Consider the following 72,089-nt stretch of genomic DNA (forward strand, 5'->3'; position numbering starts at 1 on the left):
CCCACAGAAATACTAGGCCCATGCAAGACTCACTACCCCTGGGCATAAATAAAGGTTGAAAAGTAGGCAAAATGGTTGGAGGCCTAACAACAAAGCCTGCATTCAAAATGGCCACTTGCCTGCCAGCACATGGCCAGTGCCTGTAGCTGCACTCAAAATGGCCACCAGCCACATGGCATGTCCCTCCCCATGAACACCCCCAAAAATCGAAAAACACTGCAAAATCAGCACAATCCCATTCCATCCATGGCCTCCATGATGTTTAAATTCAAGACAGCCCACAGAAAGACTAGGCCCATGCTAGACTCAAATACCCCTGGTGAAAAGGCCACAAGTACAGGCCCAAAAAACGAAAATCACTGAAAAATCTGCACAATCCCATTCCATCCATGGCCTCCATGATGTTTAAATTCAAGACAACACACAGAAAGACTAGGCCCATGCAAGACTCACTACCCCTGGGCATAAATAAAGGTTGAAAAGTAGGCAAAATGGTTGGAGGCCTAACAACAAAGCCTGCATTCAAAATGGCCACTTGCCTGCCAGCACATGGCCAGTGCCCGTAGCTGCACTCAAAATGGCCACCAGCCACATGGCATGTCCCTCCCCATGAACACCCCCAAAAATCGAAAAACACTGCACAATCCCATTCAATCCATGGCCTCCATGATGTTTAAATTCAAGACAACCCACAGAAATACTAGGCCCATGCAAGACTCACTACCCCTAGGCATAAATAAAGGTTGAAAAGTAGGCAAAATGGTTGGAGGCCTAACAACAAAGCCTGCATTCAAAATGGCCACTTGCCTGCCAGCACATGGCCAGGGCCTGTAGCTGCACTCAAAATGGCCACCAGCCACATGGCATGTCCCTCCCCATGAACACCCCCAAAAATCGAAAAACACTGCAAAATCAGCACAATCCCATTCAATCCATGGCCTCCATGATGTTTAAATTCAAGACAACCCACAGAAATACTAGGCCCATGCAAGACTCACTACCCCTGGGCATAAATAAAGGTTGAAAAGTAGGCAAAATGGTTGGAGGCCTAACAACAAAGCCTGCATTCAAAATGGCCACTTGCCTGCCAGCACATGGCCAGTGCCTGTAGCTGCACTCAAAATGGCCACCAGCCACATGGCATGTCCCTCCCCATGAACACCCCCAAAAATCGAAAAACACTGCAAAATCAGCACAATCCCATTCAATCCATGGCCTCCATGATGTTTAAATTCAAGACAACCCACAGAAATACTAGGCCCATGCAAGACTCACTACCCCTGGGCATAAATAAAGGTTGAAAAGTAGGCAAAATGGTTGGAGGCCTAACAACAAAGCCTGCATTCAAAATGGCCACTTGCCTGCCAGCACATGGCCAGTGCCTGTAGCTGCACTCAAAATGGCCACCAGCCACATGGCATGTCCCTCCCCATGAACACCCCCAAAAATCGAAAAACACTGCAAAATCAGCACAATCCCATTCCATCCATGGCCTCCATGATGTTTAAATTCAAGACAGCCCACAGAAAGACTAGGCCCATGCTAGACTCAAATACCCCTGGTGAAAAGGCCACAAGTACAGGCCCAAAAAACGAAAATCACTGAAAAATCTGCACAATCCCATTCCATCCATGGCCTCCATGATGTTTAAATTCAAGACAACCCACAGAAAGACTAGGCCCATGCAAGACTCACTACCCCTGGGCATAAATAAAGGTTGAAAAGTAGGCAAAATGGTTGGAGGCCTAACAACAAAGCCTGCATTCAAAATGGCCACTTGCCTGCCAGCACATGGCCAGTGCCTGTAGCTGCACTCAAAATGGCCACCAGCCACATGGCATGTCCCTCCCCATGAACACCCCCAAAAATCGAAAAACACTGCAAAATCAGCACAATCCCATTCCATCCATGGCCTCCATGATGTTTAAATTCAAGACAGCCCACAGAAAGACTAGGCCCATGCTAGACTCAAATACCCCTGGTGAAAAGGCCACAAGTACAGGCCCAAAAAACGAAAATCACTGAAAAATCTGCACAATCCCATTCCATCCATGGCCTCCATGATGTTTAAATTCAAGACAACACACAGAAAGACTAGGCCCATGCAAGACTCACTACCCCTGGGCATAAATAAAGGTTGAAAAGTAGGCAAAATGGTTGGAGGCCTAACAACAAAGCCTGCATTCAAAATGGCCACTTGCCTGCCAGCACATGGCCAGTGCCCGTAGCTGCACTCAAAATGGCCACCAGCCACATGGCATGTCCCTCCCCATGAACACCCCCAAAAATCGAAAAACACTGCAAAATCAGCACAATCCCATTCAATCCATGGCCTCCATGATGTTTAAATTCAAGACAACCCACAGAAATACTAGGCCCATGCAAGACTCACTACCCCTAGGCATAAATAAAGGTTGAAAAGTAGGCAAAATGGTTGGAGGCCTAACAACAAAGCCTGCATTCAAAATGGCCACTTGCCTGCCAGCACATGGCCAGGGCCTGTAGCTGCACTCAAAATGGCCACCAGCCACATGGCATGTCCCTCCCCATGAACACCCCCAAAAATCGAAAAACACTGCAAAATCAGCACAATCCCATTCAATCCATGGCCTCCATGATGTTTAAATTCAAGACAACCCACAGAAATACTAGGCCCATGCAAGACTCACTACCCCTGGGCATAAATAAAGGTTGAAAAGTAGGCAAAATGGTTGGAGGCCTAACAACAAAGCCTGCATTCAAAATGGCCACTTGCCTGCCAGCACATGGCCAGTGCCTGTAGCTGCACTCAAAATGGCCACCAGCCACATGGCATGTCCCTCCCCATGAACACCCCCAAAAATCGAAAAACACTGCAAAATCAGCACAATCCCATTCAATCCATGGCCTCCATGATGTTTAAATTCAAGACAACCCACAGAAATACTAGGCCCATGCAAGACTCACTACCCCTGGGCATAAATAAAGGTTGAAAAGTAGGCAAAATGGTTGGAGGCCTAACAACAAAGCCTGCATTCAAAATGGCCACTTGCCTGCCAGCACATGGCCAGTGCCTGTAGCTGCACTCAAAATGGCCACCAGGCACATGGCATGTCCCTCCCCATGAACACCCCCAAAAATCGAAAAACACTGCAAAATCAGCACAATCCCATTCCATCCATGGCCTCCATGATGTTTAAATTCAAGACAGCCCACAGAAAGACTAGGCCCATGCTAGACTCAAATACCCCTGGTGAAAAGGCCACAAGTACAGGCCCAAAAAACGAAAATCACTGAAAAATCTGCACAATCCCATTCCATCCATGGCCTCCATGATGTTTAAATTCAAGACAACCCACAGAAAGACTAGGCCCATGCAAGACTCACTACCCCTGGGCATAAATAAAGGTTGAAAAGTAGGCAAAATGGTTGGAGGCCTAACAACAAAGCCTGCATTCAAAATGGCCACTTGCCTGCCAGCACATGGCCAGTGCCTGTAGCTGCACTCAAAATGGCCACCAGCCACATGGCATGTCCCTCCCCATGAACACCCCCAAAAATCGAAAAACACTGCAAAATCAGCACAATCCCATTCCATCCATGCCCTCCATGATGTTTAAATTCAAGACAGCCCACAGAAAGACTAGGCCCATGCTAGACTCAAATACCCCTGGTGAAAAGGCCACAAGTACAGGCCCAAAAAACGAAAATCACTGAAAAATCTGCACAATCCCATTCCATCCATGCCCTCCATGATGTTTAAATTCAAGACAGCCCACAGAAAGACTAGGCCCATGCACCACTCACTACCCCTGGTCAAGGCCCCAACAACAGGTCAAAAATCGAAAAACACAGAAAAATCAGCACAATCCCAATTCATCTATGGCCTCCATGATGTTTAAGTTCAAGACAACCCACAGAAAGAATCAGTCCACCCACCACTGAGTACCCCTGGGCAAAAGGCCCCAAAACAGCCCAAAAATCGAAAATTCCAAAATTTTAGTTGCAGCAACTGTAATGCCCCAAACAAACTTACTTGTAAAATTTCTAATCCAACAGTGATCCAAAGAAAGTCAAAAAGGCCTCAAATCCAAAGATCCAGCAGCATCCACAAAAAGTAATCCTTCCAGCTCCACATCCAAATGAAAAGTGACCAGGAGATGGACAAAGCACTGGGAGGAGCCTGCTGAACAGGAACAGGAAGTTGAAGACTATGGGGCACTTCCTTCCTCCCACCCCCCTGCCCCCCTCCCCAAAATGGACTCCTCGCTAAAAAAGTGCAGGCAAATGTCAAACTAAGGAGTTATTCACATAAAAATCATCATTTCTAGAAGGTTTATGCTGCTTGCTGGTGGATTTCTTGTGCAGAATTGCAAATTTATATTTTCGCTCGCCGCATCTCAAATCTCGCAATTGCGAAGTACCGCGAGACGTGATCTCGCCGTACTCGCGTTGACAAACTATCGCTGGCAAGCCGCGATGACGTAATCGCGCTCGCCAATTCGCGCGGGATCACACAGCAAGATCCAAAATGGCGCAGCACTCGCAAACTATCGAAAAAAACAACTCGGCAAACGATGATAAACGCCGCGCGCCGCAAAAATTGTATCACCAACGCCGCGCGCCGCCCAAAAAATCCGCTGCGTGCGAATTTGCGGATTTTGCGGGAAATCCGCAAATCTCGCGGATTGCGGATTTCCCGAAAATCCGCAAAATCCGCGAGCGTAACGGATTTTCCGCCCATGCTTAAGGTCACCCCAATGCATTTCGAGCCATGGGCTCTTCTTCAGGGGAAAAGCATCTAGAGAAGAAATACAAATGGCAATGTTGAGAACGGGAGCCCGAGAGAAATATGGCAAAAAGTATGGAACTATAAACTGTCATAAGTGAATGACAACCATGGTGAACCTGGCAATTGAAAAACGTAAATGGAGAAAACAGGTGGAACCACGAGTGAAAAGCATGACAGAGTGTAAAAAAACGTAATGTACTGACGAGAGAAAGGCATACAGAAAATGTGCTAACAAATGTAGACCCTGTGCTGGATGAAATACACTCAGGCTCTTGGATGAGTGAATATATGCGATCTGTGTCTTCTATGGTGAACTCGAAGGTGTCTGCTTTGTTGGCGGTCAAATTTGCGATGTCCGCGTATTACATGATGAAATTGAGATGGGTGCAAAGCGGTGTGGACAGAGGGGAAATAGATGAAAGTCAGTGAAAAACCGCTGCACTCCTATTTTATGTGAAGGTAGTCAAAATGTTTATCAGAAAATTCAAAGGTAAGGGTGCTCAAGAAGGTCGCCTCCTGTCCTAAGAGGCGCGAAAAAGTTTGATACCTTACAAGTGTAAGGATGGAAACTTGAGCACACCTATATGCAAAGTTAATTGCTGTGTTTTTTAAAAAATTCAAATGTCCAAACGTAGTGCGACTGAATATTCAAAGTTTTATTCAATCTGTGATTTGAGTAATATTACTTCATATGATCCAAATGAAATCCAAGAGCTTAACAAAATCCAAGGTAGCTGTACAATTACATTAGTTGAGATTGAAGCAGTAGAATGATGTTATAGAGGTCACCCGAATGCATTTCGAGCCGTGGGCTCTTCTTCAGGGGGAAAGCATCTAGAGAAGAAATACAAATGGCAATGTTGAGAACGGGAGCCCGAGAGAAATATGGTAAAAAGTATGGAAATATAAACTGTCATAAGTGAATGACAACCATGGTGAACCTGGCAATTGAAAAACGTGAATGGAGAAAACAGGTGGAACCACGAGTGAAAAGCATGACAGAGTGTAAAAAAACGTAATGTGCTGACGAGAGAAAGGGATACAGAAAAGGTGCTAACAAATGTGGACCCTGTGCTGCATGAAATACACTCAGGCTCTTGGATGAGTGAATATATGCGATCTGTGTCTTCTATGGTGAACTCGAAGGTGTCTGCTTTGTTGGCGGTCAAATTTGCGATGTCCGCGTATGACATGATGAAATTGAGATGGGTGCAAAGCGGTGTGGACAGAGGGGAAATAGATGAAAGTCAGTGAAAAACCGCTGCACTCTTATTTTATGTGAAGGTAGTCAAAACGTTTATCAGAAAATTCAAAGGTAAGGGTGCTCAAGAAGGTCGCCTCCTATCCTAAGAGGCGCAAAAATGTTTGAAAAAGTTTGATGCCTTACAAGAGTAAGGATGGAAACTTGAGCACATCTATATGCCTGTAATCAGGTAGTCACCACATGGATGTGGCGACCCAGTCCAACAGACAGATGCCATTCACAAGGCAGTGTTGGGAAGGACAGTCCAAAGAGTCAATGCAGTGGTGAAGAGGATTGCAATCAGGGCTGGCTCCATCCCAGGGTCTTCTTAGGACGACCCCTTCGTCACTTGGGAGGGGGAGCCGTGCTGCATGGCCAGTGGGCTCTGAGGACTCACCCCTCTCTGTGGGCACAGGGGAGTGGCCACAGAGAGGCCATCTTGCCTCTGTCATCCTGCAGCCCACCAGAGGGAGGTGGAGGTGTTGTTTGTGGCACAGGCCTGTCCCTCAGTACCACCACTTGCTGGTCCAAGAGGTCCACAATTAGTCCCATGCGGGTGTCAACGGACCTCATCAGCAGGATGAGCTTGTGTAGCAGTTCGGCCGACCGGCCCATTTGTCCCTGGGCCTGTTCATAAGTGCCAAGGACTCTGGTGATGTGGTCCAGGGATTGGGTCCCAGCTTCCTGGTGTCTGTGGGTGACCCTGCCCCTCCCACCTAGTATGCTGCCACGGACCTTTTGCCTCACCACTGTCTGCACCTGCATCCTCTCCCTGCCGTCCTCAGTCGGCGGTGTGGGGTGTTCATCCTCTGGGACAGGGAGGGTGTTGGAGGCAGCACTGGTGGTAATGGTGGTGGTGGTGGTGGACCCACAGGCCATAACAGCCGGGGTCTGCAGTGAAGTTGTTATTGCAGCAGATGTGGTGGGGGGACGATGGGGTCCTGGGACCTGTTATTCCCTGGCACACCAGATGGTCCGGCTTCGAGCTCATCGTCCATAGGATCCTGGGAGTCACCATCCGAGAGTCCATGTACCGGCGGGGAGACCGGCTCTGCAGGTTGCTGGTGTTGTCTTCTGCAGTGAGTTCTTGGTTACCTCTGGATCAGATGAGAAATGGTCATTGTAGAGCAGCCCGCAAGATCTGTGTTAGCTCTGTGTCATTCACTGTTTGTATACTACACAATTGACTGATCATCACATTGTTTTCTATCTGCACTACTGTGCCTCCTGACATGATGCAGTGGTACATACATTACTTGTCCATGGTGTGAGGTGTCAATGCATACCATGTGACCCGTGCATAATTTATGATTACAGGGACCTGTTGCAATCTGGGGACTGGCATGACATGTTTTTCATTGAGGACTCTTTGTTGATTTGTCTAACCTGGCAGACGTTTACATCTGGGCATGGACTCGCCATTTTCATCTCCTGCATACCTTTTTCATGTCATGTGCATATCTTGATTTGCACCACCACACATGCCTTCTTTTTTGTTGAATGGTCCTTGTTGCTCTGGCCCCATGGCGATGCTCATGTCAATAGGTGCTGTGCACGTTTGTGCCCAGATTTTATTCTACATCTGCATTGGTGTGTGACACTTTAGTAGCTGTGACTGTTTCCTTTGCTTAGCTGCGTGTACACTGTGCATGGCAATGGGCTTGGTGTGTATAGTTGTGCAATGAGAGGGCTGGTGTTGTCATATGGCACCATTTCTTTTGTGACAAATGTGTGGGTGCACATACTGGCTATTTACCTGTTACATGCTCACATTTGGCTGTGTAATGTGACTTATCTGTGTGTGCATGGTGGAGGCTTACATCCTGCTCAGTGGTGTCATTCGACAGAATAATATGTCTACCTACCTGTTAGTTTGTTTGAGGTGAGCCGTTATATGCCACATGCATCTGGGTGGTATGGAGAGCTCCATCCTGCTGGGCTGTGGGCCAGGGGGTATGGTGGGAGTAGTAGTGCAGGCGTTCCACCCCAAACTGCCCTCCCAGGGAAGATGGCTACCTACCTGTGAGTTTGCTGTGGGTAATGTAATGCGCTGACACATGCTTTTCGTTGGGGTGGGGGTGGTGCTCCTTCCTGCTGAGGTGTGGGCCAGGTGGCATGGTGGGAGTGGTAGTACAGGCCTCCCACACCCTGACACCCTCCCATGGAAGATGGCTACCTACCTGTAAGTTTGTTAGGTATACTGCAATGGCTTACAGCTGCTTCTGGGTGGGGTGGGGGTAGTGCTCCATCCTACTGAGGTGTGGGCCAGGGGGCATGGTGGGAGTAGTAGTGCACGCCTCCCACCCCCAAACTGCCCTCCCATGGAAGATGGCTACCTACCTGTAAGTTTGTTTGAGGTGGGTCATTATATGCCACATGCATCTGGGTAGTATGGAGAGCTCCATCCTGCTGGGCTGTGGGCCAGGGGAGATGGCTACCTACCTGTGAGTTTGCTGTGGGTAATGTTATGCACTGACACATGCTTCTGGGTGGGGTGGGGGGAGTGCTCCATCCTGCTGAGGTGTGGGCCAGTGTGCATGGTGGGAGTAGTATTACAGGCCTCCCTCCAAGAAACTGCCCTCCCAGGGAAGATGGATACCTACCTGTTAGGTGAGGGTGATCCATACAATGGCTGCATACTGCTTCAGGTTGGGGGTGGTGCTCCTTCCTGCTGAGGTGTGGGCCAGAGGCCATAGTGGGAGTAGTGGTACAGGCCTCCCTCCCACTAACAGCCCTCCCATGGAAGATGGCTACCTACCTGTGAGTTTGTTTGGTGTACCGCAATGGCTTCCAACTGCTTCTGGGTGGGGTGGGTGGAGTGCTCCATCCTGCTGGACTGTGGGCCAGGGGGCATCGTGGGAGTAGTAGTGCAGGCCACCCTCCCACAAACAGCCCTCCATGGCACGATGGCTACCTACCTGTTAGTTTGATGTGGGTTGTGTAATGGCTGAAACATGCATCGGGGTGGGTGGAGGACTCTATCTCGCTGATGCTGTGGGACAAGGGTACCTAGAGGGAGTTGTAGTGCTGGCTGCCTGTACACATGCCCGCATGGTAATGTTGGTGGCTACATTTGGGGTGAATTTCGAGTGGGTGAATGTTGGATCTGTGAGACATGCTTTTGGGAGTGTGCGGTGCAGATGAATGGGATTTGTCCTAGGTGGTGTAGCTTTGTAGTTGTGCAAGACTGTAAATATCAGTGTAGTGGTAGTCATTTGTTTGTACTTACCAGTCTCTGGATGCAGTATGGCAAGCACCTTCTCCTCCCATGGTGTGAATGGTTTTGGTGGAATGGGAGGGCCACCGCCACTCCTGTCAGCCAGCTCATGGTTCTTGCTTCTTCTCTCTTTGACAACCCTCTTCAGATCATGCCACCACTTCATGATCAACTTTTTGGATCGCGGGGTGGTCCCTACTGCATTTAGACTATCCTTGTCCACATTTGTGTCCTTGTGGCTAATGGTGTCTGTTGGACCAGGCTACCAAACAGTTGTGGTTCCACTCTGACTATCAGATTTACCATGACTGTCAACTTATTCTCTGTGAATTTGGGCATTTTATGTGTTGACATGGTGTGTGGTGTGCAAAGTGGTTGTGGGTGCAGGGGTGTGAGTGGTGGGTGTGGTAGTGATTTGTATGGTGTGAGAGATGCAGGGGGGTTGGTGGTGCAGGTGTGGAAGTGGTGGTTGTGCTGTGTGGTGTGAGTAGTGCTGGTGTGTTGCTTTGCCTATCGTTTGTTGTGAGGGTTGGTGGCCTTCAGTCTTGGAAAGTTGCAAAGGATTGTGGTCTGGGAAGTGGCTGGTTTTATACTCAGCTATGTGGGTGTGTCCAAATGAGGTATTGCTGTCAGGTGTGTTGTGTGTGTTGTCCTGGGAATTGTATTTTTCTTTTTGCCATGTGTTTGTGTTATTGGAATGTGTTTTGTGTATTTGGGGGGCATGGGTAGTTTGCTTTGTGCACCGTTTGGCCTTATTGTGGGTTTTTTGCTTCATCCGCCATATTTTCCATGGATCGTCCGCAGCGGTGGCTATGCTGCGACTCTTCTGCCGGCTCTCCCATTCATTCCAGTGTGTGACCGCGGCGGTCGGAAACAGCGGAACTTACCGTGGGACTGTCAGGGATATCCTAATTTCCCGTGCGGTCTCCGCTTTGCTTGCGGCGAGTTGGTGTTATTCCGCAGCGTATCCGACCACTCCGGACGGATTTTGGCCATCACCGCCCGCTACGCGTGTTTTTTCTTGGCCCCATTCCGCCACGGTCGGTGTTTTTTGGCAAAAGATCCTAATTTGTCCGCCGTTTTTTCCACGGTTGTTTTCCGCTTCCATGGCGGTTGGGTGGTTTTCCGACCACCATCCTAATTGGCCCCTATGTGTACAATATGCTACAGACAGTACGTTTGTCTACCAAATTAAAAAAGCTAATAGCTCTAGCATGTGGACCTGTAACTGATGTAGCAGATCACTACCGTACTCTAATAGAGATCCCCAATACAAAAGGAACAAAGACAAATTACCCCACTCCTAGACTACTTTGAGGACACCTAGGTGGGAAGACGGCATAGATCAGGGCATAGAAGACAACCTAAGTTCCACATTCCTTGGTGGAATGTGTACCTAAGAACCTTAAACAAAGAAGCCAAAACAAATAATAGTGTTGAAGGATGACATAATGCCTTACAAGCAACAAGAAGCAGAGGGAAACCTACCCTACACAAACTACTGCAATCTATACAAAAAGAACAAAGCTATCAGGAATTACGAATGGAACAATCTGTAACACAAATAGGACCAAAATTAACTATGCAAACTAAAAAAATGCTTGAGCTACTACAAAGTCAGGTTACCCTATACCCATCAACAAGAGGCCTTGAGTACCTATCCCTAATAGCTAAAAGCATATTATAAACTAAATTTTCACAGCAACTAAAAAAAATTCCGTTCACAAAACAAACACTTTACACACACACATATATTAATATTATATTTTCATGAATTGTCATATACATATTTTTAAATATTAAAAATATATATTTACAAATAAATATTATTTATCAAAATATACTATATTACAATTAATTATAACAACATTTTCCACCCATATTAATATCAAAAAATATACTTATGGTTTTTGTCGCTGTAGACAATATATTCCAACTAGTAGTAATCCTTGCATCTGTCTGTTAATCCATGTTAATGTTAAAAATTGCCCAAAAAATGCAAAAATCCAACAGGTCTAATATTAATCCATCCTCGATGAATCCAAGTAGTGTAAACCATCAAAAACGCAAAAATTATTTAAAAATATAAAAATCGCTCCAGGAAATAACGAAAAATAAAAGAAAGTGTGATAACAATATTAGTTGAACCAACTAATGCACACTTCTGTAAAAAAAGGGTCTTTCTCTCCAACGCAACGTCAATAAAAATGAACCTGCAAAAAATTTAAAAAGCATACCCACCCACACAAATACACCCAAATACATTAATTAAATACAATAACAATAATTTATAATAACAAAACAACACATATTTAGTTGCTTTTTCATCTCTCTTCACTAGGCCTCAAACACTAACTCACGACATCTCACTAAAATATAACTAACACCTACAGCACACCAAAAACGCAACGATCTAACAGTAAATACTCTATCTAGATCCTAACTAGACTTAAACATAAGTATTAAGTTAGTTAAAGTAAATAAAATTCCCCTTAAACCTTGCCCGACGTGACGCAGCTCCCAACTGCAAGCTTCTCCGGCCCAGAATGATCCAAAATAACATTACGCGGTTACAAAATAGTCCCTGTGAACTAAAAATGGCTACTTAAATAACTAAATAGAAATAAATGACGTTGAAAACATGGAATACATTAATGTTTAAATGTTACACATATTTTTGTTATAATGTACAATATTTTCTGTATATTTAATAATTACTTTATATTTTTTAATACTTTGTAAAGGTATATTATTAATTAATATAACATATATATTTATTCATATTATAATAATATATGTTTTTTTTTTATAAATAATGAATATGAAAAATACATACTAATTATGTACAATTGTAAAATGAAATCTTACCTGTTTAAAAAAATATTGTTATGGAACGCAACAATGTAATCTTTAATAATATTAATATTTTATATATTAATAATATTAAGGAAAATTATAATTACATGTAATAAAATTATGATTTTGTCAAAATTTTAAAGGATGTTCACTATAGCCTTATTATGTTACAATATTAAATAATTAATAAATATATAATGCTTTATGTCATGTACATATATTCAAAAAATATTTGTATTAATTGTATAAATATTTTATTGTTTTCCAAAAACTGTTCTAAAATAATAAAAACATATGTTTTCTATCTCAAAATATTAATACCTGTCTTATAAAATTTAACAATGTCATGGTGGAGCAGTGTGTTGCCGGTGGCAGAGGCAGCCCCCTTCACTTGGCGATATTTAATTATAGTTCTGTGGGACACTGTGCGCGCTGTTATAACGGCGAATGTTTTTAAATAGCTATTAGGCTTTATTTTAAAACGCTCAGTGCGGTGAACTGTCTGTGTATTTACTTCCTGCATTCGAACTCTCCCTCTCCCGCCCCGGTCCGCCACGTCCAATCATGGACGATTGATGCGGAGGGCGAGGAGGAGCCTTTGTACATCCGGGCTCTGGGAGCTGAGCTCAGCGCTCTAGCGACGCTGAAACTGACGAGGGTATTTAAATAGCTGAGAGATCGCGCTCGCTGTGGAGCAGTGTGTTGCCGGTGGCAGAGGCAGCCCCCTTCACTTGGCGATATTTAATTATAGTTCTGTGGGACACTGTGCGCGCTGTTATAACGGCGAATGTTTTTAAATAGCTATTAGGCTTTATTTTAAAACGCTCAGTGCGGTGAACTGTCTGTGTATTTACTTCCTGCATTCGAACTCTCCCTCTCCCGCCCCGGTCCGCCACGTCCAATCATGGACGATTGATGCGGAGGGCGAGGAGGAGCCTTTGTACATCCGGGCTCTGGGAGCTGAGCTCAGCGCTCTAGCGACCCCTCCCCCCTGTAGGAAAAATGTGCCTCGGGCAGCGTCCGCGCAGCGGACGCGTGCAGCGGGCGCGCCGGAAGCGCGCCGAAGTCGAGCCAAAGTCCAGCCCGTCTGCGCCCGTCCGCGGCCGGACGGGGCGCGGGGCTACGGACCCTGGCTGTTCGACTCTAACCTCCATAAGGTATGATAGGCATGCGTTATTAGCACTTCAACCTGCCACGTATGCTACCTGCAAGCACACCATGATGGCCCAGGCAATTACAAAATGCGGGAGGTGTAGCTTCGATCCCCGCCCCCAGGTCCCAGATACGAGCGCTGGCCCTATCATCAAGGCAGCTCTACTTAATTGTAGATCGCTGCGTAAGCATGCGCTGGAAATCTACCACCTGATTGACGACCTGAAATTAGACATCCTTTTCTTAACGGAAACCTGGCTGGATGAATATTCGGATCCGGATATCATTCAGGCATTACCTAACGGATACTCTATAGCCAGGTTAGATAGAAAGGACGGTAGAGGTGGGGGCATCGCCATTATTACTAAAGTACCTCTAGTCTGCTCCCTTGCACACACACAGATTGATCACAGTGAAGCTGGCATTTTCAGCATCAATACTGGTCCTAATCACTCGATATCGGGCATTCTGATATATCGCCCGCCGGGTAGATTATATGATTTCACTTCCACCCTTATGGAGGTGGTTACCCATCTTGCTCTAAGGAAATCAAATCTGTTAGTTCTGGGTGACCTTAATGTTCACTTTGACGATCCTTTAGACAAAGATGCAGTCGACATATGTATGGAACTGCAATCGGTTCAAGTTGATCTTAAAAACAAAGAACCCTCACACCAACTAGGGCATTTATTAGACCCTGTTTTTGGTAACTGGCTGGGAGTGTATACTACTGATCCCATACCTATACCCTGGTCGGATCACTATGTCATCCCCATCTCAGTCCAATTGGAAAAAACTGAGCTCTTTCGGCAGCAATCCCTGCGGTATAAACGCAGGAAATGGAAAAGTTTCTCCTTAGACTCCTTCACTCAAATTGTCAAGGATGAAGGCCCTCCGAAAGGAGTTGATTGTGAGGCTGCCAATGATAGCTTTAATAATATTGTCACAAAGGCTCTGGACATCATAGCCCCTAGCCGCACTATGCTCAATGCTAGAAGGTCTCAGAAAAGTGCTCCTTGGTTCGGACAAGATTTACAGACCATGAAAACGGCCTGCAAGAAACTTGAGAGAGCCTGGCGCCATAAATTCTGTGCAGACTTAAAAACACAGTATAAAGCTGCACAGAAAGAATACTACAAAGCCGTCCGCCTGGCAAAAGCTGAGCACTATCACATCCGGATTATGGAAGCTGGTAACTCCTCCAGGGAATTATTCCAAATATATAAGGAGATATCCGTGGTGGAGATGTCCTCTTCTATCCAAAATGACTCAGTAGAATCATGTAATAATATAGCTCAGTACTTTGCTGGTAAAATAAGTAAGATCTATACCAGTTTCTCTAAACAGGGAGCTCCGGCCACAGATTTCGTTGAAAATAAGGAAAGTGTAAACACACCGGTCTGTCTCAAATCTTTTGAAGTCCCTTCCAATGAAATGCTGTCTAAAATATGCAACAAGATCAAGTCAGGATCGCCCAGAGATCCGGCTCCTCCTAAAATATTAGCTGAAGCCTTCTCAGTTCTGGAACCCCACCTGAGGCACCTGTTATTAACATCTTTTTCAACCGCCTGTCTTCCAGAGGAATGGAAACAGGCTATAGTGCTACCTATTAAGAAAAAGCCCAACATCAGTGTGGACGTAATGGATAATCTGCGACCTATATCCCTTCTACCGTATGTCGCCAAGTTGGCAGAAAAAATCGCTAACACCCAACTGATGGAACATCTGGAGACCCATAATGTCTTCCACAAATCCCAGTCGGGTTTCAGATCAGGGTTCTCAACGGAGACAGCCCTCCTGAGGGCTACCGAAACCCTACGAATGGGAGCAGATGAGGGAAAGACAATGGCCCTCATCATGCTTGATCTCAGTGCCGCTTTTGACACTGTAGCACACTCCATCCTGCTACAGTGTCTAAATAAAGCTGGAGTCACCAATAAGGCACTGGGATGGCTGAAGGCTTTCCTGCTGGATAGAAGCTTTCAAGTCCAAAGGGGGAGCTCTCTCTCCGATAGGGTGAGGCTGGAGCAGGGGGTGCCTCAGGGCTCTGCCCTGAGCCCTACCCTATTTAATCTATACATGGCCCCACTGGCAGAGGTAGTGCAGTCGTTCGGCGTGGAGCTTGTCTCCTACGCCGACGACACGCAGCTCCTCATCTCTCTGACCCAAGCCCCTTCCAAGGAAGCTGACAATTTTAATGCCTGTATGACTAAACTTGCCACTTGGATGAACGACCACTGTCTGAAACTGAACGGGTCAAAGACGGAGGTCCTCATCATAGGAGGCAATGAGGCTAAATGGACGAATGAGTGGTGGCCCAGCTGCCTTGGTCCTTTGCCCTCCCCATCCCGAGAGGCGAAGAACTTGGGTGTGTGGGTGGACAATAAATTGTCCTTTGACAGCCACATTAGAAAAACGGTGGGCAAATGTTTCGGGGTAATGAAAACTCTGAACCGTACCCTTGACCTGTTACCTATTAATTCCAGACGTACCATGACGCAGGCACTGATAACATCCCGTATTGATTACGGAAATGTGCTGCTCATGGGTACATCTGAGAAAAATATTAAAAAGCTGCAGGTGCTACAAAATTCGGCAGCTCGCCTGGTCTTAAGGCTCCCTCGGCGAGCTCCATCTTGCCCCTCTCTGGTAGCCCTCCATTGGCTGCCCATCAGGAAAAGGATTGATTTTAAGGCTATGCTGTGGTGCCATAAAATAATTCATCACAGAGCACCGGCCTACATGTCGGATTTGGCTACTGTCTATGAACCGAGCAGATCGCTTAGGTCTAAAGGTATGGGTCTGCTCAGAACCACTCGCCCCAAAAAGGTCAGAATGGGAGGCAAATCCTTCCGGACTTTGGCGGCCAGGAAATGGAACCTTCTTCCTGCGGATATCAGGATGGAGAATAATGAAACCCTGTTTAGGAAGAAATTAAAAACTTGCCTCTTCACTTGCTGATGGGTTTTTTCCTCTACTCCTTCACACATCTCTCCACAGCGCGGGGACACGCCGAGAGGCGTCACCAAGCGCTTTACAAGCTCCTTTAAATTAAATAAAATTAAAATAAAATGTTCTTTTCCTAAAAATATTCCATTAACTAATACATGTATGCAAAATAATGTATGTTCCTTAAATAAAAAAATGGACCTGTTATATGTGTTATTGCTAAAGTCTATTCCATGCTCTAAATAAAAATTGATTGTTCTTTTCTTTCTATCGGCTTTACCAAAAAAAAGCTTGTTTGAAAAATAAAAATGTCGAATTATTTTTATATGTATGTATTATTACTTAATATTTTACTTTAAATGTATTATTTGGATCAATGTACTATTTTAAATTAATATAAACAAGCAAATGTTTTCTTAACATTATTAAACTGCTAAATATATATCAATACACAATACAAACACATTACCACTGCACATAATAAAATCACATATTTGTTCACATACAAAAACACATAGGGCCCGATTCCAATCTGGGTTGGAAAGCTCTCCGACCGAGCCGGATCCGGAGTGTTTTCTGACCGAGCTGGACTCCTGCAGTCCCACCGCGCGAGTACGATGTGGCCACATGGTGCCGGACTCGGTTCGGTCGGGCTCCCATAGAAGTCAATGGGAGCCGATCGTACGGTGCGTACATGGGCTCCTATTGACTGAATGGGTACGGCTCGCACAAAGGTGCCCCCAACAGTGGGTATGCGTCAGTGCCATCCGCACCGTACATGCCTGTGTTGGGCAGACCCTTGGGTCCCCCCCTGTGTTCGAGTCGTAAGGCAGCGGGTGAGAGGGGGGTCCGACGCGGACCCCAAAGGCAACGTCCCGGACGTTTTGCGAGCCAGAAACTTCGGCTCAAACCGGCTGTCCGACACATGCATCATACTGGCTCGGTCGTAAATTGCATCCATTGCACAGCATGGTTAGCTTACAGCCGGGACGTACGGAGCGGTTCGGACCCGGAAACGACTCGGTCGGTGAATTTCAAGTAGCTCGCATCGTACTTGCTCGCTCGTACAGCTGTACGAGTTGGGCGGAAAACACTCGTAAGGGTCGTAGTTTTTCTGGCCGGATCTCGTTCGGTGGCCTCCCAACCCGGATCGGAATTGGCCCCATAATGTTATATTCCTAAAGTTATTTATATTAAATTAGTAAATACAAAGCAAATAACATTAATGTAATTTAAAATTCTTAGATCTATTCCAAATAAATACAGAAAGTTTTTGGACATAAACATATATAATTTACTATTCCCACTCCAGTTAGGATTAAGTCAGGGAAGGTTCTGGACACTAACCATATATAATTTACTATTCCCACTCCAGTTACAATTAAGTCAGGGACTGTGCTGGACATTAACAATATATAATTCACTATTTCCACTCCAGTTAGGATTAAGTCAGGGAAGGTGCTGGACATTAACCATATATTATTTACTATTCTCACTCCAGTTAGGATAAAGTCAGTGAAGATGCTGGACAGTAACCATATATAATTTACTATTCCCACTCCAGTTAGGATTAAGTCAGGGAAGGTGCTGGATATTAACCATATATAATTTACTATTCCTTCTCTAGTTAGGATTAGTCAGGTAAGGTGCTGGACAGTAGCCATATATAATTTACTATTCCCACTCCAGTTAGGATTAAGTCAGGGAAGGTACTGGACATTTACCATATATAATTTACCATTCCCACTCCAGTTAGTATAAAGTCAGGGAAGGTGCTGGACATTAACCATATATAATTTACTATTCCTACTCCAGTTAGGATTAAGTCAGGGAAGGTGCTGGACGTTAACCATATATAATTTACTATTCCCACTACAGTTAGGATAAAGCCGGGGAAGGTGCTGGACAGTAACCATATATAATTTACTATTCCCACTCCAGTTAGGATTAAGTCAGGGAAGGTGTTGGACATTAAATATATATTATTTACCATTCCCACCCCGGTTAGTATTAAGCCAGGAAAGGTGCTGGACATTAACCATCAATCATTTATTATTCCCACTCCAGTTAGGATTAAGTCAGGGAAGGTGCTGAACAGTAACCATGTATAATTTACTATTTCCACTCCAGTTAGGACTAAGTCAGGGAAGGTGCTGGACGTTAACCATATATCATTTACTATTCCCACTCCAGTTAGGATTAAGTCAGGGAAGGTGCTGGACGTTAACCATATATAATTTACTCTTCCCACTCTAGTTAGGATTAAGCCAGGGAAGGTGCTGGACACTAAACATTTTTAATTTACTATTACCTCTCCATTTATGATAAAGTCAAAGAAGGTGCTGGACACTAAAAATGTTTAATTTACTATTCTCACTCCAGTTAGGATTAAATAAGGGAAGGTGGTGGACTTTAACCATATATAATTTACTATTCCCACTCCAGTTAGGATTAAGTCAGGGAAGGTGCTGGACATTAACCATACATAATTTACTATTCCCACTCCAGTCAGTAATAAGTCAGGAAGGATGCTGGACAGTAAAGAAATATAATTTACTATTTCTACTGTACCCAATATTAATTCAAAGAAGGTGCTGGACACTATGGGGGTTATTAGCATGGCTGGAGGACTTTGTCCGCCCGCCATACCCCTGGGAAATGGGACCGCCCACAATGCATGCGGCGGTCCCGCACATCCCATTAGGATGTGTCCGCAGGCGTGGCGGGCGCATCCCGCATTTCAAACATTGCGGCGGGCGATACTGAAAGCACCGCCCGCCGCACTGCCAGAAATGCAAGTTGTGCATTTGACAGTACAACGTGACAGGCACTGCGCGGTGCCTGCCACGTTGTACTGTCAAATGCAGGGGGTTTTACAAACAAGAAGGGGTGTGGAGACTAGAAGTACACGTATAACAGCACAAGACAGAAAAAAACATTTGTTTTGAAAAACTGCCCTCACTCACACACCGAAGTGTGTGACATGCTTCATCATCGGGTCTTCTTACAAAACGCCCTGGTGTAGCCACACTCAGGGCAGAGCATAAGGGAAGGGGTAAAAAATAAAAAATTACAAGACACAACACAAAAACAAATATACCACAGACAGTGATGGAACAGTGAAAACCACCCTGTGACTGGGAATGGTGATACGACAAAGTGCAGTTAATGGAAAGTGCTCTAATACTGGTTTGAGGATACCAATCAAGACTTCATTCATAGGTTCCTCCACCAGGATTGCCGGTGGGGCAGTTTTTCCGGATACGCCAGAATTGTTCAGAACGAACTGACTTCGTGGCGGAGGCAGGTGTCCTCTCCCAAAAGTTGCGACAGAGGGGGTACCCACCCAGGACCATAAAGAGAGCACAGAAAAGGGCATTCAATGCCGACCGCGACCCTCTCCTCTTGAAGACAATGAGACCTAGAACAAATAAACCTGTCTTTGTTTCAACCTTTAATACCGCGTCTCAACAGATTAGACACTTGGGGGCTCATTAGGATGACATCCTGTTGGAATTCAGGACCATCCCCCATTAGGGCGGGGGTCCCGTGGGGGGTATTAGGATGTGCCCGTTACAGTGGCAGGCACATCCTGCATTTATAGCATTGTGGCGGGCGGTGCTCTCTGCACCGCCCACCACAATGCTATAAATGCATAAATGCATTTGCATAAACAAAGCGGCAGGCACCGCGCAGTGCCTGCCGCTTTGTTTATGCAAATGAAGGGGGGTACCACTGGTATCCCCCGTGTGCAACCCCCACCCCTCCTTTACTCTGGGGGCCCACAGGGGGCCCCCAGAGTGAAGACCGCATGCCTTTCCGTGGCGTCATTGCCGCCACGGAAAGGCATTAGAAAAAAGGCATCCTAATATGGCAGGTGGTGTCTGACAGACACCGCCACAATAGAAACCCTTTTCCGCTCCGGTCGCCTTGCGACCGGGGCGGAAAAGCGGCGGACGGTCTTTCCATCCGCAACTGTCCCCCGCCATTTTAATATGGCGGGGGGGAATTCTGGAGAGGATGTCGGGCGGATTGCCCCCGCCAGGCCGGCGGTGGCTACCGCCAGCCTGGCGGGGGCAATCCGCCCAACATCCTAATGGGCCCCTTGGTATTATGGAATTGTAAAATTCTCAATTCAGGAGGGATGAGTATGGAGACACCATTATTTTCTTTCAAGCGTTGCCAGAACTTAAAAAATCTCTTAGTACACCCAAGACCAAGGGCCACTACTCACACAAGGGACACTCATACATCAGTAGGACTGCCTAGGTTGATGGGCCACACACGGTGTTGCTCTTGTACTGTATGCCACCTAACTTCTAATACCAAATACATTGACTTGGGATTGCACTCCCAGTGGGAGCAGAGATCCCACACTAACTGTAACTCACAGGGGGTGATTTATCTCATTACATGCCCCTGTAACAAATACTACGTGGGTATGACGAGCATGAAGGTGAAAACGAGAATCACTGAACATCGGAGTACTATTAGATGTGGCAGATCTAAGATACGCGACTCACAATGCACTTCCTGGAACTGGGACATACGTCAGAGGATCTCAGGTGGACTGTAATTGAAAAATTACAATTGGGTAGGCACATGGCGGACGACCAACGCATCCTACTCCTACGTGAGCAAAAATAGGTATACCGTCTCAGGAGTCATATTGTGGGACTCAATGATGATATACCGTGGCAGACCCTGGGGAGATAAGTTAGTGACTGGTACTTTTGGTTGGAAGTAGAGTCCGTAGACTGCCCTCCTGCTGATTTACCTTAGGAGGGTACATACACTGAAACAGGACATTTGGATCTGGTCCGGCTAACATTCTTTGGGGCTGAGGATTTTTCACTCGTTAAAGCTGTTTGGTTGAAAGTAGAGTCCGCAGACTGCCCTCCTGCTGATACACTTTAGGGGGTTACTTACACTAAAACAGGACGTGTGGAAGTGATTCTTGCCTGTCTAAAATCCTTTGGGGCTGAGGATTCTCCACTCGCTAATGCTATTTTTTCCATACAGATTTTTTTACCAACTGAAGGAATACTTTTTGACGTCATCACGGGCAAGACGCGTGTCACGTGAGGGGTCAGACCGTTTTGTTGACTAGAATGGCAGCATAAAATCCTGAGCCTCCGGAGCCGCTTCAGGCTACGCAGCATTGCTGAAGCAGGCAATTACGAGGGGTGATTCCCTCGAAACAGTAAGGAGTGTTGTTGGTGGGGGACTGTGTGGGATTTTTTGTACATCTGTCTCCCGCTAGTTCTGCCGGACCCTTACTAGATTGTGCATGCCTATAAACGCCACTGCTGATAATGGATGACTCCTGGAGGGGGTGTGATAATACCGACTTCGCAGACAATCGGGCATGGCGCACCCTAATTTCTCCTTGTTCCCAAACACAGGTTGTGTTCTTGGGAAACCTCCCCTGCCGGACGCCATTTCGAGCTTGTACTATTGGTAAACTCAGTGAGTATATGGCTGGGACTAGCTCACAGTGACCATATATTTTCATGTTGTATGTATGCCTTCTCGTAATTATGATGAATTTTTTAGAGAGGCTGTACATACAATAAGGTGTAGTAATTTGTTTTTAGCAGTTTTATACGCTTAGTTACTCTTCCATTTTTTATTAATACCCGAAGTGATAATTGCGATCACCAATAGGGCTTTGTAACGTGTAAGTTGACGCTACAAGTAATCTTAGAAGGGGTTCATGATAGACACTATAGATTTGGATACTTGAAAGGGTATTCCTTACTTTGGCACGTAAATGTGAGTACATATATTATTATGCTTTTTTTCAGTATTTGGATTCCGTGTTGTCGGGAATATCCTCTACACGTGACGATTAAACTATGATCACAAGAGACTAGTTTACTTGGGCGGTTTTTGACCGAATTACGGTCGGGCCTTTACCAGGACTGGGAACGATAGATGTCCTGAAGAAGACCGGGTGACCTTTAAGGCGCAGTAAGTCGGTCGAAACATGTTGACACAAGCAGTATTAGGAGGGGTGTTTTGAGAACCTAATTATCTCACTTAAACACAACCTACCTTATGCTTTTTTAATCCTGGTGGAGGAACCTATGAATAAAGTCTTGATTGGTATCCTCAAACCAGTTTTAGAGCACTTTCCATTAACAGCACTTTGTTGTATCACCATTCCCAGTCACAGGGTGGTTTTCACTGTTCCATCACTGTCTGTGGTATATTTGTTTTTGTGTTGTGTCTTGTGATTTTTTATTTTTTACCCCTTCCCTTAGGCTCCGCCCTGAGTGTGGCTACACCAGGACGTTTTGTAAGCAGACCCGATGATGAAGCATGTCACACACTTCGGTGTGTGAGTGAGCGCAGTTTTTCAAAACAAATGTTTTTTTCTGTCTCGTGCTGTTATACGTATACTTCTAGTCTCCACACCCCTTCTTGTGTGTAAAATTGTGCCTTGGGGGTTCGGGGTGGTGGAGTTGCTTAAATATTTTGACCCTCTCCCCTTTATTGTGATTAAAAATGCAGGGGGTTACCATAGGTATCCCCCATGTGCACCCCCCACTGCCCAGAATCCCTGGGGGCCCGCTACGGGCCCCCAATGTTGAGAACCGCATTACTTTCCGTGGTAGTGTAGCCGCCACGGAAAGGAAAACCCTGCATGCATCTTCATATGGATAGCGGAGTCTACCAGACAGGCCACCATATTAACAGCTTTTCCGCCCGGCCGACTAATCGACCGGGCGGTAAACCCACGGACGGTCTTTCCGTCCGTCGGGGACTCCCCCGCAATAGTAATATGGCGGGGGGGAATAGCATGTGGGCGGCAAAAATGTCTGGCGGATCGCCACCTGACATTCTAATGGGCCCCTAAACATATATAAATAACTATTCCCACTCCAGTCAGTATTAATTGAGGGACGGTACTGGACACTAAACATATATCAATAACTATTCAAACTACAATAATCATAGAGTCTGTAAAAATGCTGGACACTAAACATTTGTTATGTAATATTTTAACTACCTCACCATTTTCATACAATTACACATCATTCCACTACTCCCCCAAACATTATTAATGCACATTTTAAAATGATTAATGTAAATTATTTTTCAAATAAAATCGCACCACTCTTATCCCATAAGAACTCAACATCCCACTTATAAAAATAGATTTTTTTAAAATGTTTGAATTCAATTTATAATTCTAAATTATGTTCTCCATTTCATGTTTAAAAAAATATATATTATTATTTGTATAACACCTCCACCCTTATTCCTAATAAACCGACATCCCACTACTCAAATAAAATATATTTAAATTTTGTTTTAAAATTAAATTTCAATTTTTTTATAATTTTCAATTATCTACATTTTATTTTGATGTGCAATTTTATGAAAAAATATTTAAAACAGTCCTCACCCTTATCCCCTAATAACCCAACATCCCACTCCTAAAACAGAAATATAATTTCTAATTTAAAATTTAATTTCTAAATCTAAAGAAATGTAAATTTAAAATTTGTATTTTGAATATGTAATGTTATGATAATATTTTTAAAAAACTCCCCACCCTTATCCCCTGATAACCCAACATCCTGCTCCTAAAACAAAAATATAATTTTGAATGTAAATTTACAATTCTAATTTGAAATTAATTTCACATTTCTAAATTTTAATTTAATGTGTAATTTTATACTAATATTTTTAAAACACTCCCCATCCTTGTCCCCTAATAACTCAACATCCCGCTCCTAAAACAAGTTTATAATTTCAAAATTACATCTAAATTTCGTATTTGAAAATATTTTTAAATGTCAAATTTTTTATTTAATTTGTAATTTTATATTAATATTTTTAAAACACTCCCCACCCTTATCCCCTAATAAATTAACATCCCACTCCTAAAACAAATATATAATTTCAAATTTAAATTTAAATTTCATATTTAAAATTCATTTCAAATTACTAAATTTTATTCTAATGTGAAATTTGATACTAATAATTTTAACACACTCCCCACCCTTATCCCCTAATAACCCAACATCCCGCTCCTAAAATATATCTTACAATAATTATTTGAATACAAATAATACAAATGCCAATACAATTAAACTAATAATAAATTAATATCAATAAATACTATTTCGATATTTACAAAAAACAATATTTTACACATTCTATATATATTTTTTCGATATTGTTTACAGCACTGAAAAATCAATATTGTCTACAAACAATATTTTTGATTCGATATTTTGTACTTCGATATATATATATTTTTTAAAGTCTGATATTATTTACATCGATATTATTTACTTCGATATAATGGTAATATTGATATAAAAAACTAAATATTACTACATTTTGATATAAAAAATTCGATAATATGTCCATTTACCGAGTTTGTCATACCACCTACTAGTTACACATCCTCAGGTTGCACATCAAGACTGGTGTTTCATGCTGCCCACCAGTGAAGTCTGCTCATAATGCTCACAATTGCCTGCTTCTTATTCTGCACACCAGATCCTGCTTCTTACATTATCTACTGGTGCTGACTATTCAGACTGCCAACCAGCGCTATCTCCTCACACTGCCAATGGGTACAAAGTCCTCGCTCTGCCAACCAACATGAGGTCCACACACTGCTCACCTGTGTTGACTCCTCAAACTGTCAGTTATATCCAGTGTTACACTGCATACCACTACCAGCTACAAATATTAGAGTGCCAGTTCCTCACACTGCTCACATGTGCCAGCACCTCACACTGTTTACCAATGTATGTTTCTTACAGTGCCTACTAGGGACAGTTCTTTATACTCCACAACAGTGCTAGCTTCTGACGAGGTGTACCACTGATACCTCCTCATACTGCCCACCAATGTCCAATCCTCACACTGTCTACTACAGCAAACTCTTTTACTGCTCCGTGGTAGCCATTCCACACACTTTCTCATCACCAATGTGAGGTTCTTACACTACCTACCAGAGTTAATTTTCTTGCTACCCATCCACACCAGCTTCCAATAGTACTCACCAAAATGTGCTCCTCACATGGCCAGCCAGTGCTACTGAAACAGCTCCTTTTTGTTGTGCACTGTTGCAGCTCCTTACCCTACTCAGTAGTGCTAGCACATCACCCTTTTTACCAATATATGCTTCTCACAGTTCTTACCAATGACAGCTACTTATGCTGCTCATCAAGTGTTAGCTTTTCAACTGGTGAATCACTGCCAGCTCTTTAAGCTGCATATCAGTTCTAACTCTTCATACTACCCGCTAGTGCCAGCTGCACACAATACCCATCACCAGTTCAGCTCATTGCCTTCCAGAGCCAGCTTCTAACACTTACCATAGACTGCTCTTCAATCAGGTCCTATTTTACGTAGCAGTGTCCACTTCTCACATCACCATCTGATGCCATCTTCTCACACAGTATATCAAAACCAGCTCCACAATATACCAATGAAAACCAGCTCCTAACTCTGCTCACAGTGCTCACCAGTGTCTCTTCCTCATATTGCCCAGCAGTTCTTGCTCCTCACACAGGAGGTACTGGTGCAGGTTCCTCATACTGCCAAAAGATACAAGAGCCTTAGATTGCTCAACAGTGCCAGATACTCACACTGTCCACCAGCGCCACCCTTACGCTTCATGCACTGTCTACTCACACTGTTAATACATTCTGCCTCCTTGAACTGCCACTTGTGGTTGCTTCTCATTCAGCCATCTTTTCAAACATCTCACACAGCCACCAACATGTTCTTCCCCCTCACCAGCTTTTCATGTTTTATAGACTGCTAGCTTCTGATACTACAAAAGTATTATCAATTCGCAATGCTAGCCTGTGCCAACTCCACACACTTTCAACTAGTAATAGCCTCTCACTCTGTCACCAGTTTGAGACCACATACGCTCACCTATACAAACACCTTACATTGTCAAGAATGGTAGGTTCCTCATACAAAAAACACCAGTGTCAGTTCCCCACACTGCTTCTCAGTGATAACCCCTAACACTGCCTACTTGTGGCAGCTCTTGTACTACTCAAAAGAGCCTGCTCCTCAAACTGTCTACCAGTGCCTGCTCCTCATGAGGTCCACCAATGCAGCATCTCACATGGTGCAGCAGTGCCAGATAATTACACTTTCCAGCAATGCCCGCTTCTTACACTGCCCTCCAATGCTAGTTCCTCCACCATTATCAATGTGATTGTCTGACACTGTCTACCAGAGCCAGCTCAGACCCTGCCAATCAGTCCATCTCCTTACAATACCCTACAACGCCCCCTCCTCACTTTGACTACTTCTTTTTGCCCTTCTTGCTGCTATCCGGTGCTAGCTCTTTACATGGACCACCAGTGTCATCTGCTTTTATTGTTCACCAGTGCCAGTTGCAAACTGTCTACCAGTGCAACCTACCTATATTATCAAGCAATATGAGAGTACCAAGCTGTACACCAGGGATAGTTCCTCAGAAAGCCCATCAATGTGAGCTCCTGATATTGATCTCCACAATGCTAACCAATATGAGCTTCTCACACCACCTACCAGTGCTGAATCCATCAATGATAACTTCTCTTAAGGCCCTCCATTCATGTCTCATATTATCCACCATACCCCCTCCTCATAATGCCCACCAGTTCACCTTTTTACAATGACCATGTGTGCCAGTGTTTTACATTGCTCACCAGTGTTAGCTTCACACACTGCAAGCACCAGCCTCCCACCCTGCTCCCTTCTACCCAGTACACCGTCCTTTCTCGGATGACCACAGCTATTTCTCAAATGCTGCCCACCAGTACCAGTTCCTCCCTCTGTTCACCAGTGCCTGTTTTTCATTTTGTTCACCAAAGCTGCTACTCATACTGTTCACCCGTCGTACCTCTCAAACTCCTCTGATGTGTGCATCAAACATGTTTTGAAAGCAGTTGGGGACAATAAAGATCACAACCAGCAAGTCACTTGCCTCTCATTTGAGGTAACAGACAATCATTTTCATTTGTAAATTGCATTTGTGAGCAAACTGTTACCAAAATTACCTAGTACTTCTTCCTTTCGCCTTTCTATAACATTGTGCTTCCCATTCCCTTCTCATCTCCTCTTTATCATACTCTCCACTCTCTTCACATAAGATTATTCACATTACCTCTCCTGCTCATTCTTATACTCTTATCCATATTCTTGTGGATGAAAAAGTTATAAGGAGATATCTGAAAAATGCTAAAAAGAACTCCCTGACCACCTGCCTTAAAGCCAGCTCAAACCACAGCAAGGAACTCTTCAGCATTGTCAAAGAGTTCTTCAACCCCTTAGCAACCGAGAACACCGCCACCCCTTCCCAGGAGCTCCTTGCGGACTTCTTTTACAGCAACATCTCCACCATCTACAAACACTTCGACTCCCAACCACCAATCGCCAGCATCCGCAGCCTCCTCAACTTCATCAAATCCAACTCAATCCCAAGGATCACAACATGGACCAACTCACCACGCAGACCGCCGCCACTATCATGAACTCCATTTCACCTCAATCCTCAACTCATCTGCCTCCTCTGCCTCCTTCCCAGAGGGATGGAAACCCACAGAAGTCAAACCACTCCTCAAAAAATCATCTGCAGACCCGGAAGAGGTTAGAAACTACCAGCCCATCTCCCTGCTCTCTTTCCCTGCAAAAGTTATGGAAAAAGCAATCAACCGCCAACTCACCAACCACTTGGAGAACAACAACCTCCTGGACCCATCCCAATCTGGGCTCAGCTCAAATCACAGCATAGAAACCGCCCTAATCGCAGCCAATGATATCATCAGGTCTCTCCTAGACCAGGGAGAAAACTCATCCCTGATCTTCCGCGACCTCTCAGCAGCCTTCGACACCATATCCCACTACACGCTCCTATAAAGATTCCACCAGATCTAAGGGGATGCCCTCAAATGGATTGCATCCTTCCGCCATGGAAGAACCCTGAGCTTCATCCTCCCACCCTACACCTCAGGCCCAAAGGACATCATTTGCATCGTTCCCTAGGCTCCCCTCTTAACCCCACCCTGTTTAACACATACATGGCGCCTTTGCCACCCTGCGTATAACCTATGGTCTGAACATCATATATGCTGACGACTCTCAGCTCATCCTATCCCTAGACCCCACAAACACCAAAGCCAACTTCCACATGTGCATGATCAGTGTTGCCAGCTGAATGCAAGCGACTGCCTCAAACTCAACACCGACAAAATGGAGGTTCTCATCTTCAGTAGCATCAACTCCTGGTGGCCAGCACCACTGGGCCCATTTCCCACACCCACAGAACACGCAAGGAACCTCAGCATCATACTTGACAGCAAGCTCACCATGAAAAAACGCAGTGTTCTCAGCCTGTTTCCTCGCTCTCCGCATGCTCCGTAAAATCTTCAGATGGCTTCCCGTCAGCACCAGATGCTCCGTTACTTAGGCCCTCGTCACCAGCTGCCTTTACTACAGCAACATCCTTTACGTGGGGTCACCTCTCAGCTGCTAACCTGGCTTCAGACCATTCAGAATTCAGCAGCCAGGCTCGTCCTTGACCTCTGGAGGCAGACCCACATCACCTCTCATCTCAGAGCGCTTCACTGGATTTCCATCCACAAAAGGTGCCAGTCAAAAATACTAACCCACACCACCAAGGCCCTGTACAATAAAGGAGCAGCCTACCTTAACCACAGGTTGAAATTCCACCAACACCTCAGACAACTGCGCTCCGACTCCCTCTCCCTCCCCCACATTCCCTGCTTCCACTGAAGCAGGCGTGACAACCGCCCCTTCTCCTCCCTGGCCGCCAAGACTGGGAATGGGCTCCTCTTCCACCTCCGGACCTCCTTCATCCCTCAGGAATTCAGAAATGGTTTAAAGACCTGGCTGTTCAACTGACTACACCCAGAAGTAGCAACCTCCAGTGCCTGGATACCCTCACAGGTGATAAGCAACACTTTACAAATCTAATTTGATTGATTGATTGACCTGCAATAACTTCTCATGACAACAACAGCACCATTAAGGGGTCGATTCCGATCCAGGAAAAAAAACGTCTGTACGACTCGTATCCGGAGCCCTCTCCGTACGAATCGTAAACATGCCGTACGACCCGAGGAGTACGATCCGGACCGGGGTATGAGGACGCGAATCGTACGGTCCACGTCAGGTAAGGGTGATTAGTACGGAAAAGCACACAATCACATACACACCGTACGGTCCGTACATCCCATGATCGCGGGGTACGGTGCATACCCCTGCGATCATGGGGTGTACGCACCGTACCCCTGAGATCGCAGGGTGTACGCACCCTACACCCAGCGAAAATGGGGTACGGTCCGTACACCCCATGATTGCAGGGGCACGGTGCGTACACCCCATGATCGAAGGGGTACGCACCTTACCCCTGCGATCATGGGGTGTACGCACAGTACCCGGGGGGTGCCGTTCCGTACCTGTTTCGGGGCGAACTCTGCTTTTACGGCTGTACCTGACACGTATTGTACTTGCTGGGCCGGAAAAACCAGCCACGAACCATGCAGATGTCGTGTACAGCGGGTTCCGAGGGAGATGCGTACGGGGATTGGATTCGTACGGTCTCTACGATTCGTACGGAGTTCAGCTCCTGGTACGAATCGTACTTCGTACCACAGGTACCCCCGTGTGCACCCCCCACCTCTCCTTTCGCCGCCACGGAAAGGCATCTAACTAAGCCCATGGTAATATGGCTGGTGGTGTCTAATAGACACCGCCACCATATGAAACCTTTTCCGCCCCGGCCGCAAGGCGACCGGGGCGGAAAAGTGGCGGACGGTCTTTCCGTTCGCTGCGGTCCCCCCGCCATAATAATATGGTGGGGGTCATTTATGTGAGGATGGCGGGCAGATTGCCCCGCCAGGCCGGCAGTGGTTACCGCCAGCCTGGCGGGAGCAATCCGCCCGCCATCCTAATGGGCCCCTTAGTTTCCAAGTATAAAATGGCTGCAAAAATGTGTGCCTGATACAAATGGCCCCCTCTATTTAAATCAAACCCCGGGGAGGTGGTGGTTGCCAGTGCTCAAAAGAGCCTGAGGAGGAGGGCCACGTGTGCCCCCTTCCATATTGATTATATACGTAATGCCCCCGGGACCTGGTCTACCAGAGGAGTTAATGTTTAAACAATTGCCAAAACCACACTTGTTTTTTATAAAACATTTGCAGCGGATTCGCGGTTCCTACTGCGATTTTGTGGCTAAGATTTAAAAAAAATGCTTTTTTGCCCTGGCGGGTTCCCTGGAGAAACCCAGTACCAGGATTAGGGGGGGCAGGGTATTCCTACACTGCCTCCTTTTAACTTTTGTTTTTGCTACTCAGCTGAGTCCGAGTAACAAAATGTTTGCCAGCACTTCCTGGATGAAGTGCAAGCAGCCAATCAGATATCAGCACGGGGACTGTTGTATCCACGGAGGGTTCGCATCCCTAGATATACAAATTTATTTTTCCTTTAATATCTAAAAAAATGCTGAATATATTTACACCAAATAACAAAAATAGCTCTTTCTGGTTTGGTGTAATTCTGTCAAGCGGGTGTAGGCTCCAGGGCACCCAGAAAAACATGCTGAGCCCCAGGGCATGGGGTCACCCTGGCCAAAGTTGGCCTAGGGAGGGGGCCACGTAACCCCTCCCATTAAAAAATAATTATTTGGCCCCGGGAAGGTGGTGGACCCCTGGGCCCGGGGTGTCCACATTCCCCTACTTTCATTTAGTTAATGGTGCCCCGGGGAGGTGGTGTACCCCGGGGCCGTGTGGTCCATGCGCACCCCATACATTAATTTAAAGTAGCCCTGGAAAAGTAGTTGTCCCTGAGGCCCAGAGGGTCCATCTGAATCTCCCATATATTTATTTCATGTTGTTACGGGAGGTGGTGGTCCCCAAGACCAAGGGGAGTCTTTGTGGCCCCCTATTTTAGTTATGTTGACCCAGGAAGGTGGTGGTCTCAGGGGCAAGGGAAACACCCCATATATTTATTACATGTTGTTCTGGGGAGGTGGTAGTCCCTGGAACCCAGGGGTGGTCCATGTAGCGCCTGGCGTAAGTTTAATATGGCCATTGAGAGCCTGATTCACAAAGGGCCTCTGCACTCATGCGGATGCCACACAGTCATGGGGGAGTCTCCACATTCGGTGAGGAATCTCTGCAAATGAGAATTTTCATTGCAGAGTTTCGGCTCTGAATGCAGGGACACCCCCACTACTGCAGGGCTTCTGCTAGGAGTGCGGAAACCATTTGTGAATCAGGCCCTGAGTTCTTGCAGCACCATGACATGCCACATCAATGAGGCGAACCCCTCAGACTGATATTCACCTGGAATTCTCAAAAACACACCCTCAAAAAAGTAAAAGATGCGAGCGCAATCTTGGGACTCTTAGAGGATAGTTTCTTTGCAGCAGCAGACAATGTCAAGCCCAAAATGGACAAGAGACAGGAGATTTTGGACAATTGTCAAGGGTTGTGGAAAGCGGTTATTGCCTTCTAAACATTTAATAGAGCAAACTAAGCAAGAAGCAATAATAGAAGTGACAGACACAAAGACAGACGTCACTGAGCGGAATGGAAGGGAAATTGGTGGCCACGTTTTATGTACACCACAGTTACAGTGGAGACGCAGAGCAGGCAGAGACACTGAGACACGGAGCGGAGTAGATCAGAGCAGACTCTGGGACGCTGAGGCCGAGGGCAGCGTGCAGCCGAGAACAGCGTGTTTGTCGGCGTATTGCCAGCTGATGCTCCTGGTTCGGCACAGCTCTCGGTCCTGGTTAGGTCAGTCCACCCATGGGCGGCGGGAGCCGCAGTGTGCAACCCAGCCACGAGAGCCATTCAAGCCCTTCAAACCACACAGCCAGGGCCGGCGCTAGGCATGGGCAGCATGGGCAGCCGCCCAGGGCCTCGCGCTCAGGTGAGAGGCAGGGGGCCCCCCTGCTCCACCAGGGCCCCCTCCCCACACATTACAATACACATCAGAGATGTCTTGTGAGACGACCGCGTGGTGGCATTCCTGGGGGTGCAGGGGTGGGGGGGAGGGACAAACAGAGTGGGGAAGTCACAGCGGCAGGGCCATCAATTAGGGCTCAGAGTGTCAGGGGCGAGGCAACACCTCTCTTAAGTACCAGTCTGCATTTTGTTGCTAGGTGACAGAAGGCCCCTTTGTTTCCAGGACCAGCCTGACACAGGTTAGGAGCAGTGGGTGAGGGGAGGAGGGAGGAGCCAGAAACTGGTGCTGGGGCAGTGTTTTAAGAAAGGCCTTGTTACTGCTTCAGGCCCGGGGGAGGGGGCCCCCTTTCCCTGGGCCTCGAAGCACTAGAGCAAGCTGCAAGGTCCAGGTGTGGGGCCCCCTTTCCCTGGGCCTCTAAGCACTATAGAAATCTGCAAGGTCAGGGTGTGGGGGCCCCCTTCCCAGCGCCTTGTAGCCACTACTCCCTCTTTCTTTTCCTTTCCTTTATTTGTTCCCCTGTGAAATGAATCCAAAAAAGAAAAACTTTTTTGCTGGAAAGGTCATCTTTTGTGTGACATTTCTCACTTCCAAAGTGCAGCCTTGAGAAAGAGAGAAATAAAAAATTCAAACGTAAAAAATAACTAAAGCAAGACAGAGTGGGTCGAAAAGGGGCCAGATTGATTTTATTCACACCTAAATCACATTAGTGCCACTACACCGAGTTTACCAGTGAAGCGCTACTTTTGTTTTCTTGTCTTTCTCTAAACAGCATTGTTTTCCCCAGGTGGGGAAGTGCACCATTTCTGGATGTACTGCAATACCTCCTTGATGGGCGGACTGGAAAATAAAGTGCATACCACTGCTCTGTATTCACAAATGTGGTCTTTTTAAACCATATTGCTTTTGTTTTGTAAGGATATATTCAATGGGCATTGAAGCAGGTCCGTTCCGGCCCTGTAGTCATGGCCTTAACTTTTCATGCAAAAGCACTCATTCATTTCTGAATAAGTGCTAAAGCGTCAAGGTAACCATGTTGTTCCTGCTTATATTTCACATGCTTTAATTAATCTTACATTCCTTATGAGTGTTTGCTTTTTCCAGAATGTTGTCACTTTTTTTTTTAGGCAGCATATTGCTCTTGTCTAGTGCGTAATTTGAAATGAGTCGCCTCTAGGTGTTAGTAGCGGGGCACAATTGGGTTGTAGTTGAAGGCAGTGCGAGTTTCTCTCAGTGGGGTAGTATGGTGTTCAGTGGAGAGAGGATGTGGCACTAAGCGCCTTGAGACCCTCTGGGTGAGTAGTGCGCGTTATAAATGCCTGAACTTGAACTTGAACTATGGTCAGAGCTGCCGAATTTGGAACTGGGGAGACAGGTTCAGCCTTCATGACCAGTCCACCAGACCAATCTCCCTGAGGGAGCACATTTCCATGCTAGACCTTGCAAGGACCCACACGACCTTAGAAGCCCTGGTGTCTTAGCACCAGCAGGTGAACCCTAGCAGTGGCAAGTGTGGGTTAACCTTGAATCCCTATTGAAGCCCACTGCAAGTCTTTTGGGGAGGCCTACGAAGCAGCACACCCTAGAGCAACAGTGACTCTGTCATTGAGGTCACAGGACCCTTGAGCAGGGAGGCTCTAGGGCGGTGCAAACGGTGAGATCGCATTGAGCGCTGACTTTGGGTCATGTTTGCGAATATATTATCTTTCTAAAAGCACTTGCTGCCTCCTTCCTGGTCTCCAGGAATTTTCGGCAACAACAAAAATGTCATGAAACTCCGGTGATCAATAATATACATCTTTGTGAGACCTGCACCTAGCTTTTCCATCTAATGAGACAAATGTAATCCATTTAACAGTTTTAAAATATATGGACTTATTTCATTTGTATATTTATCTTTTTGTCCATGTTACTGATATCCATGTTAGGTCTCTTCAGGGATGCCAAATAGGATCAATAGTCCTGCGATGTCACTTTCTATGATGTCACTTCTTGTGATGTTACCAAGGGCGGCTCCTTCACTAGGGCAGAGGAGCGACACCCCACTACTTTCTCGCAAAAGCAGAAACGCAAAATGCTAAAATGTCCATTTTATGTTTCTGCTTCTAGCACTGCGAGAAAGCAGAAGTGTTTCGTTGGGGGGCGGGCGGGTCTGTTTTAGGGCAGGAGAGGATTGCCTTGCCAACTGCTAAGGGCGCTGACTGTTTGGCCAATCCAGTCATGCGCACTCTGGCCTTCCTCTATGTAGGCTGCAATGCAGCCTACATGGGGAAAATGGCCTCCCCATAGGCGCCTGGCTGGTCGGCCTCCTGATCAATCACAACGCTGCCATTGCAGCAATATGATTGGCTTAGGGGAGGGGAGGGAGGCTGCCTGCTTCTTGTTCTCCACCCCCCCCTTCCGAACTCCCGCAAGATCCTCCACCCGCGAGTCATGCCAGCTGCGACTGGAAGATATATGCAAATTAGAGGTGCCTCACATCTTCTCTTTCGCCCGGGGCCCCAGGAGTTCTAGGACCGGCCCTGCACACAGCAACCAGTAACGTCAAGAGCGGTAGGAGCCGCAAGCCGTGAGACGCGAGCCACAGGCTGCGAACGGCAGGAGCTTATGCCTGGTGTGGACGGAGCCAGAGGTCGTGGCTGCGGGAGCTCCCCCTAGTGCAGCAAGAGCCATTTGAGGCCGCAGGTATTTGCGTCAAACACGCGAGCAGCGGGGGGCCCTGTCTTCACTTTGCCTTGTCTTGCAGGAGCCGCACAGCGTTTGTGGGGGCCGCGTTTGCAGGAACCACAGCCAGATAACACTGCCATCAGTCACTTTCCAGCGCAGCGGGAGCTGCAAGGCCCTTTTCTGGTGCTGCAGGAGCCGACATTTTTTTGGGAGAGCAGCGGAAACATGCGTGTTCTTCGTGAAGCGGCAGGAGCAGTGCAGGAGTGCAGGAGCAGAGCAGTGCAGGAGCAAGGCGGTGAAGCAGCAGCGCAGTGCCAAACAGCTGAAGATAATTACTGGTGTGTTGGTGAGTCTAACGCAGCCACTCTCCAACCTCAGTCAGTCAGTCAAATATCTTTATTTCAGTTAATTAAAACCATAAAAGCAATACACAATTCATTTTTATACCTACATACATTATACAAAATAAAATTACAGATATACAAATATACACAAGATTGCAGTTCATACGTTCATACTTAAAACAATTAAAATCTTTGATGCAAAGAGTAAATGCTAAACAATGTGGATTAAAAGAGGCCAACCCTGTCACCCACTATTCATAATACATTTTCCCAAAGAGTTGTTGGAAGATTATCAGCCTAGTTATATGACTGTCTGGGCGAGACTTAATTTATTTATTCGAACTGCCGCTACCAAAAAACTGGCTACACTAAATGTGACCTGCATAGAATTAAGCATTTGCAAATATAGAAGAGCAGGCCTCACCTGGACAAAGTTAAGATCTTTCAGAATTGGGTATAAGAATTTTTTTCGGGGCACCAAGTAATGTTCACAAAACATCACTAGATGAAGCGTGTCCTGTATTGAAAAACTGTCACAAGTACAGGGAGGGATGTTTTCTGGGGTCCCCCATTTTGTGTAGGCACCAAGCACAAGGTGAATGAGATTGAACCTGAACCTAAGTAAAAGAAAACGATGGTATGGTTTAGTCACATTTTTTAAATAAGGTTCCATGACTGGTGAGATTGATAATTGGTATATTGATCTCACCATTGGTTTACTGAGTTCAACCTCCTCCCTTTCTGCCTCCAACATATTTCTGAAATGTAACTTAACCCACCCTACATCCTCTTTCCTGAGGCCCTGTGGTGATAAATACATGTCCGGACGCCCCAGCCTTACGCATGCCGCTCTAACATACGCAAGCCAGGGTATACTATCCGCTTTGTCCAAGGCCAAACAGTCATTGAGTATAAGGTGGTTCAGCATAATCTCCTCGTTTGTCCAGGTTTTAATCCATCGTAACAAAGGGATCATTTTTAGGAGGTCAGTAATATATCCCAGACCCACTTCACGGTGGATTGAAAAAGTAGGGGATGACTTTGGGAGTGACAAAAGAGATTGTATAAAATTATTTTCAATAATTTGAATGCCTGGTGATGGTACATAGCCCCAAATATCAGCCCCATAGGATGCAATTGCTAAACATTTGGATTTATAAATACGGATCATGGCCTCCATGGGTCTCGAGCCAAGTCTTTTAGAGAAGTTCATGAGTCCTGTGGTGGATCTCACAACCCCATTGCCTTTAACTTTCAGCTGAGGCCCCCAGGTCCCTCTTTCATCAAATGTAACACCTAAATAACAGAAAAAATGTACCCTGGAGATTGGTGTTTCATGACATCTAAAAGTTTTGATCTTCATGCTTTTCTTGCGAGGACCAGTTACCATAACGTGGGATTTTGATGTATTAATTTTTAAATCCAAGGCTTCCATGAAGGTTCCAAAGTGGTCTAGCAGTCTTTGTAAGCCAGTGCCTGTGCGAGCAAGTAGGACGGCGTCATCCGCATACAGGAGGACTGGGATGGGTGACCCTCCCATACGCGGAACGTCCAGGGTGGCTAAATTCAAAGATTTACCCAAGGAATTAATCTAGAGTGTGAATAGAAGAGGGGCCAGAATACAACCTTGTCTGACCCCTCTCCCTGATCTGAATTGCTGAGTGCACCTCCCGTCCCTTGTTACCCTAACAGAAGCGGACAAGTCCTGATGAAGATCGTGTAAAAAATTAACCAAAGTAATGTCCAAGCCCATGTCCCGCAAAATAAGCCATAGTTTAGAGCGGTTAACTAAATCAAATGCGGAGGATAAATCCATGAAACCTAAATATAATAACCCTTCCTTCACCACTGTGTATTTGCTAATAATGAGGTGAAGATTTAAACATTGGTCCATGGTCCCCCTATGTGCTCTAAAACCATACTGGAGGTCAGAGAGAACCCCACTCCCCTCAAGCCAATCCCCAAGTCTTTGTAGAATGACTCTGCCCAGGATTTTAACAGCAGAGACCAACAAGGAGATTGGCCTGTAGCAGGCAGGATCCCCCCTGTTCCCCTTCTTGAAGATCGGGACAATAATAGAGGTGGACCAGGAAGATGGGAAGCCTGCTGATGGTATAGCATTAAAGACATTAGTTAGCATTTTGGACCAAAATTGAGGATACTGGATGTAAAGATCAGCAGGGACCCCATCGGGTCCAGGGGCCTTATGTTTGCTTGTATCCTTGATTGCCCTTTCGACCTCGGGGATGGTGAATTGCATGGTCATGGTGTCTCGAGGAAGCGCTGTGACTGGGGAAGTTGGGACCCCTACCTCAGTTTCATAGATTTGTTTAAAATGGTTAAGCCAACTTTCGTCTTCGATCACACAGTCCATATCTGTTTTCCCATCCTCGGTGAAAAAAGGTTGATTAATAATGGCCCAAAACGCTTTACTATCTCTCAATACATCTGTGGATAAAAGTTTCTCCCAGGCTTCCTCCTTGATTTGTTTCTTACGCTTGGCAAGTGCAAGTTTGTAATCCTTTCGGAGGCTCGCCACAAGAATCTTATCTCTAGGTCTGTGTTTGAGTGCTTTCAGTAAGGCACTATGCATGAGCGAGCATTCCTTATCAAACCATTTGTATGTCTTCTTGGTACCTTGTGAGCCGTTCTTGGACTCTAAGTTCTTGGAGATCCTTGAGCAAATCTCAACGTAAGCAGCCACAACATCAGGCCCTAGTGAAGTAGGATCAAGACCAACTGCCATCTTTGCCTCGGTTTCCTGCGCTAATGTTTGGAAGAAGTTTTCTGGAACGATCTTCTCCCATTTTATCCTCCTGCCCTGCTCCTTACTTGAAAGGTCTCTTGGGGCAACCACACCTGTGTCTCTTCCAGTCATAAAACAATCCAGATCCACGGTCAATAAAACAGGGTTGTGATCGCTGAAAATAGCGGTCTCCACCCTGTATTCCCGAGCTTTTACTAGCACCCCGGATGAAACAAAAATGTAGTCAATGATAGTATTTGCATCTCTCCAGATGAATGTGGGCACTCTGGTCTCATTATTCCCAAGGCCTGGTTCAAATAGATTTAAGTTGGCAAGAAGATTCTCAAGCCCCTCGCCCTCCTTAGTGTGTTCGAAGTGGGGAATCCCCTCGGCCGGTAAACCTCCATATGTGTCATTATAACAATCCCCCTCACAGGGGTGAATATTAAAATCGCCCAGGATAACCATCTCTGGGACGGAAGTGCAATCGTGTTTATAGACTGACAAAAAATCTAACAGGGCAATCAGGTGCTCATTCACTAGAGAGCCCTCCCTGGAATTATAAAAATTAATGAATAAAAACTTTTGATCGTCCGAAATGTCCCACTCAATGAAAAGCGTGTTCGTAGGAGCATGTTCAATTTTTTTAAAAACCCCAACCAGGTTGAGTGAAAACAGTGTGAGTAAACCTCCCTTAGCTCTCCCTCTTACACCCGGTACTGCTGGGGTGGAGAAACTGTGAAAGCCATCCAGAGAAAAACAGGTTGATTTGTCCCAAGTTTCTTGGAAGGCCAGTATATCATATTGTTTAACAAAACCCTGCCAAACAGGATCTAGGGCCTTAGCAGTTATCCCCGCTACCTTCCAAGTAAGGATTTTACAAAATGTTTTTTGGGGGTTATGCGTCACCCTAACCTCAGCAGCTACAAGACCATTGTCAGAAGTTGGAATTAAATTTAAGTTCAGCATGTCCGGAATGCTATTTTCCTTTTCCAGAGGAGTGAGGAGAGAATGAGTCCTCTGTCCAGTTGGCAGACCCTGTTTTTGTCAGTCAACCCAGTCCGTGGTTGACAGGCATTCATAGTGGTTAGCAGTTGGGAAGTTAAAGTGGTTATCGTACCCATTTACAGACCGGTGGTAATAATCTGGGTAACTATTTAGTGGCCCTGCGACAAACCCCCCTTGGAGCGGTCTGCCTCTTCTTCTCCTAACCAAGTTCCATTCCTCGTCTCCACCCTCATCCCAGCCATAATGTTGCGCCTCCCATGGGGGGTTAAACCTCTGCCTGAATTTTTGGTCTTGTGGGCCCCTTAACCAACTCCATCTTTTGTCTACTTGATTCCCCGGTAGGTAGAAGTAAGAGAGGGGCCTAGCAGTGACCGTACTTGTTTGATATCTAGAGGATCCTCTGCATATGTGTTCTACCACTTGTGTGTTCTCGAAAGTAACCACAACACAATCCCCTTGTAGATTTTTTCTATTCCCTCCCACCCATGGGGTTCTCTCCACCATTAGGATATTACTTGGACTGTTTGGTGGTAGGGGATGGTTTTTGGAGAGCCAGTGGCACACTTTATTTTTCAAGGCCTGGTAGGATTCTACTTCAGATGGTGAGATTTCAGTGACTCCAGTGACAATCACTACATAGGGGCAGGCGTCTGGGGGGAGATTGATGTTTCTGCGCGCCGCTGCCTTAACTCTAGGGGCCAGATCTGGAATTGTAGTCAGCGGAGTGGGAGTGGGATCATTAGATTTAACTTGGGGAGTTAATTTAGAACTATTTGAATTCCCTGATTGTTTTGGGTCAGGGGTCTTTACTTTAGTGATAGCCAGATTTGGAGTGTTACTAGGGTTCTTGGGAACATTGTTCTTAACCACAGTGACGTTTTTTCCAGCCAAGGATGACTTATTAGCTGGCTTGCTAACTATATTCGCAACATGGGGTGTCTTAGGATTCAAGGTAAAACTTGGGGCACTTATGTCTTTGTGGATATTTTTCAAAATAGTTTCTAGGCAGCGTAATCTAGCCTCTATGGGTTCGAGTAAAACTTTCAACATATTAAAAATGTTATTATTATTCGTAATTAACCCGCTCCCATCTTGGCTTTGTTTGGCTGAATTAGTGGCTCCACCACTAAGTTCCAGGATTTCCTCCAGACTGTTATCGATGATGGTGTCGTCTGGAAGACTTAGAGGCAAGCCGACTTTTGTTGGGTGCTCCCCCCCCCCCCGTATCATTTGCACAGTCTGTCGGGTTATTATTCACTATTGCCGGGTCTATGATGGTGTTGCCTCGGTTGTGGGCAGATTGTGCTTTTTTCCCTTTAAGGGTGGAAGATTTATTGACCTTTTGTTTAGGGATAGCTCCTTCTTTCAGGCCCCTTTGAAGTGTGGAATTTGCCGAAGGTGGATTGTCAGACTCAATTCTATCTGGATCACTCTCTGTCAGAAGATTGAGATTCGGGGTGGCTTCCAAGTCTTGTTGTGAAATTAAGATGTCAGAATCCCTGGTATCCCCGATGTTATGTACCATAGGAAGGGTATTGGGGTGGGATTCGGTGTTAGGCGTGCATGCCTGGGCAATAAGCCCTAGAGAAGATCTCTTAGCCAACGCTAGGTCTAAATCTCTCCAACCTAATTTCGAATCCAAAATCTTTATAATTCATCAGCGGGAAGGAGGAGGAAACTGCATAGCCTTTGGGTTGAGCTGGGTTGAGTCAGGTTGAATCGGTTTGAGCTGGTTGAGAAGGTCCCTGCCTCCCCGCTCCTTCCCACACTCCCCTGCTCACCTTTTTTTTCTTCTTTTCAACAGAGCTGGTAGTACCACAATCCTATAAATCCCACTATTAATCCAGACAGTATTGTCTGGAATCAAGAAAATCAACGTCTGGAATTGAACACAGTTGTAAAACGTTCAAAGGGTTCTCTTTCCTTTTAATAGAATCAGCACAGATAATTAGGCTTGGTAAAGTGCAATATGAGGTCAGGCCTTGTCCGAGGAGGACCTACTGTGAGAGGAGCTAAAAAAACGCGTAAGCGAAATACCAAGGCACTAGAGGGCATCAGGGACGAACCACCACCTAAAACCAGGTCAGCAGTACAGAGTGACTGCTCCTTAAATATAATAACAACAGATACAACAACAGATATAAATATTTCAGGGAAGCAAAAGAATGGACATTCAGCAAAAATGGAAATAATCAATAAATTAAAAAACTCCCAAACCTCGTTCCAACCAAATATTTACACTACATGTAGCTTTTTTTTAAATGTAGGGGACACTCTACTTTCAAATGCAAGAGCAGTGTCGGGCCTTCAATCACCTCTTCAGCCGTTACAGCCATTACAACCACTACAATTTACTGGCACACAGGGAATCATTCACAAAAAGTAAAGTCCTAGCGCGACAGGCAGCAGTTCACTTCACGTAACATCGACCCCACAATGTAATACAATTCGAATGGCACATGATACTACTACCACCGATAAGGAAGTTGCAATTGACACCAAACTAATCCAAGTACACAGGTCTAACGAAGCACAAGAAATTTCTGCAGATAATCCAGAGGAAAGTCTAACAGACATCCATGAAACATTTGGGCCAGTGGATCACTTCACAGTAAAAATATAACTGCCAACTGCGCCACAATTGATGTACCACCGATTTGCGAACAGAGAAGCCCAGAGGAAACAAAGAACTTGAGGAATATAATATATATACAAATGAGGGCAAGGGAGGAATGGAGGGAAAAGGGCCTCTAGCTGGCAGTTCCAGCTCCAGTTCCACCACCGAACGAACAAGTGACAGATTACAATACACTGTTAAGATCGGGGGGGGGGAGAAGGAAAAAGAGAACAGGCCAGCAAATCATTCCTCAGAAGAGACAGAAGTCTCTTCATACCTAGCTAAGGAAGAGTGGGAAGATCTTATTTTCGTCTACTCCCAAGACAAGTGTAGGAGTGGGCATACCGCATACACTTTGAACATGACAACTGAAGGCAATCATGAAGGGAGCCCAAAATGCTACATTACACCCAGGAAGTTAAGAGGATCACCAAAACATGCAAATTATGAAAGTGCGTGGCCAAGTCTGTTAAGAACAATGCAACATCTGGTAGTGGCCCTCCATTATCAATCCGACAAGATGGATACTTAACTGACGCTACTAGATACTCTGGCCGCCTTTGTGGTGGCCATCAATGGGAAGTTGGGTACATTAAACATGCTTTTACAAAACAAGTATGACCAATCGCAAGGCGCAAACTTGAGCTGTGGATGTGGCCCAATTATTGATAAATTGGCCTCACTCACAGTAATGCTGAGTGATCTATGCACACAACTCAAAAGGTCTCCGCAGGGCCCATATATCCAATCTTTTGAGGGCCATCCGGAAAAAGGTACATACAATCCGATAAATACAGAGCTAAGTATAGCCAACGAAAAGGGATCTTCCGGGTCAAAGGGTACCCTGGCTCATACGATTAACAGAACAGAGGACTGTGAAACCAAAACATTAGTTGTCCAAACGTCTGAAGCCTCATCAGGGGACAACGTAGACAAACAAATGAATGCAAAACAAAGGCGAGCAAAAAAACGAAAAGGCAGAAATCAAAAAACAAATTTAAACAATGAAGGATTCATGCGTCTCTTCGGGACGTCATTACCATCAGTGCAAAGCAAACTCAAGCCTTGGAAGGACATCAGTTTAGCAGGGACCCCTGTACGAAATATAGTAGCTGCAAAATAATCTAAGCAGACGGTCAACAGAATGAAGCAAACAACGGAGAAAACTCAAACCCTTGGTAATACTATGAATGAAGATTTAGGAACCTCACATTGCGAAGGGTCTATCATGATTCCCAATCAACCAAGGAGGAAAAACGACCCCTCGAGCCTGATCTGAACTAATTACAAATGAGCAATATCACGACTTGTTCTACCGTCAATTGAACAACAAACTGTGAATACACCTCACTAATAAAGCTTAAGAATGAAAACTATCAATGCACACAGACTAAAAAGCCAGAAGAAACTACAAGGTGCAGCCCTAAAGTGAGAAATGACAGTCAACTGGCTTCCATTGCTCACATGACTTCATTGATACATAAAAGAGCCAATCTGAGGCAAGAAACGCTGGCACCTGCAAAGGAATTGAGAAACACGTCAGATGTTACTAGGCACGGAGAGGAAGGCCAATCGCTCAAACTGAGACAGGAAACAACTCACCAAAAAGAGAGAGATGAAGTAGAATCTTCCATCTATCGGGTATCATTAACAGCAATACGAGTATATGAACCTACCAGGAGCTCAGAGGAATTACTGAAATGAGACAAGTGCTATATGGTTCAGCCTGGATTATATCTCGAAAGGTAGGCATGACATACTGAATAGAGGTAATATTCAAGGGCTGCTATCTAATATTCTCTCTTTGGATGAAGTGACAACTTTGGACCTGGCATCAATCGAATTCATAGATGACGACGGAACAGGCGGTGAAAAAACGAAAGCAACATGGACATCATCAATTGCACAAAAAATATTAGTATTGGCTTACATATTCAAAAATTGGGGGATAACAATAACTCCTTATAAAAAGCCAGGACACCCAGAAATACTAATTCCAGCACCAACGGTGAGAACTCAAGTGTCTGTGAACAGATCTGGAATATCGGTGCTCAGAGGAGCGGAGGGGAAATGCGGAACAAGTAATGAGCAACATCCAAGAATCATTAGAAGTATCCAAGAAGGTGTATCATCACCAACAGGATTAACAGATATAAAATGGTTTGGTAGAACAATAAATAATCATACAAATTGACAAACAGGCTCACATTTAAGATCGAGTAAGCACAATCATCTACGAATAACATTAATGATATAGCTTCCAAAATGTCTGCCTTCGATTTTGTCAACTACATAACATCTTTTGACATTGTGGCATTACAAGAAACACGGCTGGCAGACCCCCCACACCATCAGGGATTTTTGCGTTTCTTTACTGGTGCAATAAGGATGGCACAATACGGCCACCTTCAAGGTGGTTTAGTAACCTATGTTTCAGCCACATGTACCCATGGGGTCAAAGAAGTTGGTTCAACCTCTTCAGAGTCAGTGGCAATAAACCTTCTTACATCGCAACTAAAACCAGGCATAGGGGGTATAGATCTTACCTTGTTCAATGCCTATGTCCATCCAAAAAGGAAAGCGAAGGCAGTAAAAGAATTATGCGACTTCGTGGAGGAGTGCATAAGGGAAAGACCAACAACAGATCTTATGCTCACCGGGGACTTTCATCTAAATCTTATGGGAATCTCATCAGATGATGAGATTGTAACTCAAAATTCAGCTTGGGACATACCAGTACAAGGGAAACCACAAGTCCCCAAAAGATCTAAATTAGGTAAGCAGATATTAGAGGCCCTCAAGATTTTTAACATTAGACATTAAATGGAAGATTTGCTGGAGATAACCCCCAAGCTACTACATTTCACTCAACAAGAGCCAATAACATCCTGGGTTATACTTTTATTTCACTACCTTTATTTCAGCGTATGATTTCATTTTAGATAGGTGAAAAAGTTGACAGCGACCACTGCCCCCAAGAAATGGTCCTCAGAATTAGCAAGCCTAATTTCGAGTTAACCTCGGTGCCAAAAGAGTCTGTTTATACTATCAACTACAAAAGGATTAAGTACTCAGCAGCAACAGATGAAAACATACTGGAAAAGACTAAATAGCATTTCAATGCTAGAACCGGATCTAGCGAACTTGAGACATGGGAGCAATTTACAACATCTATGGCAGCTTACACTACAAGACCTAAGCCATAAGGCCAATTGGGCCGAAGCAGCACGGAACACTTTCCACAAGAATACAAAGAGAAGTTCAGGTGTACAAAAAAATACTTTTTTTATACGATGAGACAACTACGGTATAATCCTATGGATATAGTAAAACACTATATTTTACGGAAACAAAAGGCAATGCTGAAAAAAATAAAATGGGAAGCCAACAGATCAGTGGAGCACAATATGTGGGCAAAACTACACGCTGACACCAAACGGAGCGATGGTGCAAGTTTCTGGAAAACTATAAACCACTTCCTAAGACCTATGCATGACAGGAATATTATCAAGGAGGTATGGGCAAGCTACCTTTGGATTCACTTCAACCAGGATATGGATGTTAAATATGATACAAAAACTGATAATGTGATAAAAAGTGTTGTTACAAATAAAGCACAGACATTCCATAGGAGGGTCGGCAATCCAGAAGGTTATATATTAACCATAAACGATGGATTGTCAAGTCCGCGAAACATCATTAAGCACCAAATTAAAAAAGGAAGAAGAGAGGGGCCAGGCCCGAACGGAATTCCGCCCATCTTTTATAAACAAGACGAGAATGAATGGGCTACTGCGCTCGAGCCTCTATTTCTGTAAATAAGACATTTTAACAGATTGCCTGGTTCCTGGAAGGGCTCAATCAACTCTCCTATTTTTAAGCCTGGGGACAGGTCTCTCCCACAAAATTATCGATTAGTGGCCCTAATTGACAACAACGCAAAGTATTTTGCAGGTACACTCTTGGAGGAGTTGCAGGCCTGGGCCTCAGAGAAATCCCTAATTTTGGTTCACCAGACTGGCTTTGCTAAATCAGTTGGGACAACCACTAATATCCTAACCATGGGTATGTTAATAGATAAGGCTGAATCAACTAAAATGCCCAGTCACTTCTGTTTTATTGACTATAAGGCTGCTTTTGACCACATAAATCGGAATATTTTATGGTCCAAATTGAAAGTTGGGGGATACCAAGACCTCTGTTAGACCTGCTGATCAACCTCCATACAGAGACATGGGTCCAGATAAAATTGAGTGACGGATCACTTCTGTCAAGACGCATACCAACCAACGGAGGCCTCAAACAAGGCGATATTTTAGCCCCCACATTATTCAATTTGTTTTCATGTGACCTTGTCCTGATCCTAAATAGCTGTAACTCTCATGCCTCCAAGTTAGGAGGGCTATTATTACAGTGTCTTCTCTTCGTGCGGATGATATAGTCCTAATCAGCTATACAAAAATAGGGCTACAACATCTTGTGAATGCTACACAGAGCTATTCAGAAGCAAATGAATTGACCATAAACCTGGAGAAAACGCAGACAGTGACGATCAGTAAGAATTGGAAAAAACATCTATTTGGTTCTGGAACAATGCTCGTATTGTGGATACGTCAGTATATAAATATTTAGGAGTACAAATCAACAACAGTGGCTATTTTACTGTACCGAAAACCAGCATCAGCGGTAAAGGCCTTGCCCTAGCAATTTCTTTAAAATCACTAAACAGCAAACTTAATAGGCCATCTCTCCTACCACTTATACAAGTAATATGAGCCTAACTCCTGCCAACAATTTCTTATGGGAGTGAAGTACAGAGAGGTAGAGATGCAATGACTCTGGATAGTAGTCATAGCTGCATACAGGATTATTTTCAGCCAGCTCAAACACACCTCACTGGCTCAAATTAGCTAGAGTTTGGCGTCGAGAAACAGCTCCTGGCGAGACAGCGGGCATATATAACTATCTGGGAAAAAGTGTGAAAATCCAAACAAGGAACTCTAAATGATTATCTATGGATGGAGTTAGAGCAACACTCATCCTCACAGGCTGCCAAGTATATCAAAAGCAGCTTGGTGAATATTGGCTTAAATCAGCTCTGGGATACCCCCACAAATGATATAATGTTTAAAAAACTGGTTAAGAAAACAATCAAACATCTTTCGTGGGTTTAAGACAAGGCATCCCTTGCGAAAAGATCACATGGCTGGATGACCCTGAACTCATATCCAACACAAGGACCACAGAGCTACCTTGAATCAGGTTATGCTAAAGCTATCAAAATGAGGTTTTTAAAGTACAGGTTGGGATTGTTACCCTGTATCCGGCATCTTCCAAACTGGCTAAAGGAAAAGGCAGGCTCCCTCTGTCGGTTATGTGGTTCAGCCCCAGAGGATATGCTGCATTTGATATGCCCCTGTGACAAACTGTTGGAAGAAGGAAAACACCTGCCAAAATTTTATTTTAATCAGCATGGGATACGCTCACAAAGACAAGCAGTTCTTGCCTGCTTTGCACCCCATAATCCACAGCTGAACTGTAGTTATGTGAAGTTTATGAAGGTGTTGGAAAGGAAAATGCCAAAACTTGATTCCTAAATGCCTTTTAGATAGTATTATAATACACAATTGTATTTATTTCAACTAAAGATTTCGAAAACGTATACATTTTAAGAATTTAAATAAGAAATGGAAAATTGTGATTTAATATATATTTTCTTTACAAAACTGTATCTATTTTGCACTTAAGGTCACTATAAAGTTTACATTTTTATGACTTCAAACAAAAAATGTTTTGACTTATGATATATTGGTTTTACCAATGCATACAGATCTAGTCTTAAATCTTTACTTTTGTATTGCAATGGTATTAATTAACTATGCAAATAAAAATTACTTACTCACTTACTGGTGGCCACCCCTGAATCCTCCAGTGCAGGAGAGACCTCCAAGGCCAAAATTAATATCAGTTTGCAAATTGACTGAGAGCTGGGGAGCCAATATAAGTAGGGGTCGAAGGCAGAGACAGACTCCAGAACTGTTCAAGATGACCAACCTTGAGGGTGATATTGGTAAAAGTTATGCTTCTGTTGACTTAGGTTTGTTGTTCAGTTGCTTCATTCAAAGGTTATGACTTGGTGAATGACAGATTCACGATGGGTGTGGGTGGAGTTACATGCTCAGGTCTGGGCTGCCAAAGAGGGTGATAATCAACAACGGGACACTGCTGGGTGGTGTTACATAAAAGGCTGTGCATTCCAATCACATAAGATCAAGGCAAAGAGTCTGGCAGTATTGTTTTTCGAGACCCACGGGTTGTGATATTTGACTCTTTAGGAGACACACTTCATGAAAAAGTATCGCCATATGACTTTTTACAAATATATCCCACTACACGTCTTTGCTTCCTCAGCATTAGAATCAAAGGGAGTAGCAGTTCTGTGCAGTCATATTTTTCAGAGGTATATCTTGACAACAGAGGCAGATAAAGTGGGCAGGAAATTAGGAATAGTGTTCCAAGTCAACTATCAGACATACATTATAGACTCTGTATGCACCCAATATTAGACAGGAACCCTTCTTGAAGATCTGTGTCGCAGAGCTCTTCCAGCTGAAGAATGTAAAGTAATGATTGACGGGGTTCTAAATGTAGTGTAAGTCTTGGCAAAGGATCAGACCCAGCAGAAGTTTGATGGGGTGAACATATAGGTCTTGCTAAGTGGTTAAGGGTAGTTGAATTGGTGGATGGTTGGCGACATTTTCATGCAAATAAAATCCATTATGCCTTCTACTCAGTGGCACATAAAACATATTGCTGTCTAATAGACTATGAGCACAAGTGTCAGGATTAAACAAGATCTTGTGACTGGGACTGGATCTGCATGCTCAGGTGAGAGAACAAGGTACAGGACAAAGCAAGGAATGAGCTACTGCACATCGAACAAAGATACTAGTCGGCTGGCAACAAAACAAGGACATTATTAGCCTCACAAGTGAAGACAAAGATTGTGTCGGAAAGGATACACAAGGTTAAGGATGTAGGGGAGAACTGGTGTTGGAAGATTAAGAGGTAGGGGGTACATTTAGGGAAATCTGTACTACCCTGTATAGTAAAGAGGACACACTGCTGGAAGACATGGATACGTTCCGGCAGGAACATCTCCAATATAGGACCCCAACAGAATGTGAAAGTGGCTTAGATGAACCTATCAAGACAGAGGAGCTAGTCAGTGCAATCCGCAGGTACAACAGGGAAAAGTACCTGAGCACGATGGCTACACAGCTGCCCTCTATAAAGTATTCTGTTTAATACTTACTACATTTTATAGTAGCTTTAAAGAGCTTTAAAGAGCATGGGGAAATAGCCGAGACGATGAAAACTTCATTATAGTTCTTATTTCAAAAGCAGGGAACGACTTGGCACATTGTGTCAATACAGACCAATATCACTTTCAAATATTGATATAAAGATCTTGACCAGTATTTTGGTGGCATGATTGGGAGCCTTGATGTCAGAACTGGTCAAGGCTGAACAATCAGGATTTATTGCTGGCAGACAGTGTGGAGATAACACCAAGAAACCATAGAAAACTCCCACAAGCAATACAAAAACTCTTTACTTCTCTTATTGGGCGCCGAAAAGGCATTTGATTGAGTTGGCTGAACGTGGACGCAGCGGATCCTCCAAATATGGGTTATGAGTAGCGATTTCTGAACTGGGCCCTGCCTGGCTATCAGTCTCAGAGGATACACATATGAGTTAATGGCTTAACATCTGCATCATTTAACATTGAAAGGAGAACCAGGCAGGGCTGTCAGCTATCCCTGTTATTACTTGCGCTCACCCTGGAGCCCCTAGTCAATGCTATCAACAAATGAAAGACCATTGGGGGGAGGGGGTCAAGCTTGGGAAAGAAAAATTCAAACTGACATCATTTGCAGATAATATTGCGGTTATGGTTCTGAGTCTGGTGAACTACTGGAACTGCAGTGAGTTTCCTAAAACCGTAGCTTATCCTATGAATGCAACTGCCGACGAGTGCGCTCTGGTCTCTGTGGCTTCAGAGTAGTAGGGAGTGAGTGGACCCTGCATTCGGCCAATAGACAGACTCTTCAGCACCGCTCACCCTTCCCTTTGTTGGGGGTGAAATCGAGGGTCTGTAGTGAGACAGCATACCAACCAGCACCAGTCTGCATGAAACCAGGGGTGTGATGCTAGATCAGTCTTTGGGCAGATCAGAGGTGCAGTCTATACATGGTAGTTGCAATTGTAATCGAAACGTTATGTAACATTATCCACGTAGCATAATTCATTTCTAAAGTTTGTAAGGTCCCATAGTGGGTTCCGTAATCTCTGGGCATCTCATTGACCGGAGACATAGAGGTCCATTACGATGGCGGGCCGATAAAGTCCGCCCGCCACCGTAACAGTAAACGGGACCGACCGCCAGAGGTGCGGCAGTCCCGCTGTGCCTATTAGGATGCGACCGCCCCCCCTGGCGTTCGCATCCCACATATTAAACCTTGTGGCGGCCGGTGCTGTAAGCAGCACCCACAACAATATTAAAAAGGCATGTTGTGCATTAGCATGCACAACGTGACAGGCACCACCCGGTGGCTGCCACCTTGTGCATGCCAATGAAGGGAGGTACCATGGGTACCCCCATGTGCACCCCCCATGCCCCCCAACACCCGGGGACCCACAACGGGCCCCCCAAGCCAAAGACCGCAAGCCTTTCCATGGCAGAGACTTTGCCATGGAAAGTCATTCTACCACACCCATCATAATATGGATGGCGGTGCCTGCAAGCCACCGCCACCATATTATGGGCCTTTTTCGACCGGCAGGCAATCATGACGATTGCCTGCGGGCGTAAAAGTAGCAGACAGACTTTCCTTCCGCCGTGGTACCCCCTGCCATGCTAATGTGGCGGGGCTAAATGGCTGTCCGGCGGTGAGTTTTGGCTGGTGGATCTCCACCGCCGATCGGGCGGTGTAGATCTGCCCGCCATGATAATAGGCCCCAAAGTGTTCTGTTGATATTGTATTTGGATTGGTTTCCTTTTACTTAGATGTGAGTTATAGATGATAATTATCGGCATGGTTACAGTATACTAATTGTTATTGATCTGTGTAGACTAGAGGATTGTTTAAATGGTTATCTGTGTTCACGGAATTAGCTGTTTCTTTCTTTTTACTGAGGGGCATGCTTGTCCTTTGCTCAGCTGGGTGCCTCTTAGGTTCAGAGGTTTTGTGGTACCTTCAACTACTGTGGCTTTTTAGTAGAAGTGCGTGAGCCAATAAATCAACAAGGTGAGCAGAGCCAGAGTTGAGCCATGGGTCTGGTGTAGATCTTAGACCCTGTGCACAGGCCGAGCCCTGAAAATATTCGCCATGTAAATCATACAACAAGCATCACATAAAATAAGATGAAGTCTCTTCAAAATAAAAAAAAATTGAATTTCTTTCACATCTGGAAGTATTGAACCGCACTGAAAAGTACTTATTAAAAATGAAAGTTTTTAAACACAAACTTACAACCATTTCTGTCCCACCCTACCCTGGCAATAGTGCCATTTAAGAAGTTCTCAGCACAACTCTTGTCACGTGAACCCTGTAGGTGGCATGCTCCTTATAGATAGAGCAACATTATTGCAGTGGTGGCTCCTCCGCTATGGCGGAGGAGCGTCACCCCACTGCTTTTAAGCAGTGCAAGGAAAAAGAAACATAAAATGATAACTTAGAGTTATTATAATTTTATGCTTTGTGCTGCTTTGCGCACTGACGTAACAAAAATTGAGGGGGCCCCCTGGAGCTTAGGGCCCTCCGCACCGCGTGGGCTGCAGGGGCCTGTGTTACGCTCCTGGGTTTGCGGGCGGGCGGTGGGTTGGGGCTGGTCTGCTCTCGGTGCAGCCCATGGGAGGAGTGGGTTGCCCACTCCTAAGTGTGCAATGACTGTTTGGTCGGTCCAACGAGTCATGCACACTTTCCCTATTCTCCATGCAGTCTGCATTACAACCTGTGAGGAGAACAAGGCCAGGCCCCCATTCCCTCGTATCAGGACGCTCAAAAACAGTCGCGTTGTGATTAGTCAGGGGAGCCTGGGTGCTTACCAATCACAACGCTGCATTGCAGCATTGTGATTGGTCAGTGAGGCCTGCTTCCTGTTCCTCAAGTTCTACAAGGAGAGCAGGAGCAGGTAGACGGGACACAGCGGCAAGGTAAGTTTATTTTGTAATTTTCTTTTTATTGTACGAGCCTCCCCACCCCCGAGTTTCACCCCCAACCCCTGCACCACCCGCCCACCATGCCACCAGCGAGCCACTGCCTTATTGTCTTTTAAATTAAACAAAATATGTTAAAGACAATAGGCTTTTGTCCAGATGGTATTTTGAAAATACTTATTTGAAGATGCTTTCATATGCAATAGTGAAGAAAAAGAGAATCAGTCAAATTAAATATTTGCCCAAGATCACAAAACGTGGTGGAGCAGGGAAGCCGCATTTAATGCAGATTTTCTTGTTTCAGCCACTATATAGGCATCCATTTGTCTCTCCTTTTTATTTCAAAAGTTAATGCTTTGTTTCTACCTCTATGTTCATGATGGCGGAGCGAGTGTGGCAGACAGAAGCCAAATGAAAGCTCGACTCTATGGGCTCGAGGTTCCAATTGGACCTCGAGCTGAGCTTTGCCTGCTGGTATTTTTTGACCTATACTTCTAATAGGAAATAGGAAACGGCATGTCCCAGAACGCCTAGAGTGTAATACGGCCTATTCTAATATCCATTTCTGGATAGGATCACTCATAAACTAGGGGCTCTTGTCAGTTATGGACGGTTTTAAATAATATTTTTGAGGAATTATGGTAATGAAACAAGACTCTGACCATCAAAAAATGATTTGCTAACGCCTAATTTCATAATATGCATAAGAGTGATAAATAGAGTTGGCATTGTTCTCTGTCGTTCCACTAAGCGATTTTGTGACATATTCACATTTGCCTCTGGGTGTCACTGTTGTCTCATCAATCTTCAGTGATGGTTTAATTTTCACTATTTGCAGAGGCTTTCGGTTAATTCGTAACCGCCCTTCATCAAAAAAAGCGTGTCTGAGGAGGAATGAGTCTTAGAGGTGGGCGAGCAAACAAATTAATGGGGAGAGCGAGCCAGAGCCAAGCCAAGGGTCTGGCGCGGATCTTAGAGCCCGTGCAAGAGCCGAGCCCTGAACATTTTTTGCTATTAAGTCGCAGACCAAACATAACTTAAAATATGATAACCTCTCTTCAATAATCACAAAAGTTTCTTTTTTTAGCATGTGGAAGCTTTGACATTAATACGTCTCATTATACCTCTGCGCTGAGAAGTACGTAATTGAAAGTGAAATAAAATATTTTCCTAAAATCACACAATTTAAGTGGGGAAGCCACAATGTATTCAGTTTTTCTGATTACACTTTGTGCAAACCAGCCAGTAAATTGGTATCTGTTTTTCTTGCCTTATGTTAAGGCTTTGGTTTTACCTCTTTGTGCACCAATTATATAGCGTGAGCTCGACCAAAGGTATTGGAGCGCTTTACACAAGCTCCCGTTACATTACACAAGATAACCATGATGCATCATTTATAAAGAGGGGGAGGTGAAGTGATTTGCCCAGAATCACAGGATCTGGCGTAAAGTCCCTAAGGTCCAACTCCATCTTATGTAGGCCCGATTCCATCCTAGCCCATGGATGCCGCCATCTTCCTCAACTTGGACAATGGGCACTGTCATATTCTCTGATTTTTGCAGAATCAGTGTCATGTCTGCCTTTAAAGCATATGTTTCCAGACCGTATCTTTCTAAGAAATGTGATATCATCAAGTTATTCGATTAATGACATAGATACAGCAGCTACTGCGACACTCGTCTGGGTCAAATGTCTCCTCCTCTTCATGCTAAGGTTAAATAAGAACACATACAGACATATAACCAAAATAATGTAGTCTGAATTGACTACCTTTTTCCTTACATGGTCATAAGGAAATGTGTGGGATGCCTACCCTGATGCACCTAATCTATATCAGACATTCCTAAACTTATGTCAGAAATTTCAATTTCTGATAAGATTTAGGACATAAGGACTCTTTCTTGACCACTTGTCAGGAGAGGTTCTTTGCCCAAAAAATTGATTGTAATTCTGCCAAAGATGGTCGCACCTGCTTGCAGCACACTTAACCCTTCGCTAATGATACATCTCTACTAAAGACAAAAGCTGATAAAACAAAGTCCGGGAGGAAGACCAACTGACTGCGACCGCAGCAGGTATTTACCCTTCGCGGGAAACACTGTCTTCATGCCTCCACTGATAACGATTTCTGAACTGGGGTGGCAGAGTGGGCTAAAGAACGGTGATGGATTAAACCCAGATCTTTTGACTGGGTGTGAGTGTTTGATTGATTAAGATGCTCCGTCCATCACCACCCCCTTTTGTTCCACTGATAACATTTGCTGTCAACAAGGTATGGCTTGCGTCTCTCCTCCCTGAGAAACTCTAGACTGCAAGTTGCTCTGCCTTTCATTCTTTCATAGTATAGGGCAGAAGTAGGCATTAGGATGTTAGGTTCTAGATAATATTTTGAATGACATTTTAATAATGCTGGAAATGTTCATTATATACTTGTTATTTATAAAGTGTCTTGTTTTTTTATGCTATTCTGTGTAGTTGTTTTAGATGTATTGAGAAACAAATTGTTGCTGTAGTAATAAATGCCTTAAACTTAAAAGTGTTTATTCTTATTAGTACAGTTTGTGTGATACTCTGAATAATAAAATAAGGGTTGTGTCTGTTCTATGGTGCCCCTGATCCCTTTTTGGGATTGCTAGTAACCCAAAAGCAATACCTCTATGCCAATTACACATTGAGTAATGTTCGCGGAGCTACAATAACTTGTCTTTCACATTTATTGCTGATGCATTGAACCAAGTTACCTCGTATCAACTGTGGGTAGGAAAGCACCCCTTGTAGAGTTATGCCAAAGTCGTAACTAACACAACAGATGTTGAGCTGACGCCAAGACTCTACCTGCTTTCCCAGGGTCAAAGTCCACAGCTCTGGCCCTAACCCCACATATATGGTACAGGGAGGAAGGGAGGCAGGCAGAAGCGCCATGAAAGCTTGGCTCGTTATGGACTCGAGGTTTTAATAGTACCTTGAGCTCATCCAGAGCTAGGCTTCAGGTTGGAGCCTGGCTCGAGCTTTCAATGGCTCGCCCACCTCTAATGAATCTCACAGAGGGAGGTTTTTTAAATTGCAACCATTAAATGGAAAGAACTACTGGATACTTTTCCATCCTTATTGTAATATAAAATCAGCATTAAAGAAAGGTCAAATGGCCGGAGGGTGTAATGTTTAATTTGTAAAAAATAAATATATGCTGGTATTTAGAGTGAGAAGGAGATGATCCCTAACGGCCAGAGCTGCTGACTTTTGTACTGAAGAACCAAGTGCAAGTCCTGCTGTCTGCTCAACATCCTGTGATTCTGAGCAAATCACTTAGGGGCCCATTACGATGTCGGGCTGATTGCCCCTGCCAGGCTGGCGGTTGCCACCGCCAGCCTGGCGGGGGCAATCCGCCCGACATCGTTGCACTAAAGACCCCCCGCCATATTAGGATGACGGGGGGGACCTCGGCGGTTTGCCGCCCCGGTCGCCTTGCGGCTGGGGCGGAAAAGGGATAATATGTTGGCGGCGTCTATCAAACACCGCCAGCCATATTAGGATGGGCTTCTCTGAATGCCTTTCCGTGGCAGGCATGCGGAGAACCCCTGTGGGGGCCCGTTGCGGGCCCCCAGGGACTCCAGGAGGGTGGGGGGTGCACATGAAGGGTACCTATGGTACCCCCCAGCAGTTCCATGCACAGCATGGCAGGCACCGCACGCATGGAAGTGCACAGCATGCTTTCCTGCCATTGTCGATTTACAAAAGGGGGTGGTGATGAACAGAGTGTCTGAATTGAGCAGACCACTCTTACCCAGTCCAAAGATCAGGGCTTGATCCATCACCGTTATTTATCTCACTGCCCCATCCCAGCTCAGAACATGGCTATATGCAAATCAGTCTGTCCCTGGCCCAGTGTATCATGGGAACAGGGCAGACTAAACTACCAAGCCAATTCTTTACCAGAAAGGAGACAAGCTACCGGGGACCGGTTTCTGGCATTTCAGCCTCTTCGGCCCGGCTTGCTTGAATCCTGATGGAGCAGTGAGAAAGGGACTCATGTCTGAGTATACCCTGCCACACCTATAGTGGCCAAAATCGATTTACAAAAGGGGGTGGTGATGAACAGAGTGTCTGAATTGAGCAGACCACTCTTACCCAGTCCAAAGATCAGGGCTTGATCCATCACCGTTATTTATCTCACTGCCCCATCCCAGCTCAGAACATGGCTATATGCAAATCAGTCTGTCCCTGGCCCAGTGTATCATGGGAACAGGGCAGACTAAACTACCAAGCCAATTCTTTACCAGAAAGGAGACAAGCTACCGGGGACCGGTTTCTGGCATTTCAGCCTCTTCGGCCCGGCTTGCTTGAATCCTGATGGAGCAGTGAGAAAGGGACTCATGTCTGAGTATACCCTGCCACACCTATAGTGGCCAAAATCGATTTACAAAAGGGGGTGGTGATGAACAGAGTGTCTGAATTGAGCAGACCACTCTTACCCAGTCCAAAGATCAGGGCTTGATCCATCACCGTTATTTATCTCACTGCCCCATCCTTATTGTAATATAAAATCAGCATTAAAGAAAGGTCAAATGGCCGGAGGGTGTAATGTTTAATTTGTAAAAAATAAATATATGCTGGTATTTAGAGTGAGAAGGAGATGATCCCTAACGGCCAGAGCTGCTGACTTTTGTACTGAAGAACCAAGTGCAAGTCCTGCTGTCTGCTCAACATCCTGTGATTCTGAGCAAATCACTTAGGGGCCCATTACGATGTCGGGCTGATTGCCCCTGCCAGGCTGGCGGTTGCCACCGCCAGCCTGGCGGGGGCAATCCGCCCGACATCGTTGCACTAAAGACCCCCCGCCATATTAGGATGACGGGGGGGACCTCGGCGGTTTGCCGCCCCGGTCGCCTTGCGGCTGGGGCGGAAAAGGGATAATATGTTGGCGGCGTCTATCAAACACCGCCAGCCATATTAGGATGGGCTTCTCTGAATGCCTTTCCGTGGCAGGCATGCGGAGAACCCCTGTGGGGGCCCGTTGCGGGCCCCCAGGGACTCCAGGAGGGTGGGGGGTGCACATGAAGGGTACCTATGGTACCCCCCAGCAGTTCCATGCACAGCATGGCAGGCACCGCACGCATGGAAGTGCACAGCATGCTTTCCTGCCATTGTGGCGGGCGGTGCTGAGTGCACCGCCCGCCACAATGGTATGAATGCAGGATGCGCCTGCCACTGTGGCGACTGGCGACGGGACCCCCGCCCTTAAGGCGGGTGGTCCATATTACCACGGGGATGGCGGGCGGGCAAAGTCCGCCCGCCATCCTAATGAGGCCCTAAATCTTAACGTGCCAAAAATCAGACCTTGTGTAATGCAACCTGGTGCTTATGTAAAATCCTCTAATACCCTTGGGCCACCAAGCTTGAGTAGTGTTGATCCCACCTTATGCTTCTTACATCCACAAATAGGTACTCCCTTCCCCATTATTTTACTCTTTCAGGTTCTTTTTCATCCCTGCTTTTTTTCTTTGACACTGTTTTTCCCACTTTCTCTTCCTTATTCCTTTCCCTTCTGTTGGACTTGGCCCTTCTGGCAGGTTCACCCCTGAACTTTATGCATTTTAATGTTACATCATTATAGTGATTTCTGGTCTTTGCGCACTTTAGCACTGTGGTGCAGTGTAAAGTGCGTGTGCTCTCCTAGTGCGTGTGTGAGAGTGGCCTGCCCTCCCGCAGGAATGCATGGGGAATGTGTGTGTCCATGGTAATTCCTGATGCGTGGGGAGTGCAAGGTTGAGCTTGGTATGTGCGAACTTGTGTGATTAAATGCTGGGCGATGAGGTGTGCGGCATACATGTGTCTAGTGTGGAAGTGCCACTTCTAGAAGTTGGCCTGTCAGTGTAATTTATGTGAATTGGCTGTCTGGCTTGTGATTGGCTGGAGCTGGCTGGTGAGCCTGGCTCCAGGAGTCAGGATGGGTCTGCCCTGGTGGCGAGTGGAGAGATCTGCATGATTGATGTGAGGGAGGGGTGCACCTGGGACCTGAATAGGGCTGGGCTTTCCCCACACAATGCTGGCTCCGCCCCCTGTGGTGCGACTGATGTCTCTAGCCTGACTAGTGAATAGTGAGAGGGGCTGAGCATAACAGAGTGCTCCAAAACCAGCTGCGACTGGTTTTCCCCCCACCCTGCAGACACAGACAAAGGGATTTAGTGTATAAAAAGAGGCTGTGACCTCTTGTAAAATGTTCTTGTGCTCAACTTGAATCTACCAGGGGCGTGCTGCTGCTGGGGCCCAGGGGAAGGCTTGCCTCCCTGGGCCCTGCCTAGCCCCTGGATACCTAGGATGACTAGGGGACTCTTCTACTTTTTGGATTCCTGACAGACGGGGCCTTGCTGATGGTGGGGGCCAGGAGGGACTGCCATGGGGGCTGTCTCCTTGCTGGAGTGCCCTGTGTGCTGGCCCCTGGGCCCTGCATTGCCTCCCTGACCTCCAGGACCTGTTGCTGTGCCTTTGCCCTTGCCCCAGGGCTGTGGCTGCCCCTAGCGCCCTGTGAGTGCTTTATCTTTCATGTAGGGGCAGAGCGCTGTCGTTTTCCCTCTGGGGGAAGCGCTCCTGCCCTTTTGTTGCCCGCGTTTATCGCTGCACTGCGGGTGCCCAGCCCGCTTATTTAATTAATTTTCAGGTGCCCACCCCGATTATGGCCACTTCTTTGTTTATTTTAGCAGGTGCCCACCCCGCGATGTATTGCCGCCCCAGAGGGAGCCCACCCCTTCTTTTGTGCCCCCGAATCTCCCTGCCGCGGCCCGAGCCACATTAAGATGGCTGCCGCATCCGCGGCCCGCCTGGTTGTGGACGGGGCCGCTGGACGGAAGCGGAAGTGCCTCCATGGTCCTCGGGGCTCCCGGTGCGAGAAGGGAGAGCCCAGCAGTGACGGCCGGAGAAGGAGAGAGAGGCCGGCACAAGCTTTCGCGGGGCTCCCATGTGGAAGGGAGAGCCCCCCGGTGATGGCAGCAAGCCCCGGGTCCCAGGAGGGGGCCCAGGTGAACCCACCTGGCGGCGGGGCCGCCGACAGCAGCCCGGGGCTCCCAGGGGAGCCCCGCAGGAGAAGCGCTGCCGCATCGCGAGAGGAGGAGCCCCCGCTAACACAACAGCCCGGTGAGTATTAAAGGGCTGGGGGTGCTCCGGGCGGCCATGTGGTTCTGCCCGTTGAAGGCCCAGTATGTTGGTGGTAGTTAGGGCGGCCCCGGGTGGCAGTGGGCCGCCCCAATGGTTTGTTAATGACTTCCTGAGCCTGCATGGCTCCAACAGGGGCCACTTTTGGTCTTAGAGCCCTGAGTGGCTCCACCAGCGGGCATGATGAGATTAGGAGCCCGCGCGCTCCACAAGTGGCGTAGAGTTGTCTTAGGAGCCCGTGTGCTCCAGGGGGGCATCTATTTCTTAAAGGGGTCCATGTTCTTGCCCACCTTCTTCCCTCCCCTCTCCAGTGCCAGATGGCTCCCCTGTTTTGCGCCTTGGTCCTTCCAGAGCCTAGAGGGCTCCAAAAGTGCACAATGGGTATTTCTAGAGCCAGAGGGCTCCAACCTTTTGCGCAGTCTTTCTCCCCAGGGCCAGTGAGGACCCCTGTCGCAGTATCATTTCCAGCTGCTCAGCAAGTAGTGGGCAGCTGCTACGTTTAGGTTTTCCTTCTAGGGACTTGTTCTTTGGACTTAGGAGTGAGTCGCACTCCTTCATCCCTACCTTGGCCTTCCACAGCTGCGCAGCACTTAGTGCCAACTGCAGCATTTAGGCCCTTTCCTCAGCTGCCCAGCAAGAAGTGGGCAGCTGCTACATTTAGGTTTTGGCGCAGTGGCGCAACCTGGACCCTAATGTGATTTATGTGCTATTATGATTCATGTGCTATTGCTTTTGGGGTGTTAGGAAATGTACTGTGTGTAGTATGTTTTGCGCACCCTGTGTTCTGGCCTATACCTCTGAATGTGTCTTCATGCATCATGATTAAAGCTTCTTGCCTATACCTCTGAATGGGTTTTTAGGCATCATGTATGAAGCTTCTGGCCTATACTTTCGAATGTGTTTTCATGCTTAGGAGGTTGTTTTTCCTAGTATAGTTATGCTAGTGAGTTCGTGGTTCCCTGCGTGATATATGCCTAAGATGTCTAGGATTGCGTAGATGGTACTTACCTTTTACCAGTGGTTACTGGTTGTGTGCTACATTTGCTATTTGGTGCTACAATTGCTATGCTCTAAGTGCTATTTCTACAAAGTGCTAGTTCTAACAAGTGCTTATTCCTGACAGTGGTCCATGTGGCCCTGTCCTGTGTATATAATCCCTTGTAAATATTGCCCATGCCAGTTGGCACAATGTACATCCTGTGATTCTGATTCTGATGTGTTCTGATAATACAAAAGCTATTTTTTGATATAACCTTGTGTGGAGTTCCTTTTTTGGGGGGACTGGGATGTTGTTGTTGGTGGGTGCGTGGGCAAATGCTTTACACATGGCCTCTGAGATAAGCCTGACTGCTTGTGCCAAGCTACCAAGAGGGTGAGCAGGGGTTATCTTGGCGTGTGACTTCCATGCCCTGACTTTGAATGGTGGTTTCTGCCTGGCTTTGGCGCAAGCCTTAGCCAACGGGAAATCACCATTTCTAACACCTTCTGTGCTTTTCTCTCTCCCCTCTCTCCTCTCTTGCTCTAGGTGAAAGTCAAATGAGGAAAAGTAAGTGTTGATCACCAAAAATGAATGATGCCGGAGTCCACCTGCAACTGCTCAAATTCAGCACCAAAGATTCTGCTTTTGTGGAAAACAACAAAGGGTTTTGGAGCCCCACAACTCTATATACAGCGCTGTATAAATGCTAGAATGCAATACATTAACTATATTTCCAGTTTTATCAACCGTAAGATGTTTTATTATGGCCGAGTATTGCACCATTTAGCACAGTGCATGCTTGATTTTCTTTTACGCTGCTTACAAACAGCAGAGAGGTTTACACTCAGGAATAGGTAAACTTGACTTCATACTTTAAACAGTGTCATCTTAAGGATTTTGGCAGTCCTGGCAAGAAGTGTTTTGAGACGCCCTCTTTGGAATTAAATTGAATTCTGATGCCCATTTCCTGCTAATTCATGCCCATGATGCAAAGCAGTATTGAATATTATGTTAAATGTTGAGATATAGAAATAGACAGAAGTAGGATAAAGAACAAGTTCACTTTCCAAGGGAAACTTGGAAGGTGGGGGCCCTGGGTAATTTCCCACTTCGAAACACACAATGTGGTTGACTTCTTGCAAGCGATCTCCCATCACCTTATATGCGTTTCATGTACCCTAAGTGGCATAGGTATTCCCAGTCGTGGGCCCCATGCTCACTCTGTCACTGGAACTAAGCTGTATCCGGCTGATGAGCCCTAACTAGGGCAAACCCTGTCGTGGGTTGCTTGTGTTCCGGTTCAGTGAGGACCTGGTTTGGCACTTTGGACTTGAATGTTCCCATGAGGACAGGGTCAAGACTGATTTACATATAGCTTGGTACAAACTGAAGTGGCATGATGAGCAAAAGGACGATGGGTTGAGGTGCTACCCCAGGCTATTGGCAGTAACTGGCTTATTGCAAGCAGCCTCCCATCACCTTTTGTGTATTTCATGTACCACCATAGGTGGCATGGATATTGCCAGACATGCGATACTCACTTGATCTTATTTTTTGACTGCTCTAATTTTTCCTTCTTATATCACGCACTATATAATTTCAATTTTTAACACGGGTTTATGAATGGCATGGTAGGTGTTTGCAATATGGGGGTCTCTTTATGGAGCATACACGGGAGTATTATATTGGGTATGTGTATATTTTTTTGGGCAGATAAATGAACGGGCAACATGGCGAGCGGTTATATTCATGACTTGCCAGTTAAGAGGCCGTGTAAACAGAGTTCCGTCTTGTTTAATAAAGTTACGCGACTTCCATTCGCACATAACCCGACGAGTGAGGTTAAAAGGTGTATTCATTTCCATGGTGATCACGACGTTACGTCATCAAACTGTGATATTGTCGCGGACTAAGAAGAAGAAGCTAATGGCGATGTAGAAGGCGTGGGACGCGAAAGTCGAATCCATTTAAAATTTCATGATACATTCATTTTGAACTTAAAAAAAATTCATGATACAAAAGTTTAATTGGTGGGTGTTTTGTATTGTCGGGTCAAGGTAGAGTAGGCACGAGTTATTTATGGGCACGTTAAGTGATTATTATTGTGTTTAATTTTTGCAGGCAGGATAACGTTCTTGGCCTTATTAGCGTGTAAGTAAAGGCTCCTCTCGCTTGAGCTGCTGTAATTATTTCTATGTTGGTTGGCGCACGTTTTCTTATTGAGTTTATTTCCTCTAACAGAGCAACCGATTTTTTTATTCCTGGGTAGGAGAACCCGAGGGGGATGCTCGATTTAAAGTGGAGTGAGTTTTCAAAGGGTTCACTTTCGTATGTATTGCACTGGTGCTGGTTGCTATCCTTTTCATTATATTCACTTTTGCTGTAATTCTGACAACTACCTAGCATCATTTTCTGGCTCACAAGGAGATCTATTTTAGAATTTTGCATATGATACATTCAACTTCATATCACTTCGATGGGCTGTGGTACTGATAGCTAAACTACTGTGCATATAACTGACAGGTATTTGTTTGTTTTATTATTCACAGTGTTGCCCCTGGAGAAGGAACAATGAAACGTCCCGAAATGCATTGGGCTTCAGACGGATGTATGACGTTACAACGCATGCTTTTACCACGCATGCTGTTACAACGCAGGTTTTACTACGCATACCATTACAACGCATTACACTTTGGGGTGCTGGATAGTGAATAGTTTTTACTATTCCAACTCCAGTCCCCGTGGACACTAGAGAAGATGTTGGATAGTAAATTAAACGTATTCCTTATCCTAGAGCGCCCCACAGTGTAATGCGTTGTAATGGTATGCGTAGTAAAACCTGCGTTGTAACAGCACTGCGGGGTAAAAGTTGCGTTGTAAAGGATGTTTCCCCTTCAGACATCTACAATGTATAATGTATAAAATACGCAATTGTAATAATTGTTTATGCTTTTTGAAATGTCATTATTTTTATTTCGTGTATGCAGTAGAAGATTTATGCTTTCTCCAAATATATTGACACTTGAGAGTAATTAGAAGTTTCAGAACAAAAGAAAAAAAGATTAAAATTCTGAGTAACATAATTCTTGACTGTGTTAAAGTTAATTTTGGAATTTAGAAACAACTGTATATCATATATAGTTGTGCGTGCCTGAGTCCAGCAGTCAGGTTTGCAGGCATGCCACCCCTTTGAGTTTATGGTTAGGTGTGATTAGGTACACACCATCAGACACAGCACAATGATCAAAATCCTTCTGAATAAGATAAGGATTCTCTTGTTAGAATAGGAGTGCATAGACCACCCGTCACTTTTCGAGTTCTGCAGCGACAGCATAATGGGCAAATAAATTATACATTTCTGTTCATTACTATGATCTTGAGCTAGAACACCTAGAACAAACACCTCTTTATTATGGCAATAAAAAGCCAGATAGCTTAGAGTGAAACCCTCTTTCTCATGGCAAAAGAACATGAAAGGTTTGAAATAATCAGGTAAATCTACTGCATGTGCAGTAGACAAGGCTTGCTTCAGAAACGCAAAAGTTTGTTCTGCCTTTTTGGACACAATATAGGAGTTTAGGGATGCTTTTTCATATAAAGCCTTGAAAGAGATTGCCAATGCCAGTAGAACATAGGCCCCAATTTTAGTGTAATCCAGAGCCAACAGTAGCCAGCCAGCCCTAAATAGCTGCCCCTGAACGAGTGCTTCACCTGGTATGCAGTAATGGGTCGGGGAGCTTATGGATGGTTTTGATCTGGTCCACAGAGAGACTCCACTCCTCCGCTGAGGATCTGTGACTTAAACAGTGAACATGGGGTAGGCAGAGTTGTAGTTATTGTCTAGAGGATTTGTGCCCCATCTTTAGTGATAATACAGGGAATCAACCTTGCTTTAATCTAATGCACAAAAAGCATCTAACAAGTCATCAACATATTGAGCCAACATATGTCTCCCTGGGAAGTTGTGGGTGTCCCGGTCCATTTTAAGTGCTTTTAAAAAGACAGAGGGTGACTCCATGTACCCTTGTGGGGGACTGGACCATGTGATGATTCTGCCACAACAAAATGTAAAAGTAAAAAGACACTGGTTGTAAGCATGGGCGGAAAATCCGTTCCGCTCGCGGATTTTGCGGATTTTTCGGTAAATTCGCAATCCGCGAACGCTCGCGAATTTACCGAAAATCCGCAAATTCGCACGTAGCGGATTTTTTTTTCTTGGTGATACAATTTTACGGCGTGCGGTGCAAGTTCGAAATTGCGAACATGTAGGTGCGGCGGGCAGCAACAATCTCGCACTCGCGAAATTACAAAAATTGCAATTCTGCACAAGAAATCCACTAGCAAGCAGCATAGACCTTCTGAAAATGATGATTTTATCAGAATAACTCCTCAGGTTGACATTTGCCTGCACTTTTTTGGATTTGAGGCCTTTTGACTTTCTTTGGATCACTTTTGGATTAGAAATCAACTTTCACAAGTAAGCTTGTTTGGGGCATTACAGTTGCTGTAATGCTGTTCTGCAGAAAAACGAGTTTTTTGCAAAAGTGAAAGCATTCAGCAGGTGCAAAAGTTCAAACTCATCATTAGTAACCATTCCCTGTAGTGCTTCCTGACTGGGGCCCCTCCAGAGTTCAGTTGCTAGTTGCAACAATTGTATGACCCTGCTCTGACCCTCACAGCAGGCTCATAGAATAGCTACAAGTAGGCCACAAAGGTCCTGGAAAAGATATAGATAGAGCAACATTATTGCAGTGGTGGCTCCTCCGCTATGGCGGAGGAGCGTCACCCCACTGCTTTTAAGCAGTGCAAGGAAAAAGAAACATAAAATGATAACTTAGAGTTATTATAATTTTATGCTTTGTGCTGCTTTGCGCACTGACGTAACAAAAATTGAGGGGGCCCCCTGGAGCGTAGGGCCCTCCGCACCGCGTGGGCTGCAGGGGCCTGTGTTACGCTCCTGGGTTTGCGGGCGGGCGGTGGGTTGGGGCTGGTCTGCTCTCGGTGCAGCCCATGGGAGGAGTGGGTTGCCCATTCCTAAGTGTGCAATGACTGTTTGGTCGGTCCAACGAGTCATGCACACTTTCCCTATTCTCCATGCAGTCTGCATTACAACCTGTGAGGAGAACAAGGCCAGGCCCCCATTCCCTCGTATCAGGACGCTCAAAAACAGTCGCGTTGTGATTAGTCAGGGGAGCCTGGGTGCTTACCAATCACAACGCTGCATTGCAGCATTGTGATTGGTCAGTGAGGCCTGCTTCCTGTTCCTCAAGTTCTACAAGGAGAGCAGGAGCAGGTAGACGGGACACAGCGGCAAGGTAAGTTTATTTTGTAATTTTCTTTTTATTGTACGAGCCTCCCCACCCCCGAGTTTCACCCCCAACCCCTGCACCACCCGCCCACCATGCCACCAGCGAGCCACTGCCTTATTGTCTTTTAAATTAAACAAAATATGTTAAAGACAATAGGCTTTTGTCCAGATGGTATTTTGAAAATACTTATTTGAAGATGCTTTCATATGCAATAGTGAAGAAAAAGAGAATCAGTCAAATTAAATATTTGCCCAAGATCACAAAACGTGGTGGAGCAGGGAAGCCGCATTTAATGCAGATTTTCTTGTTTCAGCCACTATATAGGCATCCATTTGTCTCTCCTTTTTATTTCAAAAGTTAATGCTTTGTTTTTACCTCTATGTTCATGATGGCGGAGCGAGTGTGGCAGACAGAAGCCAAATGAAAGCTCGACTCTATGGGCTCGAGGTTCCAATTGGACCTCGAGCTGAGCTTTGCCTGCTGGTATTTTTTGACCTATACTTCTAATAGGAAATAGGAAACGGCATGTCCCAGAACGCCTAGAGTGTAATACGGCCTATTCTAATATCCATTTCTGGATAGGATCACTCATAAACTAGGGGCTCTTGTCAGTTATGGACGGTTTTAAATAATATTTTTGAGGAATTATGGTAATGAAACAAGACTCTGACCATCAAAAAATGATTTGCTAACGCCTAATTTCATAATATGCATAAGAGTGATAAATAGAGTTGGCATTGTTCTCTGTCATTCCACTAAGCGATTTTGTGACATATTCACATTTGCCTCTGGGTGTCACTGTTGTCTCATCAATCTTCAGTGATGGTTTAATTTTCACTATTTGCAGAGGCTTTCGGTTAATTCGTAACCGCCCTTCATCAAAAAAAGCGTGTCTGAGGAGGAATGAGTCTTAGAGGTGGGCGAGCAAACAAATTAATGGGGAGAGCGAGCCAGAGCCAAGCCAAGGGTCTGGCGCGGATCTTAGAGCCCGTGCAAGAGCCGAGCCCTGAACATTTTTTGCTATTAAGTCGCAGACCAAACATAACTTAAAATATGATAACCTCTCTTCAATAATCACAAAAGTTTCTTTTTTTAGCATGTGGAAGCTTTGACATTAATACGTCTCATTATACCTCTGCGCTGAGAAGTACGTAATTGAAAGTGAAATAAAATATTTTCCTAAAATCACACAATTTAAGTGGGGAAGCCACAATGTATTCAGTTTTTCTGATTACACTTTGTGCAAACCAGCCAGTAAATTGGTATCTGTTTTTCTTGCCTTATGTTAAGGCTTTGGTTTTACCTCTTTGTGCACCAATTATATAGCGTGAGCTCGACCAAAGGTATTGGAGCGCTTTACACAAGCTCCCGTTACATTACACAAGATAACCATGATGCATCATTTATAAAGAGGGGGAGGTGAAGTGATTTGCCCAGAATCACAGGATCTGGCGTAAAGTCCCTAAGGTCCAACTCCATCTTATGTAGGCCCGATTCCATCCTAGCCCATGGATGCCGCCATCTTCCTCAACTTGGACAATGGGCACTGTCATATTCTCTGATTTTTGCAGAATCAGTGTCATGTCTGCCTTTAAAGCATATGTTTCCAGACCGTATCTTTCTAAGAAATGTGATATCATCAAGTTATTCGATTAATGACATAGATACAGCAGCTACTGCGACACTCGTCTGGGTCAAATGTCTCCTCCTCTTCATGCTAAGGTTAAATAAGAACACATACAGACATATAACCAAAATAATGTAGTCTGAATTGACTACCTTTTTCCTTACATGGTCATAAGGAAATGTGTGGGATGCCTACCCTGATGCACCTAATCTATATCAGACATTCCTAAACTTATGTCAGAAATTTCAATTTCTGATAAGATTTAGGACATAAGGACTCTTTCTTGACCACTTGTCAGGAGAGGTTCTTTGCCCAAAAAATTGATTGTAATTCTGCCAAAGATGGTCGCACCTGCTTGCAGCACACTTAACCCTTCGCTAATGATACATCTCTACTAAAGACAAAAGCTGATAAAACAAAGTCCGGGAGGAAGACCAACTGACTGCGACCGCAGCAGGTATTTACCCTTCGCGGGAAACACTGTCTTCATGCCTCCACTGATAACGATTTCTGAACTGGGGTGGCAGAGTGGGCTAAAGAACGGTGATGGATTAAACCCAGATCTTTTGACTGGGTGTGAGTGTTTGATTGATTAAGATGCTCCGTCCATCACCACCCCCTTTTGTTCCACTGATAACATTTGCTGTCAACAAGGTATGGCTTGCGTCTCTCCTCCCTGAGAAACTCTAGACTGCAAGTTGCTCTGCCTTTCATTCTTTCATAGTATAGGGCAGAAGTAGGCATTAGGATGTTAGGTTCTAGATAATATTTTGAATGACATTTTAATAATGCTGGAAATGTTCATTATATACTTGTTATTTATAAAGTGTCTTGTTTTTTTATGCTATTCTGTGTAGTTGTTTTAGATGTATTGAGAAACAAATTGTTGCTGTAGTAATAAATGCCTTAAACTTAAAAGTGTTTATTCTTATTAGTACAGTTTGTGTGATACTCTGAATAATAAAATAAGGGTTGTGTCTGTTCTATGGTGCCCCTGATCCCTTTTTGGGATTGCTAGTAACCCAAAAGCAATACCTCTATGCCAATTACACATTGAGTAATGTTCGCGGAGCTACAATAACTTGTCTTTCACATTTATTGCTGATGCATTGAACCAAGTTACCTCGTATCAACTGTGGGTAGGAAAGCACCCCTTGTAGAGTTATGCCAAAGTCGTAACTAACACAACAGATGTTGAGCTGACGCCAAGACTCTACCTGCTTTCCCAGGGTCAAAGTCCACAGCTCTGGCCCTAACCCCACATATATGGTACAGGGAGGAAGGGAGGCAGGCAGAAGCGCCATGAAAGCTTGGCTCGTTATGGACTCGAGGTTTTAATAGTACCTTGAGCTCATCCAGAGCTAGGCTTCAGGTTGGAGCCTGGCTCGAGCTTTCAATGGCTCGCCCACCTCTAATGAATCTCACAGAGGGAGGTTTTTTAAATTGCAACCATTAAATGGAAAGAACTACTGGATACTTTTCCATCCTTATTGTAATATAAAATCAGCATTAAAGAAAGGTCAAATGGCCGGAGGGTGTAATGTTTAATTTGTAAAAAATAAATATATGCTGGTATTTAGAGTGAGAAGGAGATGATCCCTAACGGCCAGAGCTGCTGACTTTTGTACTGAAGAACCAAGTGCAAGTCCTGCTGTCTGCTCAACATCCTGTGATTCTGAGCAAATCACTTAGGGGCCCATTACGATGTCGGGCTGATTGCCCCTGCCAGGCTGGCGGTTGCCACCGCCAGCCTGGCGGGGGCAATCCGCCCGACATCGTTGCACTAAAGACCCCCCGCCATATTAGGATGACGGGGGGGACCTCGGCGGTTTGCCGCCCCGGTCGCCTTGCGGCTGGGGCGGAAAAGGGATAATATGTTGGCGGTGTCTATCAAACACCGCCAGCCATATTAGGATGGGCTTCTCTGAATGCCTTTCCGTGGCAGGCATGCGGAGAACCCCTGTGGGGGCCCGTTGCGGGCCCCCAGGGACTCCAGGAGGGTGGGGGGTGCACATGAAGGGTACCTATGGTACCCCCCAGCAGTTCCATGCACAGCATGGCAGGCACCGCACGCATGGAAGTGCACAGCATGCTTTCCTGCCATTGTGGCGGGCGGTGCTGAGTGCACCGCCCGCCACAATGGTATGAATGCAGGATGCGCCTGCCACTGTGGCGACTGGCGACGGGACCCCCGCCCTTAAGGCGGGTGGTCCATATTACCACGGGGATGGCGGGCGGGCAAAGTCCGCCCGCCATCCTAATGAGGCCCTAAATCTTAACGTGCCAAAAATCAGACCTTGTGTAATGCAACCTGGTGCTTATGTAAAATCCTCTAATACCCTTGGGCCACCAAGCTTGAGTAGTGTTGATCCCACCTTATGCTTCTTACATCCACAAATAGGTACTCCCTTCCCCATTATTTTACTCTTTCAGGTTCTTTTTCATCCCTGCTTTTTTTCTTTGACACTGTTTTTCCCACTTTCTCTTCCTTATTCCTTTCCCTTCTGTTGGACTTGGCCCTTCTGGCAGGTTCACCCCTGAACTTTATGCATTTTAATGTTACATCATTATAGTGATTTCTGGTCTTTGCGCACTTTAGCACTGTGGTGCAGTGTAAAGTGCGTGTGCTCTCCTAGTGCGTGTGTGAGAGTGGCCTGCCCTCCCGCAGGAATGCATGGGGAATGTGTGTGTCCATGGTAATTCCTGATGCGTGGGGAGTGCAAGGTTGAGCTTGGTATGTGCGAACTTGTGTGATTAAATGCTGGGCGATGAGGTGTGCGGCATACATGTGTCTAGTGTGGAAGTGCCACTTCTAGAAGTTGGCCTGTCAGTGTAATTTATGTGAATTGGCTGTCTGGCTTGTGATTGGCTGGAGCTGGCTGGTGAGCCTGGCTCCAGGAGTCAGGATGGGTCTGCCCTGGTGGCGAGTGGAGAGATCTGCATGATTGATGTGAGGGAGGGGTGCACCTGGGACCTGAATAGGGCTGGGCTTTCCCCACACAATGCTGGCTCCGCCCCCTGTGGTGCGACTGATGTCTCTAGCCTGACTAGTGAATAGTGAGAGGGGCTGAGCATAACAGAGTGCTCCAAAACCAGCTGCGACTGGTTTTCCCCCCACCCTGCAGACACAGACAAAGGGATTTAGTGTATAAAAAGAGGCTGTGACCTCTTGTAAAATGTTCTTGTGCTCAACTTGAATCTACCAGGGGCGTGCTGCTGCTGGGGCCCAGGGGAAGGCTTGCCTCCCTGGGCCCTGCCTAGCCCCTGGATACCTAGGATGACTAGGGGACTCTTCTACTTTTTGGATTCCTGACAGACGGGGCCTTGCTGATGGTGGGGGCCAGGAGGGACTGCCATGGGGGCTGTCTCCTTGCTGGAGTGCCCTGTGTGCTGGCCCCTGGGCCCTGCATTGCCTCCCTGACCTCCAGGACCTGTTGCTGTGCCTTTGCCCTTGCCCCAGGGCTGTGGCTGCCCCTAGCGCCCTGTGAGTGCTTTATCTTTCATGTAGGGGCAGAGCGCTGTCGTTTTCCCTCTGGGGGAAGCGCTCCTGCCCTTTTGTTGCCCGCGTTTATCGCTGCACTGCGGGTGCCCAGCCCGCTTATTTAATTAATTTTCAGGTGCCCACCCCGATTATGGCCACTTCTTTGTTTATTTTAGCAGGTGCCCACCCCGCGATGTATTGCCGCCCCAGAGGGAGCCCACCCCTTCTTTTGTGCCCCCGAATCTCCCTGCCGCGGCCCGAGCCACATTAAGATGGCTGCCGCATCCGCGGCCCGCCTGGTTGTGGACGGGGCCGCTGGACGGAAGCGGAAGTGCCTCCATGGTCCTCGGGGCTCCCGGTGCGAGAAGGGAGAGCCCAGCAGTGACGGCCGGAGAAGGAGAGAGAGGCCGGCACAAGCTTTCGCGGGGCTCCCATGTGGAAGGGAGAGCCCCCCGGTGATGGCAGCAAGCCCCGGGTCCCAGGAGGGGGCCCAGGTGAACCCACCTGGCGGCGGGGCCGCCGACAGCAGCCCGGGGCTCCCAGGGGAGCCCCGCAGGAGAAGCGCTGCCGCATCGCGAGAGGAGGAGCCCCCGCTAACACAACAGCCCGGTGAGTATTAAAGGGCTGGGGGTGCTCCGGGCGGCCATGTGGTTCTGCCCGTTGAAGGCCCAGTATGTTGGTGGTAGTTAGGGCGGCCCCGGGTGGCAGTGGGCCGCCCCAATGGTTTGTTAATGACTTCCTGAGCCTGCATGGCTCCAACAGGGGCCACTTTTGGTCTTAGAGCCCTGAGTGGCTCCACCAGCGGGCATGATGAGATTAGGAGCCCGCGCGCTCCACAAGTGGCGTAGAGTTGTCTTAGGAGCCCGTGTGCTCCAGGGGGGCATCTATTTCTTAAAGGGGTCCATGTTCTTGCCCACCTTCTTCCCTCCCCTCTCCAGTGCCAGATGGCTCCCCTGTTTTGCGCCTTGGTCCTTCCAGAGCCTAGAGGGCTCCAAAAGTGCACAATGGGTATTTCTAGAGCCAGAGGGCTCCAACCTTTTGCGCAGTCTTTCTCCCCAGGGCCAGTGAGGACCCCTGTCGCAGTATCATTTCCAGCTGCTCAGCAAGTAGTGGGCAGCTGCTACGTTTAGGTTTTCCTTCTAGGGACTTGTTCTTTGGACTTAGGAGTGAGTCGCACTCCTTCATCCCTACCTTGGCCTTCCACAGCTGCGCAGCACTTAGTGCCAACTGCATCATTTAGGCCCTTTCCTCAGCTGCCCAGCAAGAAGTGGGCAGCTGCTACATTTAGGTTTTGGCGCAGTGGCGCAACCTGGACCCTAATGTGATTTATGTGCTATTATGATTCATGTGCTATTGCTTTTGGGGTGTTAGGAAATGTACTGTGTGTAGTATGTTTTGCGCACCCTGTGTTCTGGCCTATACCTCTGAATGTGTCTTCATGCATCATGATTAAAGCTTCTTGCCTATACCTCTGAATGGGTTTTTAGGCATCATGTATGAAGCTTCTGGCCTATACTTTCGAATGTGTTTTCATGCTTAGGAGGTTGTTTTTCCTAGTATAGTTATGCTAGTGAGTTCGTGGTTCCCTGCGTGATATATGCCTAAGATGTCTAGGATTGCGTAGATGGTACTTACCTTTTACCAGTGGTTACTGGTTGTGTGCTACATTTGCTATTTGGTGCTACAATTGCTATGCTCTAAGTGCTATTTCTACAAAGTGCTAGTTCTAACAAGTGCTTATTCCTGACAGTGGTCCATGTGGCCCTGTCCTGTGTATATAATC

Source organism: Lissotriton vulgaris, chromosome 8 (assembly GCF_964263255.1).
Source record: "Lissotriton vulgaris chromosome 8, aLisVul1.2, whole genome shotgun sequence".
NCBI lineage: Eukaryota > Metazoa > Chordata > Amphibia > Caudata > Salamandridae > Lissotriton > Lissotriton vulgaris.